Here is a 70026-nt window from a genome sequence, read left to right on the forward strand (position 1 = left end):
CAAACCCCAAGGGATAGTTTCTCACTCGGTATATTCTGGCGCACGTAAACAGTTGCCACAGCTGTGTTGAAAGGTATTCTGAATGTGCTTTGGTCGAGTGTGGAAATATTTTTTGGGTCGCTAACACAGAGAGACAGACGCGGTTTAAATTAAAGCACTGCCATGCTATTTTTAAAACTATTTTAACTCTTTTATTTTACCAGGAAAGACCCACTGCACCATGTAGCTCTTTTTCAGAAGCAACCCGGCCACAAACGATAGTGCAACAAAGTGGCTTTTTACGTGAAAATGTAGAGCAGCAGCGAAAATACTCTAAAAGCATGTTTCTAAATCGGATGGAAAAACCGGAGGACCCGAAGAAAAATCCAAGTGACTACGGAGAGAGAGACACGCAAATTCCAAATATACAACAGGCGTCAGGGTCAGGATTGAACTCAGGACCTCCCGGATACCAGGCGCGGTAAGTAAACATCACGCCACCGTGGCGCCGCTCTTTTGAAAGTAAGTGTGCGCGTGCACGACTACGCGAGGGCACCAGGTCTCACCGAGGGCAGGACGGACGGCTTGAGAGTGGCGATGGGGATGGTGACCGGCTTGCCGCCCTTGCCCAGGGTGGTCACCTCCAACACGTGGAAACGGTCCTCCGCCTCGGGCGCCACGCACACCTGGGGGGCACGCACGCGGTCACGGGGGGGGGGGGCGAGGATACACACCTCGTCACTCGCTCACCCAGACACCTCGTCACTCGCCACATCACTCACCAACGCCCCAGCCCGCCCCCCTAACCGTGATTGAATGTCCACACGATGGAGGGATGGGGCTGTTTATGGGGGGTCTGGCTGGATGGCACTGGGCCGCCACGCGTCCACGAATGTCTCGTGGGGTCACAGCGCCACCTGCGGGAGCGCACGTCCACTGCGGTGCTATAAGCGGATCCCCTCGCCAATGACGGGGCCACCACTTCCACCTCGGCCTCACTGGCACCGCTCGCCAGAAGCTTCCATCTCGTACGCCGTCGGGACCATGAATAATAATAATAATGCACTGCCCGCTTACATGGATTGCCGACTGCGTTTCAGATATTCGCCAACCAGACACGAATTACTGGCTCTTCCCGAACATCAACCAACTAGCCCCCCAGCTACGACCGCTGGCCCGTCCCCAAGCCAAACGAGCTCAACAGCCCTGAGTGCGAGCTCCACCTATAGTCAACCAGCCACACACGGTACCCTCGTCTCACCCACCCTCGGCAGAGCCCAACGAGCATGCCAACTAGCCACTGGTAACCAGCCACTCCCACCACCTGCCCTACCCCACGATGCTCCTGCTTACAGGCCCAAGTGGAAATTCCACATTCATATGACGGGGGTGAGTTTATTGGCAGAAGAACCACTGTTGACAAAGTGCTACTCATTGTATCAACTCCCGAGGGACGATGGGCCTAATCAAACCCCCAACCAGGATTTGAACTCGCGACCTTCCGATTGCAAGCCGCTCGCTCTCTCGCTGGGCCACCTGGGGGCATACTCCGTGCTCTGCCAGGCCCCACGTTTTTTTTTACATTTTTTGTACGAAGTTTCAGATTTAGGGTATCGTTAAACTCGGCGCCAGCTCCTCGGAGCGACGGTTTGAGGTAGCCGCGAGGTGGACGGGCTGCAGCCTCACCGAACTCAGCATCAGGTGCATTTCCGCGTGATCGTCATCGTCCTCCGGGTTGAACTTGTACACTTTCTTGGCAGCGTTGAGCTCGCAGCCTGAGCCCAGAGATGGGCGGTGGCGCACGCGGAGGACAGGCAAAGAAAGAGGCACGGTCAGGATCAAACACGGAGCCAAGGCAAAGAGAGAGGCACGGTTAGGATCAAACACGGAGCCAAGGCAAAGTGCATTCCTAGCTGTCAACCCGCCACCGATCTCTTCCATCATCCCTTCTAGCCACTACGCGTCCTGCACAAACCCACTCGCGTCTCCCTTAAAGAGTAGCGCATGATCCATGTTGTACTCTTTCTCTCTGTCATTGTAATTCCCAGCACGCATCTCTCCGTGCAACAAGTCAAAGTGATGGGAACCGAGTTGTCGTTGCGCATCTACCGTTTACAGCGCTGCAGACCCCGTGGTAGAAATTCCACATTCCTATGGCAGGGGGGAGTCTATCCACAAGACAACCACTGTTGACTTATCCAGAAAGTGGTACTATTTTATCAACCCCGGAGAGATAATTAACGAACGCATTTAAAACAATACAATCAAATGCAACAGCAGTTTGCTACAGTAACAAAAAACATCGTAATCCGACTACTGCAGCAATTGAATACAGGTATTAAATCATTAAGTCAACAGGTATTAAACATGTTCCATTATCATACACGCATACATATGCCACGTTTGACAAGTTATAAAATACACCGCTGTTTCACAGATGTTAATTCTGGTAAGATCGTGTGTGCGATCGATTGCCATGGCGTGCGTAGTCCACGTGCAGGTGGCTGTAGCATACGCTGTTTGTTGTAGTGTTTGATTAAAGGTTTGCTTTTCGGCAATATATTTATGAATGTATTTAATACATTAATTAGGATGTGTTAAATACCATTATTCAACATACGAGCAGCACACACGGCCTTTTAACGTGCCCGTCCGTGCCCCCCACCCTCCAGGCAGGCAGCAACACTTTGTCTAACGTAGTATTGAGAATGGCAGCCTTGGAGCAGCATAAAATGCATCTGCCACAGAATGAATGATACATTCTTGTTAATGCGTTAGGCCCATGTATGGAGTAACTGGGCGTGGCTTTGCCGATAGAATGAATAAAGGCACGGAAATCGACCGATTTTTAATGATACCACCACGCGTGGTCCATGCTCGAACACAAGGTTGGATATTTTTAATACAAATGTTGAATTCGTTAAAGTGACTCCTGGCACCAGATGTCTCGAACTAAAGAGACGATTTGTTCATCGACCCCCCCCCCCGCGGCCACCCCTTTAGGCTCATTGGCTTCCGTCTCCACAAAAAACGCGCGCGTGGTGATTCACGCGGCCGCGGTGGTGGGTGACGTCACCACGCACGAGCCCCGGCGCTGCGAACGTCATCACGCACACGACGTCATCACGCACACGACGCCATCACGCAGACGACGCCATCACGCAGACGCGCGCGTGTGCACAGGCGAAGCGCGCCAAGCCGGTAGCCGCGGGCACGAATCGAACCAGAGGAGGTTCATTTCATATTAACCTTGTTGCGATACGCGATAGTAGGAAATCAAACACTATAAGAATGAAACGGAAATGAATGCGAGCCCGTACGCATAGTTAGAACGGTTTTAATGTCGAGAATGTATTGTCTAATGCACGAATTTCCAAAGCTTTCTTCGGCTGCAATATACGGCACTAACATCCTAAGAAGTTGCAGAAGCGTTATTATTCACTAGCAGCAATTGTAAAAGTGCTCCGGTACATTTAAGGGCGAGTAGTACACTGTGAATGCCAGATTTAGTGAGTTTAATGGCTTTGTGAATTCTTAGTAACGGGTCAGTAATTTTTGGTTGTTGCAAAGCGCACGTGGAAGACACGTGGTAGCCAGAGGCTATCTACAGTACAAGCTTGAGTTCAACATTATACACTTAATCAGTCGGTGGGTGGGCTGGCCACGTGGCCATCATATAGCGGTTTCAAAAATTGAATCAAAATAATCATGAGCGTCATAGCTCGAGTGATACATCACGTTATACTGTTGCGTTGAACCTGGACCCCTCCAGCATAAAGAGAGGGGTCCCCTATTCCTTGCCTCGAAGATCAGCAGGTCACCGGCATTGATAAAAAAAAACAAGCCCCGACTGATGATGAGATGCAGTATGTCGAAACCGGTCGGTTTTTACTTGTAATCAGCCACACGATCTTCTGGGAGTGCATACTCTCAGCAGCATCGAGTCTAAGATTTAAACCGCTCTACGATGGCCACGTGCCCAGCCCACCCACCGACTGATTAAGTGTATAATATTGAACTCTTGTACGACAGCTTGTACTGTCGATAGCCTCCGGCTACCACGTGTCCTCCACGCTGTGTTTAAGAAATACTTTTTATTTTATGTTGAGACTATATCATTTCAGAGGCTTTTGGGCGTCATTAATTTAACCCTCACAAATTTTATGCAAGCCAAGGTGAAACTTTTGCACACTTACATTCCTAATTACTATGCAATTACCCATTACGGTATATTAGCATGGCCATTTCCGTTTGTATGGTCGACTGGGATCAGGGTTTCTCGCCTGATTTAAAGCAACGGTTTTTTTCACTATATATGTATTTATTAAAGCAATAATACGGCCTTTAAATGAAAAATGTGCGACGAACGAGTTAATGTATTGTGAATCACTGCCAACGCAGCAGCATCACCAAATAAGATGGTAAATTCAACCGGTTCTGTTATTTCCAACTTAAACGTTTTTAAATACGCTGCTTATAAATAATATTATTTAACTCGCTTTGCGCAGATATCCATCTCAAAGACAAATAAATAAGCATACATCTTCCATGCATTTTTGCACAAGTCCACAATACACCGTTCTAAAGTTTAGCTGGGCCGGGTGGACACGTGTTCACATACCCCACCACGCGGCTTTAAAAGTAGCTCGCAAGCTACAAAAGAACAACTCCACGGCAACGACACTCGTGTCGCCACCACGCATAGGCGCGAGGGCTCGGATCCAATCTAGAGCTCGAGAGGGAGACACGCTTCTTAAGACTCTGCCCTGCGGCAAGAGGCGGCCACTTTCCGGCCACGCGGCCAGGCCAATCCGAGGCCCCGCGAGCGCGCAGGCCGCGGACCATGTGCCTCGCGCGCGGCCTCTTTACATTTCCCAGCGCTGATCGGCAACGACCACCCGAACTTGCGCCACCCATTGGTTCCTTTACGGACATCAACCAATCACGGCACGGACATAATCACCCGCGTGGTGCGCAACGGCCAATCGAAGCAAAATTAATCTTATCCGCGCTATGAAATCAAACCGTGCAGCGACCACTGGGTTTCTACCCAGAGTTTATCTCAGGTCGGCTCCCGCCTCTCGCTGCTGCTGCCCCAGCTGCCCGCTCCTTCTGCCCACCGCTCACCAAAGATGTAGGACTGGGGCTTCGCCACGTCGTCCAGAGACTCCATATCGGCGCTGTCGTCCATGAAGGCGGCCATCGCTCCTGTTGTGCTGCACGCTGCTTGTGGCTCCCACACTCCCCTGCGACAGTGGCTCTCGGTGGGGGCGGGGGGCGCCTCTATTGGGGAGGGGCTTAGCGCGGAAAGGGGCGGGCTCTACGGAGTGTGGGCGTGGCTTGGAGGCGGTGGGAGGAGCTAGGTGGTTTATGACCGCATCAATGTTCGGGAACAAGCGGTCTGAGAAGGACTTGTTTCAAGGACGTTTTATTCATGTAAACTATTACATTCGTTGGGACCTTTCTTGCCAGTACCAAATATGAGAATAGGGTTTACCCTTTTTTGCATTATGATACCTTGAAAAAGTTTCTGTTAGGTGTTTTAACATCTTAACAACTCTTTCATTTATATTATTTGGGTAAATCACGTAGATGGTTCAAAGAAAATAACAAAAAACTACGACGTTTCGATCACAACACAAGCGATCGTCATCAGGAGATCACTTGTGTTGTGATTGAAACGTCGTAGTTTTTTGTTATTTTCTTTTAACCATCTACGTGACTTTACCGAAAGACCCAAAGCATATGAATTCCTGCAGTCACAAAAGCTTTAAGTCAACATTTAACCTCTTTTATTGCCAGCAAGGGTAAAACCTATTATTGTATTATTATTGTTATGCCACTGTGAAATGTGCTGCTCCACGACGTGGAGTTTGGCGATTCCTCATCGGTGAAAGGAGCGCAGTTTGCAGTGGGGTATAATGTGGGTCCGTAGTTTGGCGTTGCATGGCCACAGAGTGGCACTGCCTTGGCTAGTGTTTGTTAATTGTGGATGTATGAAGGAGATGTGTGCATCGCCCTGATGATGTTCTGATTGCTCGCTCGGGCACGTTCCATCATCATCATCATCAGCTTGGAGATGGAGGATGAGCGGGATAATGTCGTGTAGCCAGGGCCGGGTCAAGGCGTGGGGGCTTTAGGGGCCTCCGCCAGCTGGAAGGGCCTCCAGAGATTGAGTGAAAAGTTGTTTAATTTGTGAATGCTGAATTTTATTGGTTGTTAGCCGTGTAAAAATAAATTGCATTTTTCTTTAACTTTGTTTTCCTTTAGAAAATATTACTGGAGGCCTCCCAGTACCTGGAGCCCAGGGGCCTACACAACCTTAACCCGGCCCTGCCTGTGACTGGAGGGAAGCTCTTGCGATGACTTTGGCTTCCTCCATTCTTTTGGTGTTTCTGCCTGCCCCGTGTGGCGGGCCAACTCCCGAGACAATGGAAGCAGAGAAACGTCGCGATTACTTCAGTTTATCTCAGTGACCTCACGGTTATCTTAGACTGACCTCATGGTAACCTCAGTTTATCTCAGTCATCTCACAGTTATCTCGAAATGACCTCACGGTTACCCTTAATCACGCCCCTTTTAAAAGATGCGTTGTGCTGTTTGTTGCTGGCCGCTTGGCGTTTTTGGCCTGTGGTCAGCAACTGGCATTTAAAAATATAAAAAGCGTATTCACTTGTATAACACAATAAACTGTGTAGTGATGCCCTCACTTCGCCAGACACGCAAATGTTTCACCCATCGAGAACGTGAACACAACTAGCGCCAATCAACCGTGTGCCTCACTGCGTAATACAAACCAATATCACGTACAAAACAAGAGGCCGCTTTGTTTTAAAGTAACGTTACATTTTAAGTGGTAGGTCTTCATTTGTTTTGTAAAATCTTATACTTTAAACTAATGGTTGGGAAGGTACACAGCAGGGAATGATGATGTCACACGGTGTGTATCAAGGGTAATTATTGAAGGAAAACATGGATCAAATTTATTAAATAAAGATGCAAATGAAAGCAGGATGATAAGGATTTTTTTTCTTTATTTGTAATGGAATGCAATAGACCAGTGAACGTGGAACATTGGGTCCACATTGGCATGTTCCCCAGGAGGCCAGGTGTACCTTGCGGAAGTTTCTAATGAGTGTAAAATGATCTGTGGTGATAATACGGACTAGAAACACAAACATTGTCAAAGAAATAAAAACTAAATCTTTAAAAGAACACAGGAAAGCATGGCGAGTTGCATACTGGAAAGAGGAACACAAATCAGAGAACAATGCACGCTAGAGACATCACATTGACCGTTAACATTTGCTGACTTGGCCAGAGACATTTTGCTTGAATCGACGATTGCTGGTGATAGAATTTCAGCCAAAGAAGGGAATCACTCCCGGGAGGATGCCCACCGCGGACGCGGAGCTCCGAGATGAGCCTGGGATGCAGAAGCGAGATGGGTTGTGGCATCGCACGACAGACGAGGGGTGGCGAAGACGGAGGGCAGCCTTCTATCCAGCATTGGATACACCATGGCTGACGATGATGATTCCTTAGAACTGTTGATTATTTTTATCACCCACAGTATGCGGTTGGTATGTACTGTCTTCATGTATTGTGGGTATTAGAAGCACGACGACGCCTGGCGAACGCTACTGGAACAAATCGCCCCGTAAACACTCACCGTTGTTTGAATATACGGTGGTGGTGAAATGACCTTGTCTGTGTCATTCGGCTCTCATGGTTATTGGGACTTTACAAAACCCATGCGCGTTATTGCCACGAGGCTGTTGTTAAAAGAGCAGTCGCAACAGGTGGACATGTGCCACTGTCATGCATGCGTTCCGTGAGTTGACCCAGCGCACTAATTACAGGCATCGTGGAGACCTGATCCTGAGCTGTGGTGACGGCATGGGGCCCCAATTTGTCCATCCTTCAATCGGATGCATTGGTTCTCATGTTTGTTATTGCATCAGTGTGAGTTGTGTACGCAAGGTGTTTGTTTCGTGTTGTGTCGTGGTGTTTTGTCAACGCAATGTGGCGCTAGCATTTCCCGCCTACATTCGGCATTTCTCCTGCATAGTATCTAATCCTCAGCCTGTGTGCACCCCCCCCCCACACCGCACCGCCCACAAAAGGTTGAAATGCTCTCATGCTGTTACACATACATACTGTCTCTCTTACTCAAGATATTTCGCACACATGCTGTCCCTCTCGTGCCTTCACATGCTCAGGCTGTCATACAGGGCCCCGTAGCCGAGCGGCGGGGCCTTGGAGGAGAGGCGGCGGAGTCGGATGGCGTGGAGCCACTTGGGTAACCCGGTCGCTCCTTCACCCTCAGCCTGGCTCCTTCGCCCAAACATCTCGGTGATCTCCAAAAACGTCCTGTAAGGAGATGGTCACAGGTTCACGGGGTCAGGGGTCATGGGGTTCAGGGAAGTGGGGGGAACTAATGACCCGTGGGCCAGACACCGTCTGCAACTTCATTTTAGACGTTCCGCAAAGACCATATGAGGCCTACCCAGAGCTTTAAAAAGTTCAGATCGCTCGAAGACTAAAGTAGATAGGAGACTAGCATCCTTAGTCATAGCGAGGGGTATACTGGATGTGGCGTGCCTGGTGCAGACATTTCCTGGGTCACCATCCCAGACAAACCCGGCTGAAAATTAAGCCATGGTTTAGGGTAGTGGTGGGCAAAGCCCATGAGGGTCACATGAGGCCTGCCACTTCAAACCGGCACGAACATCTTTGCCGCACTAATCGGGTACTAGAGGGGAGAATGTTTTTGCCCTGGCAATAACACCGTTTATAATTTTATCACCGCGCTCAGTCGCTTGTGTTACTGCAAGGGTGGCTCATTCACTCATTCACACCCTCACCCACGCACTCACCCACACCTCGATGGCACACACCTGTTGCGCGTCTCGGGAATCACCAGGTAGACGTAGATGGCCGTGAGGATGCACACGGTAGCGAACACCAGGTAGCAGTAGGGGCCCGCGCTCTCCTGGTGGCACCAGGGAGGGGGGGACATCGTGTGGGAATGAGTAGCGGTCAGCGCACTGCGCTACCAACCCGACAACCCGAGTTTAATTCTCACTCACGGCCAATTACAATCAAAACCGGTCGTGGGCTCTAACCAGGTCGACTCAGCCTCAAGTCGCGGTGACATCACCTCAGTGCTTGTGCCAGGCTAGGTATACTTTGAGGCCATGTGGGTTAACTGGCTGAGACGACTGGCAGATGTACCACTTGTGCTCCCAGATACCCCTCACCCCTCACGTGACACTGTTCCCCCTAAACCCACACATCCTTCTCACCCCACAGCTCACATCCTCACACCTCACCCCACACCACACATGCATCACACGGCCGCACCCTTTCCTCTCGCCCTCCCTCATCACCACCATCCCTCCGCACTCGCCTGCAGGAAGGGGAAGACGAAGCCCACGGTGAAGTTGGACACCCAGTTGAGGGAGCCCCCCACGATGTAGGCGGCCGGGCGGTGCGACTGCCTGAACAGCTCCGCCGTGATGATGAACGGGATCCCCGCTGTGGGGCCCGGGAGGGGGGGGGGGTGGAGGGGATACAAAAAAAGATGTGCAGACCCTGACCCCTGTCAGTGCGATGTCGCCTGACGCTGACCATGACACTGATCTTGACAGTGGAACGTGATGGTCAACGTGGACTGTGGAGATGGAGGGCAGCTCCAGGTCAGGGATGAGAGTGAATGACCCTGGGTTGAGGTACAATGATCAGGGGTCAATGGGTAGAGAGATCAGGGGTCAAGTACTACTGACCTGGTCCAATACAGAATCCGCCGATGATGCCCGCCACGCACGCCACGCTCACGTACGGCATCCACGACACCGTGTCCTGCGGCACACACGGGGGCACGTCTACAGCAACAACAACAACAGTTGCCATTCACCACAGAGTGGTGGTGACGTCAGCACGGCGCTTGTGTCAGGCTGGGTGCACTTTTAGGCCACGTGAAGTGTGGAAGGCTCACTGACAGGAGGTCACGGGATACTGGCAGTGGCACCACCTGTGCTTCCTACTCTGCCAACTTGCTGCGTTTCATCCGCCCGATCCTCCGCTAATGTTTGTGAGCATCGCTTCTCTGCCCTCCGTTATTGATGGAGCGCGAAGGCCTCCAACCACCCATTAGCCTCCTAATGGGTGGTCAAGATCAGCCTCGTCCACAGAGGAGGCTGATCTTGACACCTCTGGTGCCAGTTGGCAAGTCCACTCAGTTTCACATCCTCCTGTTCCGCATGTACCATATCTGCCAAATCTTCTCCAGCCCATGCCGCACCCGTGTAGTCCCCACTATCCTCTATCTGGCCAAACAGAAGCTACTTGAGCATGTGGTGGCTTGTCATGCGGGCTACGTAACCCAGCCAAAGCAGCCTCGCCTGCCAGAGGCTGATGGGACTGTGTTCAGATCCTTAACTAATCGGTGAGCTCCTCACACGATCCAGCCTGGTTAAACCCAGGATGGATCGTAGCCAGGTCAGCCTGAATATTTCTAACCGGCACAGATGTTCCTTGAAAGAGGTCCACATTTTGCAACCTTAGAGAATGGCGGGAATAACTTCGGCCGAAAAGACCCGGAGCTTCGTATGGAGTGATAGGTCAGATAACTTCCACAAACGCGCGTACACACAGGTACGCGTGTACACGCATGTATACACATCGGCGCACGGGCAAGTGTGTCCTCTCCCCGGGGGCGCCACCAGGAGGCGCTGTGACCACGCGAGAGAGGCGCGGCCACGGTGGAGAGGCGCTGCAGCCTGCAGCAGGGTGGGCGGTGGCAGCCACGAGTAGTAGCCCTAACCAGCACACCACTAGTAGTAGCCCTAACCAGCACACCACTAGTAGTAGCCCTAACCAACCAGCCACTGGCCCTAACCCCAGCTCCTCCGCGTTGGGTGTCTAGTGGTGGCGCTCGCGGCCCCGGCGGGCGGCACCTCGAGCAGCAGGGAGAAGGTGATCCCTGCCGAGCAGAGCCCCATGAGCACGAACCCCCCAATGAGCAACTTCCGTCTGCCCAGCCGCTCGATCGTGAGACCCTGGGACACGCGGGATAGACACGGGGGAGACATGCAAGGATGCACAGGGACACGCGGTGATACACAGGGACATACGGAAACAGGGAGATACACGGACACACGTGGACATCAGTCACGGCCCCATCTCTCGGTGGTGCTTAAAGGAGGAGGTGGTTTCGGAGACGAGAGGAGTTGATTGAACAAGATGGTTGTTGGAGGATTCATGTTTTTTATGTTTGTTTATGTGCTATGAGGAAGGGCCATTGCGCCGAAACGTCACCAAGTATATATTTTTTTCTTTAAAGGCCACGGTATTCCTGACAAATGCGTTGAGTTTGTTGTATAGGATAAGGTCGTTTATTGTAGATGATAGCTTAAAAGTTCGTTTAGGCGTTGACTTAAACGTTATGGGGTGATTTAGGGTTGTTTTCGGCATACATTAAGTTTTTGGGTTGGTACAGGGGTCACGAGGCTGGTTTTAGGGGTCACGAGGCTGGTTCAGGGGTCACGAGGCTGGATTAGGGGTCACGAGGCCAGCTTGTTTTGGTCTTTCTCACAAGTTGATCACGCTATCGGCGTCGCGTCGTCACGAATCCATTCCAGATCCCTTGGAGAACGGCCCCTTCGTGTTGGAGAACGGCCCCTTCGTGTTGGAGAACGGCCCCTTCGTGTTGGAGAACGGCCCCTTCGTGTTGGAGAACGGCCCAAGGAAGTGAATACTGCAGAGCTACCTCTGTGGTCCCCTAACGTGACCTCTGACCCACACAGGAGAGGGCAGCACTAGGATGCTGGCTGACGAAGGGGTGTCGTGAGGCTGGGTTCGGATCGATTCTAGACCACGAGGCTGCTTTGGGTGTAGTTCACGGGTCACCAGGATGGAGTGGAGGTCGGGGTGGGGGGATGGTTTAGGGGTCTCGGGGGGCCTCACCCCCAGCACCCCGGCGAGGATCTCGATGCCGCCCGTCCCCACCGTCACGTAGGACAAGTTTAGCTCGCCGATCCCCGCGCTCGCAAAGATGGAGTTCGTGTAAAACCAGATCTGCGGTGAGAGAGGAGGGCAAGGGGCGTGGGGTCGAAGGGTCACGGCTGCAGTCATTCGTTGGCAATCCGAGCAGTGAAAGCGACGTTTTATTTGAAAGAAACATCAACAACATGATCCTCAACGCTGGCCATGTCTGTTTGTCAGTCCCTCATTCATGGAATCGGCCAAACATCCCGATACAGCAGGACCCTCGTGACAAAGAGGGAGGCTTTCTATTGTAATAATTCTCCACAATAAGATCAACACAGTTCCTTCTGTAGAGTGGGAATTGAACCGATCCTGTTTGTCCTACCCTTGGAACGGAGAGAGGGGTCACGGGGACGTGGGGTCAAAGAGACCCAGAGGGTGCGGGGACACGGGGATACCTCCGGGGACGCGGGGTTTAGGGGACACGGCGACACGGGAAGAGTAACGGAGCCATGGGGAGATGGAGACATGAGGTGGCAGACTTAAGGGGGGGACTGGGCCAAGAGCACGTGGAGGTTCGGGGACACGACAGTACTTGGGCACAGGGACACTGATACGGCACTCAATCGGCACTGCGAAACAGGGGTTTAGAAAAACAGGAGCATGGTCATACGGGGTCCCAGGGAGACGGGGACCCAGGGGGAGAGGGAGAGAGAGACCCAGGGAGACAGAGACCCAGGGAGACAGGGAGAAAGGGACACAGGGAGACAGGGACCCACAGGGAGACAGAGAGAGAGAGAGACACACACAGGGAGACAAAGAGAGAAAGACACAGGGAGACAGAGAGAGAGAGAGACACACACAGGGAGACAGGGACCCACAGGGAGACAGAGAGAGAAAGACACAGGGAGACAGGGACCCACAGGGAGACAGGGAGACAGGGACCCTCAGGGAGACAGAGAGAGACACACAGAGAGACAGAGAAAGACACAGGGAGACAGAACCCACAGGGAGAATGATCACCGGGCCGGGAGCCTGGGGCGCCGCGCTCCGTGGTATTTTGGGTTCGTGACGAAGCGACAAGATGAGCGTGAAACACGGCGCGGCCTGCGGCTCCCCACCCCCTCTCCCCTCCCTCCATGAGACAAATACAAACGCTCTCCTCATCCCACAGATTCAATCGGCAGTAGACAACTATGGCATCTTCACATATCTGTCCTTCCACATTAAAAAGAATGAAAAAAAATGTTACACATCCCGTAAACTGCACAGCCTTTTCGGAGTGCAACATTTCAAGCGACATTTGGATCAATACAGTTTCGACGTGCGGTGTCTCATCAGCAGAGTCAAACTCTGGCTTCAACCAACGCTGGGTGAACTGGCAGATGTTTATCGTCAAGGACTCCACTCTCGTGCAAGGCGTTTCATTTCTCAGGGTGCTCCGGTTTCCTCCCCACGTGGATAACAAACACAACTCATCATGAATTGCGTAAAAATAAACTAAACTCTGAGCTATTGATTTTTTATTTTACCAGGTAAGGTCCACTAGGCTATTATACAGCTCTTTTCCAGAAGCGACATGGACACAAATGTTGTCTCAACGAAGTGGCTTATCACGTGGAACTGTATCGCGGCCAAAAACTCTGGACACATTTTGGTTCTAAATGGAGGAGGGAAAAAACCGGAGGACCCAGAGAAAAATCCTCGCGACCACGGGGAGAGAGACGCCGCAAACCCCAAATATCGAGCTCACGAGGCCTGGGTAAGAGGCAGTGGACGTCTCTCCTCGTCGTCAGCCAAGGAGGCAGCGCCCTCCTCATTAAGAGTCCCACGACTCAGCGTGGCTCTTGCGGATAGATGAGTACAGTAGGTAGATGAGTACTGTAGATGGATGAGTACTGTAGATGGATGAGTACTGTAGGTGGATGAGTACTGTAGGTGGATGAGTACTGTAGGTGGATGAGTACTGTAGGTGGATGAGTACTGTAGATGAATGAGTACTGTAGATGGATGAGTACTGTAGATGGATGAGTACTGTAGATGGATGAGTACTGTAGGTGGATGAGTACTGTAGGTAGATGAGTACTGTAGGTGGATGAGTACTGTAGGTGGATGAGTACTGTAGGTAGATGAGTACTGTAGGTAGATGAGTACTGTAGGTGGATGAGTACTGTAGATGAATGAGTACTGTAGATGGATGAGTACTGTAGATGGATGAGTACTGTAGATGGATGAGTACTGTAGGTGGATGAGTACTGTAGGTAGATGAGTACTGTAGATGGGTGAGTACTGTAGATGAATGAGTACTGTAGATGGATGAGTACTGTAGATGAATGAGTACTGTAGATGGATGAGTACTGTAGGTAGATGAGTACTGTAGATGGGTGAGTACTGTAGATGGATGAGTACTGTAGGTGGATGAGTACTGTAGATGAATGAGTACTGTAGATGGATGAGTACTGTAGGTAGATGAGTACTGTAGGTGGATGAGTACTGTAGGTAGATGAGTACTGTAGATGGATGAGTACTGTAGGTAGATGAGTACTGTAGGTGGATGAGTACTGTAGATGGATGAGTACTGTAGATGGATGAGTACTGTAGGTAGATGAGTACTGTAGGTAGATGAGTACTGTAGGTGGATGAGTACTGTAGGTAGATGAGTACTGTAGGTGGATGAGTACTGTAGATGGATGAGTACTGTAGGTAGATGAGTACTGTAGATGGATGAGTACTGTAGGTAGATGAGTACTGTAGGTGGATGAGTACTGTAGGTAGATGAGTACTGTAGATGGATGAGTACTGTAGGTAGATGAGTACTGTAGGTGGATGAGTACTGTAGATGGATGAGTACTGTAGATGGATGAGTACTGTAGATGGATGAGTACTGTAGATGGGTGAGTACTGTAGGTGGATGAGTACTGTAGGTGGGTGAGTACTGTAGATGGATGAGTACTGTAGATGGATGAGTACTGTAGATGGATGAGTACTGTAGGTGGATGAGTACTGTAGATGGATGAGTACTGTAGGTGGATGAGTACTGTAGATGGGTGAGTACTGTAGATGGGTGAGTACTGTAGGTGGATGAGTACTGTAGATGGGTGAGTACTGTAGGTGGATGAGTACTGTAGATGGGTGAGTACTGTAGATGGATGAGTACTGTAGGTGGATGAGTACTGTAGATGGATGAGTACTGTAGATGGGTGAGTACTGTAGGTGGATGAGTACTGTAGATGGATGAGTACTGTAGATGGATGAGTACTGTAGGTGGATGAGTACTGTAGATGGATGAGTACTGTAGGTAGATGAGTACTGTAGGTAGATGAGTACTGTAGGTGGATGAGTACTGTAGATGGATGAGTACTGTAGATGGATGAGTACTGTAGATGGGTGAGTACTGTAGGTGGATGAGTACTGTAGGTGGATGAGTACTGTAGGTAGATGAGTACTGTAGGTGGATGAGTACTGTAGGTAGATGAGTACTGTAGGTGGATGAGTACTGTAGATGGGTGAGTACTGTAGGTAGATGAGTACTGTAGGTGGATGAGTACTGTAGGTGGATGAGTACTGTAGATGGGTGAGTACTGTAGGTGGATGAGTACTGTAGATGGATGAGTACTGTAGATGGGTGAGTACTGTAGGTGGATGAGTACTGTAGATGGATGAGTACTGTAGATGGATGAGTACTGTAGGTAGATGAGTACTGTAGATGGGTGAGTACTGTAGATGGATGAGTACTGTAGATGGATGAGTACTGTAGGTGGATGAGTACTGTAGATGGATGAGTACTGTAGATGGATGAGTACTGTAGGTAGATGAGTACTGTAGGTGGATGAGTACTGTAGGTGGGTGAGTACTGTAGGTGGATGAGTACTGTAGATGGGTGAGTACTGTAGGTGGATGAGTACTGTAGATGGATGAGTACTGTAGGTGGATGAGTACTGTAGGTGGATGAGTACTGTAGGTGGGTGAGTACTGTAGATGGATGAGTACTGTAGATGGATGAGTACTGTAGGTAGATGAGTACTGTAGATGGATGAGTACTGTAGGTGGATGAGTACTGTAGGTGGATGAGTACTGTAGGTGGATGAGTACTGTAGGTGGGTGAGTACTGTAGGTGGATGAGTACTGTAGATGGATGAGTACTGTAGGTGGATGAGTACTGTAGGTGGATGAGTACTGTAGATGGATGAGTACTGTAGGTGGATGAGTACTGTAGGTGGATGAGTACTGTAGGTGGATGAGTACTGTAGGTGGATGAGTACTGTAGATGGATGAGTACTGTAGGTAGATGAGTACTGTAGGTGGATGAGTACTGTAGATGGATGAGTACTGTAGGTGGATGAGTACTGTAGGTGGATGAGTACTGTAGATGGATGAGTACTGTAGGTGGATGAGTACTGTAGGTGGATGAGTACTGTAGATGGATGAGTACTGTAGGTAGATGAGTACTGTAGGTGGATGAGTACTGTAGATGGATGAGTACTGTAGGTGGATGAGTACTGTAGGTGGATGAGTACTGTAGGTGGATGAGTACTGTAGGTGGGTGAGTACTGTAGGTGGATGAGTACTGTAGATGGATGAGTACTGTAGATGGATGAGTACTGTAGGTAGATGAGTACTGTAGATGGATGAGTACTGTAGGTGGATGAGTACTGTAGGTAGATGAGTACTGTAGATGGATGAGTACTGTAGATGGATGAGTACTGTAGGTAGATGAGTACTGTAGATGGATGAGTACTGTAGGTGGATGAGTACTGTAGATGGGTGAGTACTGTAGGTGGATGAGTACTGTAGATGGATGAGTACTGTAGGTGGATGAGTACTGTAGATGGGTGAGTACTGTAGGTGGATGAGTACTGTAGGTAGATGAGTACTGTAGGTGGATGAGTACTGTAGGTGGATGAGTACTGTAGATGGATGAGTACTGTAGGTGGATGAGTACTGTAGATGGGTGAGTACTGTAGGTGGATGAGTACTGTAGATGGATGAGTACTGTAGGTAGATGAGTACTGTAGATGGATGAGTACTGTAGGTGGATGAGTACTGTAGATGGGTGAGTACTGTAGGTGGATGAGTACTGTAGGTGGATGAGTACTGTAGATGGATGAGTACTGTAGGTGGATGAGTACTGTAGGTAGATGAGTACTGTAGATGGATGAGTACTGTAGGTGGATGAGTACTGTAGATGGATGAGTACTGTAGATGGATGAGTACTGTAGATGGATGAGTACTGTAGGTGGATGAGTACTGTAGATGGATGAGTACTGTAGATGGATGAGTACTGTAGGTGGATGAGTACTGTAGATGGATGAGTACTGTAGATGGATGAGTACTGTAGATGGATGAGTACTGTAGGTAGATGAGTACTGTAGATGGATGAGTACTGTAGGTGGATGAGTACTGTAGATGGGTGAGTACTGTAGGTGGATGAGTACTGTAGATGGATGAGTACTGTAGGTAGATGAGTACTGTAGATGGATGAGTACTGTAGGTGGATGAGTACTGTAGATGGGTGAGTACTGTAGGTGGATGAGTACTGTAGATGGATGAGTACTGTAGGTAGATGAGTACTGTAGGTGAATGAGTACTGTAGGTAGATGAGTACTGTAGATGGATGAGTACTGTAGATGGATGAGTACTGTAGATGGATGAGTACTGTAGATGGATGAGTACTGTAGGTGGATGAGTACTGTAGGTAGATGAGTACTGTAGGTGGATGAGTACTGTAGGTGGATGAGTACTGTAGATGGATGAGTACTGTAGGGTGGATGAGTACTGTAGGTGGACGAGTACTGTAGATGGATGAGTACTGTAGGGGGATGAGTACTGTAGGTGGATGAGTACTGTAGGTAGATGAGTACTGTAGGTGGATGAGTATGTAGGTGGATGAGTACTGTAGATGGATGAGTACTGTAGGGGGATGAGTACTGTAGGTGGATGAGTACTGTAGGTAGATGAGTACTGTAGGTGGTATGAGTACTGTAGGGGGGATGAGTACTGTAGGTGGATGAGTACTGTAGGTGGATGAGTACTGTAGGTGGATGAGTACTGTAGATGGATGAGTACTGTAGGTAGATGAGTACTGTAGGTGGATGAGTACTGTAGGTGGACGAGTACTGTAGATGGATGAGTACTGTAGGTAGATGAGTACTGTAGATGGGTGAGTACTGTAGGTGGATGAGTACTGTAGATGGATGAGTACTGTAGGTAGATGAGTACTGTAGATGGGTGAGTACTGTAGGTGGATGAGTACTGTAGATGGATGAGTACTGTAGGTAGATGAGTACTGTAGGTGGATGAGTACTGTAGGTGGACGAGTACTGTAGATGGATGAGTACTGTAGGGGGATGAGTACTGTAGGTGGATGAGTACTGTAGGTAGATGAGTACTGTAGGTAGATGAGTACTGTAGGTGGATGAGTACTGTAGATGGATGAGTATGTAGGTGGATGAGTACTGTAGGTTGGATGAGTATGTAGGTGGATGAGTACTGTAGATGGATGAGTACTGTAGATGGATGAGTACTGTAGGTGGATGAGTACTGTAGGTGAATGAGTACTGTAGGTGGATGAGTACTGTAGATGGGTGAGTACTGTTGGTGGATGAGTATGTAGGTGGATGAGTACTGTAGATGGATGAGTACTGTAGATGGATGAGTACTGTAGGTGGATGAGTACTGTAGATGGATGAGTGTACTGTAGGTGGATGAGTACTGTAGGTGGATGAGTACTGTAGGTGGATGAGTACTGTAGGTGATGAGTACTGTAGGTGGATGAGTACTGTAGGTGGATGAGTACTGTAGGTAGATGAGTACTGTAGGTGGATGAGTACTGTAGGTGGATGAGTACTGTAGTAGATGAGTACTGTAGGTGGATGAGTACTGTAGGTGGATGAGTACTGTAGATGGATGAGTACTGTAGGTGGATGAGTACAGTAGGTGGATGAGTATGTAGGTGGATGAGTACAGTAGGTGGATGAGTACTGTAGGTGGATGAGTACAGTAGGTGGATGAGTACTGTAGGTAGATGAGTACTGTAGGTGGATGAGTACTGTAGGTGGATGAGTACAGTAGGTGGATGAGTACTGTAGGTGGATGAGTACTGTAGGTGGATGAGTACTGTAGGTGGATGAGTACTGTTAGGTGGATGAGTACTGTAGGTGGATGAGTTACTGTAGGTGGATGAGTTCTGTAGGTGGATGAGTACAGTAGGTGGATGAGTACTGTAGGTGGATTGAGTACTGTAGGTAGATGAGTACTGTAGGTGGATGAGTACAGTAGTGTGGATGAGTACAGTAGGTTGGATGAGTACTGTAGGTGGATGAGTACTGTAGGTGGATGAGTACTGTAGGTGGATGAGTACTGTAGGTGGATGAGTACTGTAGGTGGATGAGTACTGTAGATGGATGAGTACTGTAGGTGGATGAGTACTGTAGGTAGATGAGTACTGTAGATGGTGTGAGTACTGTAGGTGGATGAGTACTGTAGATGGGTGAGTACTGTAGGTGGATGAGTACAGTAGGTGGATGAGTACTGTAGATGGATGAGTACTGTAGATGGATGAGTACTGTAGGTGGATGAGTACTGTAGATGGATGAGTACTGTAGGTGGATGAGTACTGTAGATGGATGAGTACTGTAGATGGATGAGTACTGTAGATGGATGAGTACTGTAGATGGATGAGTACTGTAGGTGGATGAGTACTGTAGGTGGATGAGTACTGTAGGTGGATGAGTACTGTAGGTGGATGAGTACTGTAGATGGATGAGTACTGTAGATGGGTGAGTACTGTAGATGGATGAGTACAGTAGGTGGATGAGTACTGTAGGTGGATGAGTACTGTAGGTGGATGAGTACAGTAGGTGGATGAGTACTGTAGGTGGATGAGTACTGTAGATGGATGAGTACAGTAGGTAGATGAGTACTGTAGGTGGATGAGTACAGTAGGTGGATGAGTACTGTAGATGGATGAGTACTGTAGGTGGATGAGTACAGTAGGTAGATGAGTACTGTAGGTGGATGAGTACAGTAGGTGGATGAGTACTGTAGGTGGATGAGTACAGTAGGTAGATGAGTACTGTAGGTGGATGAGTACTGTAGGTGGATGAGTACAGTAGGTAGATGAGTACTGTAGGTGGATGAGTACAGTAGGTGGATGAGTACTGTAGATGGATGAGTACAGTAGGTAGATGAGTACTGTAGGTGGATGAGTACAGTAGGTGGATGAGTACTGTAGGTGGATGAGTACAGTAGGTAGATGAGTACTGTAGGTGGATGAGTACTGTAGGTGGATGAGTACAGTAGGTAGATGAGTACTGTAGGTGGATGAGTACAGTAGGTGGATGAGTACTGTAGATGGATGAGTACAGTAGGTGGATGAGTACTGTAGGTGGATGAGTACTGTAGGTGGATGAGTACTGTAGATGGATGAGTACAGTAGGTAGATGAGTACTGTAGGTGGATGAGTACAGTAGGTGGATGAGTACTGTAGGTGGATGAGTACAGTAGGTGGATGAGTACTGTAGATGGATGAGTACAGTAGGTGGATGAGTACTGTAGGTGGATGAGTACTGTAGGTGGATGAGTACAGTAGGTGGATGAGTACAGTAGGTGGATGAGTACTGTAGATGGATGAGTACAGTAGGTGGATGAGTACTGTAGGTGGATGAGTACTGTAGGTGGATGAGTACTGTAGGTGGATGAGTACTGTAGATGGATGAGTACTGTAGGTAGATGAGTACTGTAGGTGGATGAGTACAGTAGGTGGATGAGTACTGTAGATGGATGAGTACAGTAGGTGGATGAGTACTGTAGGTGGATGAGTACTGTAGGTGGATGAGTACAGTAGGTGGATGAGTACAGTAGGTGGATGAGTACTGTAGATGGATGAGTACAGTAGGTGGATGAGTACTGTAGGTGGATGAGTACTGTAGGTGGATGAGTACTGTAGGTGGATGAGTACTGTAGGTGGATGAGTACTGTAGGTAGATGAGTACTGTAGGTGGATGAGTACAGTAGGTGGATGAGTACTGTAGATGGATGAGTACAGTAGGTGGATGAGTACTGTAGGTGGATGAGTACTGTAGGTGGATGAGTACTGTAGGTGGATGAGTACTGTAGATGGATGAGTACTGTAGGTGGATGAGTACTGTAGATGGATGAGTACAGTAGGTGGATGAGTACAGTAGGTAGATGAGTACTGTAGGTGGATGAGTACAGTAGGTGGATGAGTACTGTAGATGGATGAGTACAGTAGGTGGATGAGTACTGTAGGTGGATGAGTACTGTAGGTGGATGAGTACTGTAGGTGGATGAGTACTGTAGGTGGATGAGTACAGTAGGTAGATGAGTACTGTAGGTGGATGAGTACAGTAGGTGGATGAGTACTGTAGATGGATGAGTACAGTAGGTGGATGAGTACTGTAGGTGGATGAGTACTGTAGATGGGTGAGTACTGTAGGTGGATGAGTACAGTAGGTGGATGAGTACTGTAGGTGGATGAGTACTGTAGGTGGATGAGTACAGTAGGTGGATGAGTACTGTAGGTGGATGAGTACTGTAGATGGATGAGTACAGTAGGTAGATGAGTACTGTAGGTGGATGAGTACAGTAGGTGGATGAGTACTGTAGATGGATGAGTACTGTAGGTGGATGAGTACAGTAGGTAGATGAGTACTGTAGGTGGATGAGTACAGTAGGTGGATGAGTACTGTAGATGGATGAGTACTGTAGATGGATGAGTACTGTAGATGGGTGAGTACTATAGGTGGATGAGTACTGTAGATGGGTGAGTACTATAGGTGGATGAGTGAAGTGGACAGGCGGAAGCGGCAGATATCAGGGCTGAGGACACTGCCGGGCAGTGCTGATGGCGGTAGGATGGACTCGTGGCGCACGGTGTGCGCATGTAGCGGTGCGTACGTATGGGTGTGCGTGTACAGATGTGTATCTGTGTGTGTGGGTGTGAGAAGGGGTTTGTATTACGTGTCGGTGTGTGTGTAATATTGAGTAAGTCCAGGCACGTAATCGACCCAGCCTCAAATGAACATCGCCACTGGGGAGACAAAGGCGGCCGGGCGTGGTGCTGGCCACCCACCCCCTTGTGTGCCGTGCCGGCCTTCATAGGTTGCCACTCGCTAACAGCACGTGCCCCAACAGTCCGTTGAGGCTTTCGGGGAGGGGGAGGGGGGGTGCTCACAGGGCGCGAACATCCAAACTCCACACGTGGAGACGCCCGATTCGGGGATCGAACCCAGGCGGCCTCCCGCTGCGAGGCGCGGGCGCCGCACGTGGAGCGGAGCTCACCGCGTCGATGCCCGACAGCTGCATGCCCAGGTTGATGACCGCCACGGACAGCAGCTGCCAGCGGAGCGAGCGGTCGTGCAGGAGGCCCCACGCGCCCACGCAGCGCACGCCCAGCAGCGACTGCTGCTCGGTGCGCATCTCCTGCATCTCCGCCTGCACGTCGGGCGTGCCGCGCAGTCGCACGAGCGCTGGGGAGGACAGGGGGGGGGGGGGTCGGGGTGAGGGGGGGGCACACCACGGGTCGCACCGCCCGCACCGCCGCGTCCGTTATCGAGCGCCCGCGAGAGAGGGCGACGCGCGCGCGCCACGTGCAATGCGCCGCGCGCCATCGATGTTGTTGATATCCAGGTGAGAACTCGAAGGAGACCAGCACGAGTCTCGTTTGTAGGAGTGACCTGGTGGCATTCGTCCGCCAGTTGTGGGGAGACAATGGCTGCGTGTGTGTGATCCCAAAATGAGCAATCTGTCGGGTGAGCTTCGAATTGAGCAAAATTGGACCCTGAAGCCGGCACAACTGGGTCGACTCATGGCCCATGCTGTCACGGGATCTATAACATCCGCTGTGAAGCAGGCGGTACACCCGCAGTACACCCGCAGTAATAACCGGTGCGGCCTGCCGGATTCGAACCGCGAACCTCTGCACCGAGCTGCGATCGCGCTGTCGCTGCGTGACGTCACGGCGCTCAATGCGCAGCACCTCCCACCCCTCCCCCCTCTCCCCCGGCGTCTCAGGGCCCCGGGCTCCTCTCACCTCGCCTGGCGGACACGGGGTCCCTACAATCGATGAGGAGGTATCGGGGACTCTCCGGGAACCAGGGCAGCAGCATGGCCTGGATGAAGGCGGGTACCACGATGAGGCTCAGGACCAGCGGCCACGACTCCTCCTGACTCGCGCACGCACGCAGGGCATGGGGTCAGGTGTGAGGGCTGCCACACATCTCGAAGACACCACGGTGTCAGACATGGGCCTTCCACGTGTTCCTAACACGTGCCATGCAGTTAATCGGTGGGGGGGGGGGTTCCATGGATTTCAGATACACGCAGATGTGTGAACGCACCACGATGTTAGACGACTTCTGTGGATTTCTAACACATATTCCGGGTGAATATACCGCAGAATGAAGTGCTTCCTCGGATTTCTAATCCCACCCACCGGAGCGTCGTTGATGGGGGGGTGGGGGGGGGATAGAGAACTGAAATGACATTTCTATCCCCAGGTGAGATGTGGGCGAGAGGGCTTCCGCGGCTTTCCGCTCACCTTGCCGAGGACCTCCCTGAGGCCGAAGAACTGCGCGAGGAAGACCCCCAAGCAGATGAAGACGGAGGGGACGAGCCCCATTGAGCCGCGCAGGTTCTTGGGGGCGACCTCGCCGAGGTACATGGGGACCACGCTCAGAGCGATTCCTGGTGGGGCACGGGGGGGGGGGGCGGGGGTACACACGGGGACAATGCAACAACAACGCAGCCACGTGGGGGTCATGGTGAGAACATTGCCCAGAAACGGAGATGATGGGGACACGGGGGGGGGGGGGCAGCAGAGCTGGAGGGGCTCCCGTGGATTCATTTGTAGGGGTCCCGGTGGGGATCCATACGGGTCTCTCGTGTGAGGGGGGTGATCCATAGGGGTCTCGTGGACTGATCTGTGGGGGGGGGGGGGGGTCCCGTAGGGGTCCCTTGTGTGGGGGGGGGGGGTCTGTAGGGGTCTCGTACCCGAGTGGACCCCCGTGACGAGGCGGCCCAGGATGAGGATCTCGAAGGAGCGAGCGGCGCTGCTCGCAGCCATGAGGGCGCCGGCCAGGAAGACGAGGAGCGAGCTGTAGGCCAGCGTGCCCTTCCTGCAGCCACCACCACCACCACCACCAGGAGATGATGGTGGTGTTCGTTATATATGTGTGTGTGTATATATTTATAAAATATAAAACAAAAACAGAGCAAATAACAAGAAGCCCGCTGGCACGGGGACACGGGGACAGGGGGAGAGGGGACACGGGGACACGGGGATATGGAAACAAGGGTACCTGCCGAGCCGCGAGCAGAGGAACCCCACGAGGCAGGACCCCGTGAGACCCCCGATGGCGAACACGGAGACGGTGAGGGAGTAGAGGAGCGTGAGGCCCTCCGTGCCGAGCGAGGCGCCGTAGCGGCCAGCCCAGCTCGAGTTGTAGAACGTCTTGATGTACTGAGACACGGGGACACGTGAAGACACTGAGACACGGGGACACGTGAAGATACTGAGACACGGGGACACAGAGACTGGGGGACACGTGAAGACACTGAGACACTGGGACACGTGAAGACACTGAGACACGGGGACACGTGAAGACACTGAGACACGGGGACACAGAGACTGGGGGACACGTGAAGACACCGAGTTATGGGGATACGGAGACACGAGGGAGATAATTGCTGCTACGTGTAATCGCAATTTGAGTAATTTTCGAGTTAGTAAAACGTGAACCGTGACGCCGCAGGCACACACGGGGGTCCACTCGTCTCCAACGACGTCACCGGCTCCCCCTCTCGTCGTCCACCGCGAGTGAAGCAGACGGCGAGGGGCGGCAGTATTAACCGGGGCGGCCCGCCCGAGCCGAACCGCGCACACACCGGTCACGCGGCAAGCGGCGTAACGCGTCGCTGTGACCCGCGGCGCGGACCTCACCTCGGCCGGCGCGTTCACCACGGCCAGGTTGTAGCCGTAGAGCGCGGAGGAGCCGAGCGACACGAGCAGCGACAGCGAGAAGAGCGACCACGTGAGGCGCTGTGGGGGGCAGCGAGACAGAGGGGGGGAGCAAGGGGGGGGGGCAGCGAGAGGAGAAGTCAGGGGTGAGGGATGGGATGGGAGGGCAGTTAGGAGGGGGCATGGGGTGGGAGGGCAGGCAGAGGGGGGCAGCAACAAGGGCAGGGGCAAGGCCGGGTAGGGGGAGGAGGGCAGGGATGGGAGATGTAAGAATCGTCGTACCGATGCTTCCATCTTCGTCGACACGAACCGCTGTGTCGCGAGGGCCGTAGTCCGTCTGTGTGATGCTCAGATTGTTCTTTCAGATTGTTATTTCAGATTGTTATTTCAGATTGTTATTTCAGATTGTTATTTCGTACCGTACAGAGCAGGGGGTCTTGGGCCACTGCGATGTTTGGGCAATTTGGTGCCCTCCCACTGAAGCGACCAGGCCACATGGCGTTTAAAGTGTCGTCTCCAACTCACTCCCACCTGGACTTCTCTGGCCTCTCTCTCTCTCTACTGTGAATAAGGGCCATTGCCCGAAACGTCGCCTATCACGTACTTTGTTGTTGTTGTTGTGTTAAGGCCACGCTGTTGTTGTGTTGCGTTTGTCCCGGTAAAAGTCGTGCGTGAGGACATCGGAGAAGGCTGAGACGAGCCGTGGCTCCGCACAGATCGCGTCAAGAGCCACCTTGCTGCGCTGCCCACGTCTCGCCACACTCGGAGCCCCGCGGGGATTTGGAGTTGAACAAATCTGTGCGTGACCCACCAACCCGCGCCTCCACGGCGCTGGATCCCAGCGAGCGCAGGACGGGGGGAGATGGTGGACGATGCTGATGGTGGTGTAGACATGAGTGTCGACGGTGATGGAGACGATGCTGATGGTGATGGTGGTGTAGACATGAGTGTCGACGGTGATGGAGACGATGCTGATGCTGATGGTGGTGTAGACATGAGTGTCGACGGTGATGGAGACGATGCTGATGGTGATGGTGGTGTAGACATGAGTGTCGACGGTGGTGTAGACATGCTTGTCGTAATGATGATGATGGCGAGGATGATGATGTGGAAATGATGTGCGTTGAACTTCTTTTGCACCGTACGTTGCCAACCGTGCTCACTCGACCCGCTCGCCTCGGTGATGATGACAGTCGTGGACAATGATGATGATGTTGTTGATAATGGGGTCGATAGTGCTGATGGCTATGATCGTGTTGATATTGACAGTGATGATGATGTTCAAAGTGATGATGACGCTGGTGGAGTCGCCACTCACCCCGTTGGTCTCCGTGAGTGTCTCCGAGGTCTCCAGAATGCTGTCCGACAGGGAGCCCATTGCCTCCTCGCCTGGAGTCCAACCCGCGGTCCTCAACTCTGGGGACTCGCCGCTGAGTCCCCGTGTCCCTCCCCCCCTCCCCAGTCCCCTCCCCAGACCCCTCCCCCCTCCACCACTGAGACCCCTCCCCCCTCCCCAGACCCCTCCCCCCTCCCCAGACCCCTCCCCTCACCACCACCGAGACCCCTCCCCCCTCCCCAGGCCCCTCCCCCCACCACCACCGAGACGCCTCCCCCCCACGCGCAGATCTCAACCCCCCCTTCCCCCACCGCTCAGCCCCAACCACTCCGGAGTTTGAGTGCTGTCAGAATCAGAATGTTTATTTATTCGGCAGGAATCCGATGAGCTATAACGCTCGTTGCCGCAGATGTCAATCCCGCACACACAGCCCCCCACACACACACAAACACACACACAGACACACACACACAGCCACACACACACACAGCCCCACACACACAGACACAAACAACAACCGCCATTCGCCACTAAGTGGCGGTGACTCACCACGACGCTTGTGCCAGGCCATGTGCACCTTGAGGCCACGTGAAGTGTCGAACGCCCGCTGGCAGGAGGTCACGGGGCAGACCCAGGTGCCACGGGTAGACTGACTGAGATGACCGAGATGACTGGCTGATGCACCACCTGTGCCCCCTACTGTACCAACTTGCTGTGCTTTAGCCACCCGGCGCTCCGTTCGTTGTTGTGAGCGTCGCTCCTCCGCCCTCCGTTGTTGTTGGAGGGCGACTGCCTCCAACTGCCCAGGAGCGTCCTTCACGAGCCTCCTCCACCGAGGCCGATCTTGACACCGCTGGTACCAGTCATCGGCAAGTCCACTCAGCTCCACGTCCTCCTGTACCACATCACTCCATCTCTTCTCTAGCCCGTGCCGCGCCCGTTTAGCCCCCTCGATCCGGCCGAACAAAAGCTGTTTAGGCATGCGGTGGCTGGGCATGCGGGCTACATGACCCAGCCAACGCAGCCTTGCCTGCCGGAGGAGTTCACCGATGGGACTTTGCCCAGATCTTTCAAGGATTTGTGAGCTCCTCACACAATCCAGCCTGGTTAAACCCAGGATGGATCGTAGGCAGGCCAGCCTAAATGTTTCCAACCGGCGAAGATGCTCCATTAGGGGGGTCCACGTTTCGCAGGCGTAGAGAAGGGAGGGAATGACTTTGGCCGAGAAGACCTGAAGCTTCGTGCGGAGCGACAGACCAGGTAGCTTCCACACAGCGTTACGCAACCGATGAAAAGATTTTGCCGCTCGACTGATTCGGCGTGAGACCTCTGCTGTTAAATTAGACACACACAGACACACACATAGACACACACACACAGACACACACAGCCCCACACACACAGATGCAGGCACACGCCACCCACTCGCAGAAAAATGGAGCGGTGGGATGAGTGGTTAGTGCACTGCGCTACAACACCGGCCCACCCGAGTTCGATTCCCGGCCGTGGCTAACATCTGAGCAACCTGCGCCGACCATGCGTGGTGAAGTATGGTCAAACGCAACTCCCGGGTGGGCAGTTTGGGGCAGTTTCATCCAGCAGCGGAGTGGCGCAGGGGGCAGCAGCGCCGAGGGCGCGACGACCCTCGGGTTGCGGCCACGTTTCGGCTCGGAACAAAAACAGCGCGAAGCAAACGAAAGTGGGGAGGGAGGGAGGGAGGAGGGGGGCAGGTCTCGTACCCCGCGCGACCATCGCTGATGCGATCACATGACGCGGGCCGCGGTCACGGATTACATTAACAAGGAGCCCCAGGCAAAGGGGGTGGTGGGGGGGATCCTATCCGGGGTTCAGGGTTAAACTTAAAACACAAGACGACAATAGCTGTTCACAAACGCCCCCACTCACCGGCCCCTGCCCCGCAAGGGGCATTTACAATCATCACGATCCCCCACGTGCTACCCCCCTCGCCTCCCTGACCCCCATCTCCACGTCCCGATGCGATGGAGCAATGGGAAGGAGTGGGGGAGGGATAAGAAGAGGAGCTGCAGGTTGCAAGGGTCGCGTCGTCCCCCCAAGCACCCCCCCCCCCGACCGACCAGGAGAGAGAACAGCGCCTCGCTCGCTACCCTGAACTCTGCGGCATAACCCCGACCCTCCAAGCCCAGGGATGCCCAAACCCCCTCACCACCACGCGACGTGTGGGGAGACATCGCGGATGTCACGGTGTCATGCCGGCCCCATTGGGGCACGGCGTGCGGTGTGGCGACATCGCGGGCACCACGTGGTGTGGGTGCAGCAGCGGCCCTGGAGGGGCTCGGTGAGCGCTGACTGGCAGTGCTGGATGGCACCACGCTCGGCGGTGCAGTGCCGACCCCTACAGGACAGGTCGTGAGAGTGTCGGCCACAGGGAATGGGGTTACTAATGGCCGTGGCAATCTGGTTGACCCCAGAGGACACGTGACCGGTTAAGTCTACACAGGGCCCCCAGGTGGGGGCTCGGGATGGTCACGTGTCAGGGCCGAGATCCTGCTCGAGGGTTCTGGAAGGTGGGCGTGGCCAAGGGGCGGAGCTGGCCACGCCGCGGAGGATATAAGCCGGGTCCCCAGAAGGACCGGCTGCTGTTGTTCATCCTGAAGAAATCTTCGTCTAACCCCTAATTGTAACACTACCCACTAACGCCAACTCGACCCCTTAACCCAAACACTGTCGTCGAAATCAGCGTTCTTCATTGCAAGGCAACACCCCCAATTATCATCATCGCGCTGCTGTCAAACCCCAATGGTTTCAAAAGTGTGGCAGCCCTCACACTGACGATGTCTATGTTCCGTTTGGAATTGATAAAAGCTACCATACTGCCTCTACTTGATTACTGACATCGTGAATACATCAGCCCCAAGTACTGTACTGAAGAAGCTTGACTCAATGTATCACTCGGCCTTAAAATTTGCATTGAACTGCCCATATAGGACTCACCACTGTGATCTCTACGTTGGGTCAAACTTAATATCTCTTAATGTTCGACGGCTTGTGCACCAGATCTTATTTATTCATGATGTACTTACAAAAAAATCCACAGATTACCTGCTGGATCTCCTCTGTTTCAAAGAACAAATATGACCTAAGGTCTTCGCTCATTTACCAGATTCACATTCCTTATTGCTGTACAAATACTGGAGGAAGGGCCTTTGTTATTGATGCCCCCAGGGTCTGGAATGCTATTGCCAATAAACTGCAACTTGAATCACTACTTATGAGATCTTCACTCAAAACTGCTCTAGAGTTGTACACCCCGAGCTGCCACTGCTATTCATTGGCCTAAAATAAAATGTTTCGCTTCGGATGATCGCTGCAAAGTATGACCTGTTTTGATTTAGTGTGCTGAGCTTAAAGGTGCATTGAAAAATGTTGATACTCCGACTGATGCTCCTGCTGTTGTGGAGTGACTCATGCAGCCAGCTATGGCTGCAAGGTTTGGTGGTACATGTTGTTTGTCGTTTTTTGTGAAAATTCGGTCACAGTTCCTATGATCACTGTTTCATTGCTTTTATGGCTTTATTTTGGTGATTTCGAAAAGTTTTTTGGTTTGGCCATGTTTGTTTGTTGTAGTACGGAGTTAGACTGATGGCCTTAATCTAAGTTGCCTTGTGGTTGTTGACTTGCATCCCACTGGGATTTTTGCAGTGTTGGTGTACGGTGCTTTTCTTGGATTTTCTGTTTGCACAGAGTCACTTTAAGATGTTTTCTTGTTCAGGTTTGGTTTTGTTGCGGTTGCACCCGATTCAAGAGCCGAATGGCTCACAGGGCTATACCTAATAAATGAAGTTGAACTTGAAATTAACTTGAACTTGTCGGCGAAAGTGCTCTCCGCCACCCCCCTCCCCTCTGAAAACGAGTGAATAACACTGGACTAAACCCCATCTCTTTTTGTTGGGAAAGCGTCGTTGGTGTCGAGGTGTGGTGTGGGTGCCATCATCAGGGCTTTGGCCACCCTCGTGGCGTCTTGCTCCTGGCACGGACCCCCCCCCCCCCCACGAACCCTGCCCCTTCGGCAACAGCGAGAGACACAGTCGGGGAGGCCGCGAGTTTACAAACAGCCGACTTTTATTCCCATCGTCGAGTTCACGGGCAGCGCGACGAGGGAGAGCCACCGGGGCCCGCTCCGTGCACGCAGCGGCGACGGCGCGGCAAGAGTCGAGAGGCAATCGGCGCGCGGCATCTTCCGGCCGCGCGACTTCTGTTCCGTGCGACTTTTGTCGCTTGGACACGGCGGAGTCGCGCGGTGCGACTCCTCCGGCGCTCGCGGGGTCGCTCGCGCGGTGAACACAAGGAGGGCCCAGGCGCCGTCGCCGATGCGGAGAGCCGCGGCGCCATCGGCTCCAGACACGAGGGGAGACGAAAAGTCGCGGATGGGGAGGCGGGGGAGGCGGGGCAGGCGGCCCGGGGGCCGAGCCGACTCGGCAAGCGCTCGATGGCTCCAACCCGAGCCAACTCGGCCCGCTAGCCCCGAGCACGGGGCCGTCCCTAAGCAATTAACAACCAGAGGCGAACCCCAATCCCTAATCGCAGTAGACAACCAGCCCTGCATATGACAATAAACCTGCACCGAACCCACTACCCAACCAGAACCCCGCGGTACCCAAACCAGCCGTGAGACTTGGTCCCGCCACCGTCGGCCCGCGCACAACCAAAAAGCACGAGACGGGCACCTGCATCCCACCAATCAGCCACCCAAGGCACTCGTGCTCACCCCCCTCCCACTGAACCTGCCCATGGCTCGAGCCCCACCAGAGCACGGGTGCATGTGTTGTTGTTTCATCGATGTCCACAGCCTCTCATCACACTGCTGCATGGGGGGGTGGGGAGGGCTGGGGGGTGAAGGGGGCTCACCTGGTGCAACAGGCCGAGCCATTTTCGGGACAATCTCACCCCCCTGCGCCCCCCCCCACAAACCCCAAACAGGACTCCTGCCGCCCCCCTTCTCACCCGCACCCCCCGTGTCGGCTCTAGGAGTCGGCGTCTACACTCGCGTCGCCGCTGCTCCTGCTGCTGATGTTGGCAAGTACTACCATTGTTGACAACAATAACAGCAAGCAATAACAATAAAGTAATAAATCAAGCACTGCGCTCCGTGCCGGGACGCAGCGATCCGAACATTTAAAAAAAGACGAAGGAGGGCGCCGCTGCAACACGCGCGCCCCGCTTTAGTTTAAGATCTCACGGACACCGCCACCCACGCGGGCGGGCGGCAAACACGAGCGGGGTCGGGGTGGGGGTCCCGGGCCGGGGTCACCGAGCCGGCTTCCCGGTGCGTGGTGGAGGTGACCAAGCCCAGTGGCCCCGTCGGTAATTTAAACAAACGGCGCCGCGCAAACCGTGCGCCAAGAACGTCGCACGGGGGACTGCATGTCGACCGTGGGGGTGGGGGTCTCAGCGCCACGGCCAGAGAGAGAGCGGAGGGCCCCCCCCCTGCGCGGAGAGGGGGGCACACGAGCTGTGCATCAGTGCGGTCGCGTCTTGCCCCCCCGTAGCGATGGCAGTGGCAAGGAACTCTGGAAGGGGTGGGCGAGTGCGGAACGCGGAGCGGACGAGTGTGCGAGTGTGGAGTGGGTGTGTGAGTGCGGAACGGGCGAGCGGAGGGCCTTGTATGCAAGTGGCTGCGAGTCGAGGGCGAGCGGGAGCGAGCGTGAGTACGAGTGAGCGGAGGGGTGTGTGTACGATTGGGTGCGTGGGTGGAGGGGTGTGTGTACGAGTGTGTGCGTGTGGGTGTGAGTGGAGGGGTGTGTGTACGAGTGTGTAAGAGTGTGTGCGTGTGGGTGGAGGGGTGTGTGTACGAGTGTGTAAGAGTGTGTGCGTGTGGGAGGGGTGTGTGTACGAGTGTGTGCGTGTGGGTGGACGGGTGTGTGTACGAGTGTGTAAGAGTGTGTGCGTGTGGGTGGAGGGGTGTGTGTACGAGTGTGTAAGAGTGTGTGCGTGTGGGTGGAGGGGTGTGTGTACGAGTGTGTGCGTGTGGGTGTGAGTGGAGCGGTGTGTGTACGAGTGTGTGCGTGTGGGTGTGTGAGTGGAGGGGTGTGTGTACGAGTGTGTGCGTGTGGGTGTGAGTGGAGCGGTGTGTGTACGAGTGTGTGCGTGTGGGTGTGTGAGTGGAGGGGTGTGTGTACGAGTGTGTGCGTGTGGGTGGAGGGGTGTATGTACGAGTGTGTAAGAGTGTGTGCGTGTGGGTGGAGGGGTGTGTGTACGAGTGTGTGCGTGTGGGTGTGAGTGGAGGGGTGTGTGTACGAGTGTGTAAGAGTGTGTGCGTGTGGGTGGAGGGGTGTGTGTACGAGTGTGTAAGAGTGTGTGCGTGTGGGAGGGGTGTGTGTACGAGTGTGTGCGTGTGGGTGGAGGGGTGTGTGTACGAGTGTGTAAGAGTGTGTGCGTGTGGGTGGAGGGGTGTGTGTACGAGTGTGTGCGTGTGGGTGTGTGAGTGGAGGGGTGTGTGTACGAGTGTGTGCGTGTGGGTGTGTGAGTGGAGGGGTGTGTGTACGAGTGTGTGCGTGTGGGTGGAGGGGTGTATGTACGAGTGTGTAAGAGTGTGTGCGTGTGGGTGGAGGGGTGTGTGTACGAGTGTGTGCGTGTGGGTGTGAGTGGAGGGGTGTGTGTACGAGTGTGTGCGTGTGGGTGTGTGAGTGGAGGGGTGTGTGTACGAGTGTGTGCGTGTGGGTGTGTGAGTGGAGGGGTGTGTGTACGAGTGTGTGCGTGTGGGTGGAGGGGTGTGTGTACGAGTGTGTGCGTGTGGGTGGAGGGGTGTGTGTACGAGTGTGTGCGTGTGGGTGTGTGAGTGGAGGGGTGTGTGTACGAGTGTGTGCGTGTGGGTGGAGGGGTGTATGTACGAGTGTGTAAGAGTGTGTGCGTGTGGGTGGAGGGGTGTGTGTACGAGTGTGTGCGTGTGGGTGGAGGGGTGTGTGTACGAGTGTGTGCATGTGGGTGTGAGTGGAGGGGTGTGTGTACGAGTGTGTGCGTGTGGGTGTGTGGGTGGAGGGGTGTGTGTACGAGTGTGTGCGTGTGGGTGGAGGGGTGTGTGTACGAGTGTGTGCATGTGGGTGTGAGTGGAGGGGTGTGTGTACGAGTGTGTGCGTGTGGGTGTGTGGGTGGAGGGGTGTGTGTACGAGTGTGTGCATGTGGGTGGAGGGGTGTGTGTACGAGTGTGTGCATGTGGGTGTGAGTGGAGGGGTGTGTGTACGAGTGTGTGCGTGTGGGTGTGTGGGTGGAGGGGTGTGTGTACGAGTGTGTGCATGTGGGTGTGAGTGGAGGGGTGTGTGTACGAGTGTGTGCGTGTGGGTGTGTGGGTGGAGGGGTGTGTGTACGAGTGTGTGCGTGTGGGTGGAGGGGTGTGTGTACGAGTGTGTGCGTGTGGGTGTGTGGGTGGAGGGGTGTGTGTACGAGTGTGTGCGTGTGGGTGGAGGGGTGTGTGTACGAGTGTGTGCATGTGGGTGTGAGTGGAGGGGTGTGTGTACGAGTGTGTGCGTGTGGGTGGAGGGGTGTGTGTACGAGTGTGTGCATGTGGGTGTGAGTGGAGGGGTGTGTGTACGAGTGTGTGCGTGTGGGTGTGTGGGTGGAGGGGTGTGTGTACGAGTGTGTGCATGTGGGTGTGAGTGGAGGGGTGTGTGTACGAGTGTGTGCGTGTGGGTGTGTGGGTGGAGGGGTGTGTGTACGAGTGTGTGCGTGTGGGTGGAGGGGTGTGTGTACGAGTGTGTGCGTGTGGGTGTGTGGGTGGAGGGGTGTGTGTACGAGTGTGTGCGTGTGGGTGGAGGGGTGTGTGTACGAGTGTGTGCATGTGGGTGTGAGTGGAGGGGTGTGTGTACGAGTGTGTGCGTGTGGGTGGAGGGGTGTGTGTACGAGTGTGTGCATGTGGGTGTGAGTGGAGGGGTGTGTGTACGAGTGTGTGCGTGTGGGTGTGTGGGTGGAGGGGTGTGTGTACGAGTGTGTGCATGTGGGTGTGAGTGGAGGGGTGTGTGTACGAGTGTGTGCGTGTGGGTGTGTGGGTGGAGGGGTGTGTGTACGAGTGTGTGCATGTGGGTGTGAGTGAGTGGAGGGGTGTGTGTACGAGTGTGTACGAGTGTGTGCGTGTGAGTGGAGGGGTGTGTGTACGAGTGTGTGCGTGTGGGTGTGTGGGTGGAGGGGTGTGTGTACGAGTGTGTGCGTGTGGGTGGAGGGGTGTGTGTACGAGTGTGTGCGTGTGGGTGTGTGGGTGGAGGGGTGTGTGTACGAGTGTGTGCGTGTGGGTGGAGGGGTGTGTGTACGAGTGTGTGCATGTGGGTGTGAGTGGAGGGGTGTGTGTACGAGTGTGTGCGTGTGGGTGGAGGGGTGTGTGTACGAGTGTGTGCATGTGGGTGTGAGTGGAGGGGTGTGTGTACGAGTGTGTGCGTGTGGGTGTGTGGGTGGAGGGGTGTGTGTACGAGTGTGTGCGTGTGGGTGAGTGGAGGGAGCCTCGGTGATGTCACCGCCACTTGGTGGCGAACGGCGGTTGTTGTCGTTGTTGGAGGGGGGTGGATGCGGGTACTGGGGAGACAAAGGGGGCTGGGTGTGGTGCTGGCCACCCACCCTCTCGTGTGGCGTTCCGGCCTTCATAGGTGCTCGCTAACAGCACTTGCCCCAACAGTCTGTCAAGGCTATAGGAGGGATCTTTGTATTCGTGTATAAATGGAAGGTTTGTGTGTGTGGAGCGGTTTTAGTATGCAAGTTGGGTGCGTGAGTGGAAGTGTGTTTCAGTCTGTGTGGCCTCAAAGTGCACCTAGCCTGGCACAGGCGCTATGGTGACGTCACTGGCAGCTGTTGTTGCGTGTGTGAGTGGAGGTGCGCAAGCGATTAGTTTGTGTGTGCATATGCCTGTGAACATGTGTACAGTATGTGTATGGCTACTTGCGTGTGTATGTATGCATGTCCCTGCCTGTGTGTGAGCAGCTCGTCCGGCTGTGTATGGGTGTGTACATGTGTACATGTGTACGTGCGTGTATAAATATACGTGCCGGTACGTGCCTGCGCGAGTGTGCGAGAGAGCGAGAGAGAGCGAGAGAGAGCGAGAGAGAGCGAGCAATCACGGCGCTCCCTTCACACGCCGCTGGCGCCCATACTGGGCACCGGGTAGAAGCGCGACACGCGATTGGTGGTGCCGGGGTTGACGCACTCCGAGTCGCTGCTCATCTTGAAGAACATCTCCTGCTCATGGCGCCGGCGCGCAAACTCCTCCTCCAGCACCTGCACGCGCCACGCCGTAACACCACCATCGCACCGGTGTCACAATACACCCAGTTGATACACCGCACCACCTCACCGGGACGTCACAACGTACCCTACTGACACCACCGCACCATCACACCGGTAAGCCAAACGCCATGCTTCAACCTCGCCCGCGCGTGGCATCATGGCGCCGCGGCCCCCACGTGCGGCGCACGCACCTGCTTGCGAGGCTTCAGCTTGTCCCTCCATTCGCGCATCTCCCCGCTGTGCTGCTCGTCCAGCTCCTTGAGCTTCTGCGTCTCCCGCTCCACCAGCAGGTGGCACTTCTCATTCTACACAGACACGGACAGAGGTCACCACACCGCCCCCCCGTGGAAACAACAGACTTTCGAGGCGAGCGCCGTTAGCGGCCGGATCGGAGGGATCGGGGGGAGGGAGATCAGAGGAATCAGAAGGATCGTGGGGAATGGGGGGATCAGGGGGAAACGGGAGAGATGGAGCTTTTGGGGGGCAGCGAGGGAGCGTCCGCCCGCCCTGCTGGCATCACCTGCATCTGCTGCAGCTCGCGCATGTTCGCCTCGCACTGCATGCCGAGGTCGCGCATCTGGTTGTCGTGCTTCTGCTGCTGCTGCTGCCGCTCCGCCTTCTGCCGCTTGTCCTCCTGCTGTGCAAACTGTGGGGGGCCAGATATGAGGGTGGGGGGCAAAGGGGGCGGGTGGGGGGCCTGGTTCACCACCACGCTCACACCTCACCACCACCGCCCCTCACACCTCACCACCACCGCCCTCACACCTCACCACCACCACCCCTCACACCTCACCACCACCGCCCCTCACACCTCACCACCACCGCCCTCACACCTCACCACCACCGCCCTCACACCTCACCACCACCGCCCTCACACCTCACCACCACCGCCCCTCGCACCTCACCACCACCGCCCCTCGCACCTCACCAGCACCACCCCTCACACCTCACCACCACCGCCCCTCACACCTCACCAGCACCGCCCATCACACCTCACCACCACCGCCCCTCACACCTCACCACCACCGCCCCTCACACCTCACCACCACCGCCCCTCACACCTCACCACCACCGCCCCTCACACCTCACCACCACCGCCCTCGCACCTCACCACCACCGCACTCGCACCTCACCACCACCGCCCCTCGCACCTCACCACCACCGCCCCTCGCACCTCACCACCACCGCCCTCACACCTCACCCCCACCGCCCCTCGCACCTCACCACCACCGCCCCTCACACCTCACCACCACCGCCCCTCGCACCTCACCACCACCGCCCCTCGCACCTCACCACCACCGCCCTCACACCTCACCACCACCGCCCCGCACACCTCACCACCACCGCCCCTCGCACCTCACCACCACCGCCCCGCACACCTCACCACCACCGCAGTCACAAGGTGCTAGGCAGACCTGTTTGATGCGGTCGCGATTGCCTTCTCCGGTGCTGGATGGGTTGATCTGCAGGCTCTGCTTGAACATGGCCATGCGCGTTTTGGCCTCGCTGCGCTGGTTCTTGGGCAGGCGCACGCGCTCCTGCGCCTGGCGTGCCTTCATCTCCTCCAGCAGGCGCTGGTTGTAGCGTGTCATCTGCTCCTGTTCCTGCACGCGCCCACCGACAGCGTCGTCGCGACGTTAACGCCGACAGCCTCGTCGCCCCCACGCCGGCACGAGGTCGAAGGCGACGGTGACCTCGCCCCGGCCGGGCAGCGGCCCGTGGAACGAGGGCACGGTCGCGGCACCGGCGCCGGTGAAGTCGCGGTGGGACGGCTTCTCGCTACCAAGCGCTCTCGCGGGCAACCGCTCGTCAACTCGCGCGCAGCCTCGGCCACCTCCTGCCTGCCGACATCGTGCGGTGATGGCCACGACTTGGCGCGAGCCGCGTCGATGAACACGGTGTTGTTGCCGAGCCAAAAAAGTTCGTCCCCTCCCCGGCCCCCCAACCAGTACTCAATCAGTGCGGCCAGTCCGCTCGCGGTGCCAGGCGAGCGTTTTCGCGGTGGGCCCCAGGAGGCCGCGGTGCCGCACCGCACCGAGTCCCGGCTCGCATCCGGAGCGCGAGTCGGGGGGGTTCCCCCACGCCTTGTTCTAGGCGTAGAGACGTGAATTTTGACCCCAGACCCCCCCCACCCCACCACCTCTCCACGCACCTTGTCGTGGCGTTTGAGCAGCTGGTGCCGCTGCAGGAAAAACTGCTCCTTGAGCTGCTGCTTCATGAGCTGGTGGCGCTCCTGCATCTGTCGCTCCTCCAGATCCCACATGCCGGCCTCCCTCGCTGAGTGGGCGGGGGAGGGGGGACGAGGGGGGTGGGGGACGGTGAACGCGACTGTCGAGCGAGACTCGGGGTTGCGAGTGACCATGGAGATTTCATGGCAATCGTCGTTGGCAACGGTTGCGCGCTGTGGGCCGCTGTAAAACCCTTCACCATATTCTCTGCATTGTAAGACACACCTCAAACTTGCGCCCGGTGCCAGTAATTTGAGGCAGATCTGCTCATGCAATTTGCCAAATTTAGGACGAACCTGATCGCCGCTCCCTCTATTGTGCAACCGAGATGACAACATCCAATCATAACGCAGATAAGGGGTCACATGACTAACCAAATGTCGTGTGCTCTGAAGACCAATCACGTTTCACCCAACGCCAATTTTCAACAAACACCGTTGTCATTGGCCGGACAGAACTCCGCCCTGACAAGTTACAGTAGCTGCTAACAGGTAACGAGTTGCCGGTGATAGTTTGCTGGCCCAGATTGCCCTAAAGTTGCCCAGCACATGCAGGCCTTTAGCGGGTTAAAGCCTTTAGCGACTAGGCCCGCACTCGTAGCTATTTTTGTCTATTGTGCCCTCGGCATCATGTAGCGAGAGGAGGAATCCACACCAACATCGTCGTGCTAGAGAACGGCCCGCAGAAGCGGATACCGCAGAGCTACCTCTGAGATCCCGAAGGCCGACGCAACCACCAGTACACAACAGGTGCCGGTGCCTTTTTCACGTGTATGGGGGGCGAGGGGGAGCGAGGGGGGAGCGAGGGAAGGGGGGGTGTCGCGGCGTCACCTCGCAGCAGCTGCTGCTTGTTGTGGAGGCAGGTCTTCTCCGTCTCCGCCACCTCCACCTTGTGCTCCATGATGATCTTCTTGAGCGCCGCGTCCAGATCCTGCTGCTGCTTCGTGATGAACTCCGTCTCCTGGGCCATGGGCACACGGGGACCCACCGGGGGTGGGGGGTGGGGGGTGGGGCACAGGGACGCACGCACGGGCACAGGTGCGAAGAAGCACGCATGGCCATACATGCACACACCACAGCGCGCGTTCACACGGGCACGCAGGTATGGGCACACACACAGCACACAGCATACACATTTCACGTGCAGCACGTGCCTTCTACGCACGTCATTTAACCAACACGCACACACAAACACATCTTCACAAACGCGCGCACGTGAACGTTAGCGCCAGGCCCTTCCCGTGAGCGCACGCGCGGCACGCGGGGCCCACGCGGGGTCTCGCACAGCGGCAAAAACCCCGTGCAGATCTGGCGGCCAAAGACTTTTACTGGAGATCAGAGTCTGGCCTCCTCCCCCACCAAGCCTCCTCCGCGCACAATGGACCGCTCCATGTCAATACTCATCTGTTTCCCTGGGAGTGTTACATTTACCGCTGGGGGGGGGGGTGGGGGGAGAGATAGGGACCTGGACAGCAGAAGCGACGATGGCGATGATTGGCGGAGATGGTGGCACATGGCCCCCACTTCCTCACTTTAAACTCGACAAATGCAGGAGGGAGGGGAGCAGCAACGCCGGGGTTGGGGGACTCTCGTTAATGCAGCCACTGCACACTGTAAATCGCGGTTAAACGCGGTTAATCACTGCAACCTCACGGCACTCAAGCGCATGGGGTTAGCGCGGGCACCATCAGTGGCGCCGTGGCGGTGCCGAGGGTCCCGTAGCTCCAGTCCGTCCCTCCCTGGGCCCCGGTGTGGCACTCCCTGGTCCCCGGCCTCTCTCCACCCAGGGAACCCAACTACAGCCAGGAACCTACAGCAACGTTCTTACGACGACCAATCAAGACAGCCGGTTCTTGTCATGTGATCTGTAGGGCAGTGATTTATTATCTCCGAGGGGGGTCTGCGCTCTGGTGGCCTGTCATGGTTTTGCCCTCCCCCCCTCCTCGTGCGAGTCAGCCCCCACCCCCCCAACTCCGCACCTTTCTCAAGACGCCACTGATGGGAAGCGGGGGAAGTGGCAGGGAGCGGAGGGCGACCCGCACTTACGCTGGGCAGTTTGGCGTTGCACAGGGAGAGGGAGGAGAGCTGAAAGCTGTGCACAGGGATCTGTGCCAGGCCCTGTGGAGCCAGAGACAGCTGACAGCGTGAGGGAGGGGGGGCCGTGTGGGATGGGGGGGAGGTGTGAGCACACCAACTCACACACCGCCGGAACGACCACATGCACGCGCACCAGTACGCAACACCGCAAGCACGCACACCGGCGGATAACGGCACACGCTACCACGCTAACACACGCACGCACCAACGTACACACGACAACACGCGTGTCACCGACACGTACGAATGCGTCCCCCCCCCGCTTCGCACGTCGACTCCACAAATGGCGACACGCGCAAACCTACGGTGATCACACTCGCAGTCGAGCACACGGCACACCACCACACACGTCCGCACCGTCGCACGACAACAACAGCCGCCATTGGCCACCAAGTGGCGGCGACGTCACCGTCGGGCTTGTGCCAGGCTAGGTGCACCTTGAGGCTACGTGAAGTGTCGAAAGGCTCTCGCTGGCAAGAGGTCACGGGACAGACCCAGGTGCTACGGATCAACTATCGCTCATACGCACACACACACACACAACCGTCCGCGCACACACACACACACAGCCCGCGACGAGCGCGCCGACGCCATCGCACGCGGCCCGGTGCCCGCCGTCGTCGAGTCGCGTCCGACGGGAGGAGCGGCACGAATCCGACGACGCGGTGGAAAAGACGCGACGCCACGGCCGCGAACGAGGGGCCCCCCCCCACCGGTGCCGCCCCCCCACGGCGCTTCCCTCCTTATCCTCGCAACGGTTGCCACGGCGCCCCCCCGGCGACACCCCCCCCCGCAACCATGGTCGGGGGGGTCTTGAGCGGCAGCGGCGGTTACCTCGGACTTTTGCCTGAGCGCGAGATCCTCCCGGGTGCGCTTTGCGTGCTCTTTCCTCTGCTCTTTGGGGAGTTTGTCCACTTCACTCAACACCTACGGCATGCAGGAGGGGCGCACGCCGCGTCAGGGTGCCCATGCGGGGGTCAGGCTCGCTCCACGGCTGGATAGAATCCTACAGCGTGCAGGGTCACTCACTCTACAGCTGGTTAAGCGTGTATGTGGCAGCATGCGGGGTCAGGCTCGCTCCACGGCTGGACGTTTAACGCGTGGCAAGCAGGGTCGGGCTCGCTAAAAGAGGTGGAACAGCTCACAAGGCAAGCAGGGTCAAGCTCGCTCTACAGTTGGATTGAACTTACAGTAAGCAGGGTCAGGCTCACTTCACAGCTGGACAGCGCACACAACATGCAGGGTCAGGCTCACTCCACAGCTGGACGGCACACACAACATGCAGGGTCAGGCTCACTCCACAACTGGACGGCGCACACAACAAGCAGGGTCAGGCTCAGTCCACAGCTGGACGGCGCACACAACATGCAGGGTCAGGCTCACTCCACAGCTGGACAGCGCACACAACATGCAGGGTCAGGCTCACTCCACAGCTGGACAGCGCACACAACATGCAGGGTCAGGCTCACTCCACAGCTGGACGGCACACACAGCAGCGGGGTGAGTGAGGCTGGGCGGCACAGGGAAGGAAGCGTGGCGGCACGGGAGCTCATGCCGTTGCCTCGCGCAGAGCGAGCGGCTGAGGAGTTGTCCTGGACAAACCTGATAACCCACGAAAGCTAAAAGCTCATTATCCAGCAGAGTAGGGGTTTGTTTAATAATAATAAATAACGTGTTATCGTTATACACGGCGGCGGCCTCGTTGGTGCAAATCGCATCGCCCGCAATCGCAGGGGAGCCACACACGAGCGGGAGGGCAGCAGCCGGCCGTGAGCGGCCGCTGCCGACAGCTGCCCAAGCTCTGCGGTCCCCTCCATGTGTGAAGCTGTCTTCAGCCAATTAATGAGCCTCCGCACGTGTGGGAGGAGAGCAGAGCAGCTGGATCAAATCTCCGCGTGAGGGGGGCGATACTCGATCCCATGCAGATGGAACGGGTGGAACGGGTGAGGTCCACATTTTGCCGTCCCGCCGCCACAGGAAGGGAGCGTTACGACATTTGTGCGATCCACCAACCCCCGCTGCTGCCTCCACAACAGGGCTGGGTTTACAGGTCGCGTGCAGCGTAGGGAACACCGGCACTCGGCTGAGAGTAGGTAGGGGGGGGTTAAGTGGATGAAAGATCGACTCATTGTTTGTGGGGAGACGATACAATCCAAGTGGATTGTAAAGTGTCCCAACGTACATATCTCTGTCTCTCTCTCTACATATACGGGGGTTATCATGGATTTGCAAGACACGCCACAGGCCGGGACGGGCGAGTAACGATCCACGGACCCGCGCGTCGCGTGACAATCGGGCGTCTTGAAAGCGGCGCGCACTGCAGGGTCACGGCAGCCCCAGCGGCCACCGGAGGAGCCGAACCTCACCCCGGCAGCAAAGCCAACAGGACGGTCGACTCCTCAATGGAATGGCGACCGCTGAATCGGGGGAATTGGCCGGATCGTTACAAGCCGAGCGGGCGCATGCAGCGTCACTGCCAGGCAATGGCGTGCAGGCTGCAGGAGCGTGCAGGGGTGTGCAGGAGCGTGCAGGGGTGTGCAGGAGCGTGCAGGGGTGTGCAGGAGCGTGCAGGGGTGTGCAGGAGCGTGCAGGGGTGTGCAGGAGCGTGCAGGAGCGTGCAGGAGTGTGCAGGAGCATGCAGGAGCGTGCGGGGATGCAGGGAGGTTGGGAGGTGGTGCAGTGGGAAGCGAACTCGGAAGTGTGTTACGAGGAGGCTGGCTGTGCTGGGGAGGCGCAGGCAGACGGCACGCAGGGCGGCAGCGCCACCGGGTGCTAACGGTGCAGGGTCACGGTCGAGGTTAGTCGGACGGGATAGACAGCGCCGGCAGCTGGCGCACGACAATCGGCCTGGCGCCCACCACCACCAAACCACCAGGGAGCCACTGATGAACACAGCGCCAAAATCCATGAGGCATAGAAATGCAACCAATCACGCCTGGGGTCACTGGGTCGGCCCAACGACCTGAACCAATTGTCCATACAATTCGACCAATCAGAGTCAAGCCCTCGACTGCAATAACAGCTGCGGGGGAGGGGGGGGGGAGACCGACACCACCCAAGCGGACGATGGGAGGGAATGCTGCGCCCAGAGGTCACCCAGAGGTCGCCCAGCGACAGAAACCGCGTCCCGTGAGAAGCGGAGGGAGAGCGCGCGAGACAGCGGAGAGAGCGGAGACAGCGGAGAGCACCTGAACCCGATCGCGAGACGTCACCGTGGGTAGCGAGCGCGGCAGCAGCATCGGCACGGAGACCCAGCGACTGCAACGTACGGCAACGACGACAACCGCTCCAAGCGAGGCCCGCAAAGCGTCGACAACATCCGTGGTGGCGTCGCACCGGACTGGGCACAAGCGCTTGCGTGCGTGCGTTTGTGCGTGTAATCGAATGCATTCATGAATGAGCGTGGGCACGCACGCTTAGGCATGAACATGAGCTTGCTAACGAGCGAACGCTCGCAAGAACGCGTACGTGCGTGCGTCCGTGGACCGAGGTCGACACCAATCGGTGACCGTGGCTGAACATTAACAAGGCCGCGACGTCAACCGGCGAGCGCCCGAGAACGCGAGCGGGCGGGCGGAGAGCCCCCCCCACTGCCCGCTCGCCATCCTCCCGCCCTCCTCTCCCCTCGTCGGCGCACCTCCTTGCGGCGGTGCTTGAGCACGTCGTGGTATTTGGCCAGCTCGCGCTCCTGCTCGCCCTTGATTCGCCGCGCCTCGTCGCGCAGCCGCGCCGTGTGATCCGCCTCCAGCCGCTCGATCGACTGCTTCTGCTGCCGCTCCAGCGTCTCGATCTCCGTCTCGTACTGCTTCTTGCGTGACTGGGGGAGGGGGCGGCAGGGGGCGGCAGGGGGCGGCGGGGGTGGGGGGGGTTAAGGGAGGGGGCAGGTAAGTAACGGCGGTGGAATCGGTGATCGCTCGATTCCAAGTCGAAGCTTGCTTGGGTCGCGCGTGGCGGCACCACGCGTAACACGGTGCACGGTGCCACGTGTTGGTGCTGAAGAGCACGACGAACGTCAGGGTCAACTCGATAGTGCGGTGTGTGGTGTGGTTTGTGGTGCGGTGTGTGATGCGGAGTGTGCCGTGGTCCTCCGAGGCTGTAAGTGTTGAGTGTTTGGCGAGCGTGATGCGTCGTATGCGGTGCGTTTGATGCAGTGAGTGTGATACGGTGAGAGAGCGGTGAGTCAGTAGTGAGAGTGTGGGCGAGTGCGCGGTGAGAGCACGACGAGTGCGTGGTTAGTGTGGCGAGAGCGTGGCGAGCGCGTGGTGAGCGCGGTACGTTGGCCTCCTGCTCGGAGCGACGCAGCATCAGCTCGCTCTGCTGCGTCAGTTTGCTGTTGAGCTCCTGCTGCGCCCTCTGCTCCTCCTTCTGCAGCAGCCGCAGCTCACGCAGCTCCTGCCGCCTGCACGCGCGGGCGACACGGGGAACTCGCTCGCCCACGCGCCTGCTCGCTCGCCCGCTCACCCGCCCGCTCACTCAAATACCCACTACACGGCTCGCTCACTCACTCACCCACCCACTACACAGCTCACTCACCCACTTAATCCTTCACTTATTTACAGAAAAACACTCCAACTCACTTGCAGACTCACCCGTTAAAATAATTCACCTATCCACTACGCAGATCACCCACTCACTCACCACAGAGTTTAATCATTCACTCTCCAACCCACTCACTCGCCCCACTCCTTCACCCGTCTACCCACTCGCTCGCTCAACTCACCCACCCCCCGCCGTGCTCACCGGAGGAAGCGCATCTCCTCGTCTTTGCGGTGGTCGTCGTTGATGATCTTGCTCGTGGTGACGCTCACCTCCACGCCGTCCACCATGAAGCGTCGCGTACGCTTCAGAGTCTTCTTTTCCCGACGCATATCCTGGTGCGCGGTGGTGGGGGGCGGACAGAGGGGGGGGGGGCAAGGGAGGGTAGAGGAGGGCAGAGTGATGGGGGGTGGGCCAGGGGGCAGACGCCGCCAACTGTGTGAGCCGCGCAAACTTTAAACAAGCAGCAGCAGGCCCCCCGCATGGATTACATGCGACACACCCACACACGGCACGGCTCATGATCTACAGTCGGTGTACAATAAGCATATATGTAGATAAGTCTGAACCACAAGAATGACCACGCCGATGATGATGATAATGACATTGACGTTGATAAACAGCCCCCCCTCCCGTGGTGTGCTGCGTGGGGTGCCACCTGCAGCGAGAGGGACCCCCCGCCGCCCGCCTCCTTGCTGCGCGCCAACGCACTGTACATGGACAGGCTCATGTCCACGCTGCCCGTATCCGACATGGAGGCGCCCGAGCTGTCCGTGTCGCCCGAGCGCCCGTTCCGCACGGGCTCCGGCGCCGCCGGATCCGGGGTTCCCCTCCCCCCCGCCGACTCCTCCTCCTCCTCGTCGCTCCTCCGTTCCTCCTTGCGGGAGGCGGGGACTGGTTCCGCTCGCTCGTGCGGTTCCTCCGCCCCCGTCCCCGGTTTCTCCCGCTCCTCCTCGGCCTTGGCGCCGGCCGGCGCCGCCGCCGGCACCGCCGCTGGCGCCGCCAGGGCCTCCGTCTCGGCCTGGCCCGTCTCTCCGGGAGCCGCTGACGCCTCCTCCGTGCTGTCGTCTCTGAACTCGAGCGGCGGTGGGGGGGTGTCGCGGCCGCCCTCCTCCCCGCTCGGCGGCGCGTCCCGGAATTCCAGGGGCGGCTCCGGAACTTCCTGCACGGACGGCGTCCGGGGCAGAGACGGGAGCGCGACGCCCGCCACCGCCGCCACCGCCGCCGCTCCAGCCGCCCCCGCCTCCTCCTCGCCGCCCAAGATCACCGCGCCATCGGCGCTCGGTTTGGTTACGGCAGCGGCGGCCACCGCGGCTTCCGCGGCCGCGACGTCGTCCGAAGAGCCACCCGCAGCCGATGCCATCTTGTCCCGGGATGCGGGGTCCGTCTCCTCGTCGCTCTCCTCCTCTGCGTCCTCAAACTCGATCGAGTCGATCACCTCGTTCAGCATCGCGATCGTCACCTCGACGGACTGCGACGAGGGCATTGCTCCCTTCAGCGGCACCTCCTCGCCGGACTCCGCCGCCGCTGCCACCGCCGCCACCGCCGCTTCGTCGCCGCCCTCGCCGGACCGCTCCTCCGTTTCTGCGGCGACGATGCTGGCCAACCCGGTCACTGTGGCAACGCCGTCCTCTGGTTTGCTGTTGTCGGAGGGCATCTTGGAAACGATTTCACGAGTCTCAGCCGGTTCCGCTACGGGCTCGGGCACGACTACAGGGGTCACGGTGGGGGTCACGGCGGGGGTCACGGCGGGGGTCACGGCGGGGGTCACGGCGGGGGTCACGGCGGGGGTCACGGTGGGGGTCACGCCGGGGGTCACGGCGAGGGTCACGGCGGGGGTCACGGCCGCGGTCACGGCGGGGGTCACGGCCGGGGTCACGGCAGGCGTCGGGAGTGGCTTCTCGTCCTCCAGGCTGGACACGCTGATGTCAGAGGCTGCGCGCTTGTGTCCAGGTATCGACTGCTTTGCACACGTACGCACACGCGCGCACACGCGCACACACGCGCACACACGCGCGTGAGGTGGACCGCGACCACGACTGCCCCCACGGAGCAGCTGAACGGCATCTCGCGTGCGTGCGTGTGCAAGGGCGCCCATGTGTATTTGTGCGAGTCTGCGTGTATACGTGTGAAAGTATACACGCGGGCGAGCGGGCGAACTCACGGGCGTGCCCTCGCTCTCCTCGTCGTCCTCCTCCGACCGTTCGTCCATCACCTCCTCCTCCATCACCTCCGCCTTGGCCTCGGCGATGAGCTCACGCAGCGGCTTCACCGCGGCCGCGTCGCTCACGAACGCGTGCTGGGCGTGGGTAGGGGGGCGGCACATTCGTTCACCCAGGGAAGCCTCACCTCTGGTTCAGGAAGGCCCTGTGTGGTGCCGGTGTGGTGCCGGTGTGGTGCCGGTGTGGTGCCGGTGTGGTGCCTGTGTGATGTCTGCGGGGTGTTTGTGTCCCTCCTACTGCACGGACCTGCAGGAGCTGTGGGGCAGACCAGCGCGTCTCAGGGTTCTTGTCCAGTGCCTTATGCAGGAAGTCGCTGAACTGCGGGGACCTGGGGGGTGGGGCGGGGTGGGCGAGCGGAGGAGAAGACACCCACGGCAATTGACCTCCGAATGCACGGAAAGTGGACCGCAGCGGCACACCGCTAGACGTACGCGAACGGTACGTAGTAGGTGTGCGTACAGTGTACATGTGGTGGCGGCGGCGGCGGCGGGTTCACCAGCGCGACGGGGCGAGCAGGGTGGGCGGCTCGCCCTTGGCGATCTTGAGCAGCACGCGCATGGGGTTGAGCTCGTGGTTGGGCGGCTCCACCTGCGCCATCTCGATGAGCGTGATGCCCAACGACCACACGTCCGCCTTGTAGTCGTACGGCGAGTCCTTGAACGTCTCGCACATCACCACCTCCGGCGCCATCCTGCACGCCGCCATCGTCGCCGCACGCACGGCACACTGGGTTACTGCGCGGCGGTGGGGGCAACCGCACTTCTGCTTCAGGGCAGGGAGAGGACGAGGAGCGTGGCTGGTGCGTGGTGGTGCGTTATATCTTGGTGTGGCGTGGTGTGATGCGATGTAGCGTGGTGTGGTGTGGCACGGTGCGGTGTGACGCGGTGTGACGCGGTGTTCTGTTGCGTGGTGCCCCACCAGTACGGGGTGCCGATGAACGAGTCTCTCCTCTGCAGGGTCTTGGTGTTTTTTGCGGAAACTCCAAAGTCAGCTGGTGGGGAGGGAGAGCGACAAATTTAGAATGAGCAGGAGGGGTGGAGGGGGGCGGGGAGGGGTGGAGGGGGGAGGGGGACGAGGGGGAGGAATTGACGGGGAGCCATGGTGACAGATTGAGAGCGGTGTGTGGAGTAATGGAGAGCCACGGAGAGTCACAGGTAGCCATGTAGGAGTAACAGAGCGGTACATCCCAGTGTGTGCGTATGCAAGAAGAGACTGCCGGTTCCGGTGCCCGTCCTCACCGAGCTTGACCTCGCCGTCGAGCGACAGGAGGATGTTGCCGGCCTTGAGGTCGCGGTGGATGATTTTGTTGTCGTGGAGGTAGCACAGCGCCTCGAGCGTGTAGCGGCACACGACGCGGATCTGTGGCTCCAGCAGGGGCCGGTCCAGCTCTACACGTGTACAACACACACACACGTGTACAACACACAAACGTGTACCACACACACACAAACGTGTACATTAGACACACGCAAACAAAGAAACCCAAGTGGAGAATCGAACGCAGCCACACGTCCGCTCGCCAAGCGACTCTCCACCTGCATTCATGTGCGGGGCTCCCTGACACCTGACCCCACAGCAGCCGCCCCATGTGACTCACCCAGCATGATGGCGTCCAGAGCACCCCCAGGGCAGAACTCGATCAGGATCTAGAGGGGACACACAGAGACACACACGCACACATACCGACTATACACACGCAATAAACAGCGAAGATCCCCTGTATAGCCTTAACATATTAGGTTGGGAACAGTGCTTTTAGCAAGCACCTATGAAGGCCGCCACGGCACACAGCAGCAATAACTTATTTGAGGCTGAGTCGACCTAGGGGAGGCCCAGGACCGGTTCAGGTGATCATCACGAGTGTTGGCCGAGAGAAGAAATCGAACTCAGGTGGGGTTTGAGGCGCAGTGCGCCAACCACTGTGCCGCACATGGAGACACACGCACAAACAGACGCACATACGCACAGAGACGCACACATGCACAGAGACACACGCACAAACAGACGCACATACGCACAGAGAGACACACGCACAAACAGACGCACATACGCACAGAGACGCACACATGCACATAGAGACACACGCACAAACAGACGCACATACGCACAGAGAGACACACGCACAAACAGACGCACATACGCACAGAGACGCACACATGCATATAGAGACACACGCACGCAAATAGACGCACGCACAGACACACATGCACGCACATCGAGACACACGCACATAGGGACGCACGCACATAGACTCCCTCTCCACATGAAGCAGTCCTCTTCGCTCACTAGCTTACGCTCCTCCCTCAAAACTCACTTTTTGTCCCAACCTCACCCCACGACCCCTTAATCTCCACCTATAACCACTTCCTCTTCATAATCACATTACATGGCTACCACCCATTCCCCATCCTTCCAATCCAATCATCATCATTCGCTTTCAGCAATTTAGCTTTTACCTCTTTCACACACTACAGATTCGCCCATTGCTTCCTCTCATCCATTTCATTCACCTTATCTCCACCATTACGTTCATGTGTACCATTCTTAATTCTCTGTAAAGTGCCTCAGTTAAGGCGCTATATAAATTATGTTAAGATAACATGAGATGCACAGAGAGAGATCCCCACATAGCCTTTAACAAGCTGCTGGGGCAAATTATGTTAGTGAGCATACAAAGACTAAGATCCCCCGTATAGCCTTAACAGACTGTAGGGGCAAGTGATGTTAGCGAGCACCTATGAAGGCCGGAACGGTACACGAGGGGGTGGGTGGCCAGCACCACGCCCGACCGCCTTTGTCTCCCTAGTGGCAATGTTTACACACCGCACCAGGTACTCATTTGTGGCTGAGTCGACCTAGGGGAGGCCCGGGACCGGTTCAGATAATCGTCACTGATGTTGGCAGACACACATTCACACACACACTCACACACGGACACACAAGTGGACCTTTAAACAAACATCAGCACACAGCGCTGGACGCAGAAATTTTGGGGCTGACGCATTAGCGGGAAGAGGATGGGGGCTGAACAGAGGGTTACATGGGGACACAGCCCACGCACCCTTGAGCACACCCAGCCCACGCACCGGTGAACACACACAGCCCACACACCGGTGAACACACCCAGCCCACGCACCGGTGAACACACCCAGCCCACGCACCGGCGAGAACACACACAGCCCACGCACCGGTGAACACACACAGCCCACACACCGGTGAACACACCCAGCCCACGCACCGGTGAACACACACAGCCCACACACCGGTGAACACACCCAACCCACGCACCGGTGAACACACCCAGCCCACGCACCGGCGAGAACACACACAGCCCACGTGTTCCTAACTTAAATTACAAGCTCCTGAGCACAGGGTTGTGACGACCACAATCCCGACTCAATCTTTCCATGTCAGACAAAAGGTGACACGTGACACCGGCCAGGCGTTTGTGGTGGGGGGGGGGAAACAATCCAATGGAGGCCCCCTACCCACCCCCAGCAGCACAGCGGTGGCTTGAAATAGGTGGCAACGGCAGTGGCGGTGTTGGTGGCGCGTGGTCAAGGGGACTGGTGACCCTGACCCCAATGTCTCCCGGTGTCGCGCGGCCTCACCCAGGGTCTTCCGGTTCCACATTTCATCATCGCCGCGTATTATTTACACCGCCGAGCCTTCCAGGATGTGTGGTTGCACTTCTTTCGCGCCGCACGTAGCCAACCGTGCTCATCAGAGGTGCCAGAACGGGGCAGCCTTTGAGACGACGACTCGGTGAGGAAGTGGTCGCTGAACACACAGCGTTCAAAACAACCCAGCGCAGACGATACAGCGCACGACCAACGACAACAAACACCACCGAGAAGCGAAGCTGCGCTCGGGGCAACTCTAAGTTGGGTTTCCCATCCAGCGACTCGGAGCGCATCGTCCACGCCGGCTCGCGAGGGAGACGCAGGTGACAGCGAAGTTAAGTTTTTCTTTTGTTCCATTTGCACGATCCTAATCGCTCCGGTAGTCCACATGCGTTTAGAGTATTTGGGTACGATACATTTTCACGCGATAAGCCATTTCGTTTCGTTGAGCTAGAATTTGTAGTCAGGTCACTTCTTAAAAAGAGCGATATGGCTCAGTGGGTAAAATAAAAACAATTAATAGTTTGAGTTTAGTTTGACTGCACGCCGAGGGAGGGGGCCTGGGATCACACCGTGAGGGGACTGCTCCCACAGAGATAACCGGCTGCGGTGTAGCAAAACTACACACGGGGGTTTAAACACACATCCGCATGCATGCTGGCGCGTGGGTCAAAATACACACAGAGAGATTCTCCCTCCAGTCTGTGTATTAGAATCAGAGTCTTTATTTAAAATGGAGGAGGAGTCCGATGAGCCATGAAGCTCTCTTTCACAGATGTCCAGTATGGGCGGGTCAGAAAGTTATTTCTCAGAGGGCAGCCTGCTCCTGTGATTTATTTATGAGCGGGCATCCAGCCTCACCAGTCTATTCACAAGAGGACAGCCCGTCCCTGTAGTCCATTAATCAGAGGGCAGCCTGCCCCGCCTGCTTGCCCGTGCCCAAGTCCTCCTCCCATGCTGGTGGGCTCTGCCTCTCAGCCCCTGCCTAATCTGGGCCGGGCTTGGAGCCAGACCACAAGCCAAGGACAAACTTCCTGCTCAAGCAACACGGAACTCAAATCGCGCGTTGGCCACGGCATTCCAGGGGCATGTTCGCCCTTGTGCAGTCCTCCCCCCTCCCGGGGGGGTCAATTACAAGCGCGATGATGCCACCGCCATCTCATCGCTACAAAGGCATCGAGGACGGTGACGCCGTGGGCAGCGTGCCTGTCCGCATGGCCGCCAGCCCGGGATTAGCGTGGTTACGACGACTGGCCCACGTGCTGCTGGGAAGAGAGAGCACCGCCAAAGAGTTTCAAAATGGCACTCGCAAGTTGGCCAGGTGGCTCATAATGGCACTGCTGAGACCTTGGGTTTGAGCCATGGGTCTGGGGGTGTCTGTCTCTCTCTTCATCTCAGGGGGTTTATAATGGTCATGTGGGTGACACTGAGATCCTGGGCTGGAATATGGGTGTGCAGAGTTGATAGTTTGACTGCACAAAACACCGCAGCTGTGCAGCACATCTTAGGCCATTTATTGTAAACATTCTCAGGATCTTAAGACGAGTTGCTTTAGTTTGGCTGTTCGAGTCTTTGGAATTTACAGTGAATCATAAAACTCCTCTGTATATGTTCTGGAATTGCTTTGGCAACTCACAGTGAGCCACAGTTGGCTTACATACACACTGGTCGTAAAGTAACATTTCTTTTTTTTGTTGACTCAGACAAGTTATTCATAGTGCGAGTAGATGTTATAGGCGTGTGTGTTTCACAAGTAACAGGAGGAAAGGAGGTGCAAATTGAATCAATCTGGCAACCCACGCTCGGCACACCGTTATAAACACGGCCCCATTGCTTTTTCGACAGAACAAAAAAAACTAAAAAAGCAACCGAAAAAAACCCCACAGAGAACACAAAAGTTCCCCGGCAGCGCGCCCACACAAGGCGCGTCACTCAGTGACAGGCCCCCCCCCCAACCTCCCCGAGCCCCACCACCCCGGCTTCCTGCCTCGGGCTTGCTCACCAATCGGCGTCGTCGTGTTCGGTCGCGGCCGCCGCCACGAGCAGGGCCGGACGGCCGGCGTTAAGCAAGGAGAGGGGGGGAGCGACAGCGGCGGTGGCGGCAGCGGTGGTGGCGGTGCGGGGATTGTGCGGTTTATCACGGCGTGGGGGGAGGGAAATGCGTGTCTCGAGCCGATTAGCGTTTACTACGATGGCGCTCGGCACGGGGGGTCGACGGCGGGGCACGCGGCACTATCGTTCCGCACCACGGAACGGCGGGCGACACCCGAGCCGCACCGCACCTGGAATGAATTCCAATTAAATTTACAGCTGCATCGTTAGGCGCGGTGACGATTACAACGCGGCCGCGATTCATTACGCTTGACGCGATTAGCTCCGCGACTGACCCCAGGTCTGGCACCGCAGAGTGCCGTGCTGTGCCGCACGACACCACAGCGCACCACGGCACACCGAGGCCTACACCAAAGTGTGGTTCACAACATGGCTTGCCACACCACGTCGCACCGCAACAGAATGCAATACGCCACACCATAAAATGACACACGGCACCGCATACTCCATGACCATTGCTGCAATGTGCCACACCAAGACGAAGAAAAAGATCCCCCATATAGCCTTAACAGACTGTTGGGGCAAGTGCTGTTAGCGAGCACCTATGAAAGGCCGCCATAGCACACGAGGCACCACTCCCGGCCAGCACCACTCCCGGCCGCCTCTGTCTCCCTCGTCGGGATCTTGACACACCGCACCAGGTCACTGGTGTTGACCATGAGCCAACATGGCCACCACCACCAGTGCGCTAATCACGACACCATCGCTCCCCCATAATGTGCCACACCACAATCCAGCACCCACACGCATGTGCCCTGCATCGTATCGACCTGCCCCCCCCACCACCACATACTGCCCCCGTTCCTTATGCTCCACCTCGTATCACAACGTCACCGTAAAGTCCCAGCCTCCAAGACAGCCTCGGCCCCTATGCATCCTTTGCAACTTCCTCCTCTTCCGCCACTACCACCACCACTACCGCCAAGAAGGATTTCTCTCTTTCTCTCTTGAGGTTACTCAGAGGCTAAGCCATGCCATTGCTTGCATATCGGAGAGCTACTACCTGTGGCTCTCCACGCGATCCCCTACGCTGCAGGCCTTGCTAGGCCAGTCACCGAGGGCTGCTACGCCGAGCCATGCGGTGTTCGTTCTTCTCGTCATGTCAATTACAGGGGCTAACACACATGCGCGTACACACGTACACACGCACAAACACACACACACGTGTAAGCACGCGTGTACCCAGAGCTTGAAGTCGTAGTAGAAAGCGTCCATGAGCTCGACGATATTGCGATGGTGACAGGATGCGAGGATCTCGATCTCCACCATGTAGTCCTCCAGCTCCTCCTCGCTCTTCGTGTCGATCACCTTGGCGGCAGCGAGCAGCCCAGTCTCGCGGTGCTGAGCCTGCGGGACACGCACATGCACACACACACACACGCTGACACGAGCACTCACACACACGTGCAGACATGCATGCTCATGCTTGCACTGACGTGCACACACGCTCGCACACACGCTCGCGCGCACACGCTCAGCTGCTTCACGTTCTGGGGCCTGTGCTCAGCAAAATACGCGTGTGCGCCGTTACACATGTGCACATGTGCTGACACGCGAAGACAAAGAAGGCCCCTCACCCAGGATGGGTTCTGAAATCGCTCTGCAGTGATGTTAGTCATTTCCGGGAATCGAACCCACTTCCATGACCCAATACGGAATGGGCAGCGCTCATCCAACAGTGGATTGACAGAAAGGGCTGTACATGTTAATATACACACGTGTAAAGAGAAAGAGCTCCCACAGCAAACAAACAAGACAAAGATCTCCGGTATAGCCTAAACAGACTGGTGGGGTAAGTGCTGTTAGCGAGTAGCACCTATGAAGGCCCGCACGGCACACGAGTGGGTGGGTGGCCAACACCACGCCCGGTCGCCTTTGTCTCCCCAGTGGCGATCATTATACACTGCACCAGGTACTCATTGGAGGCTGAGTCGACCTAGGGGAGACCCATGACTGGTTCAGATAACAGTGACTGGTGTTGGCCGTTAGTGGGAATCAAACTCGGGTCGCCAGGTTCGTAGCACAGCGCGCTAACCATTACACTGCCGCTCTCACACACACACAAACTAAAACACACATACATGCACATGGGATGTGGCACATGTACAAAAACTATCATGCATGTGGCCCTGCACTGACACGCATGTCATTTCATGTATTAATGAATTAGAACGTTCCATGTGGCTCATCGCTTGAGATGGAACATCTTGTTTGCACGCGTGTTCAATGTGCCAATGGACATTTGCCAAATGACTGTTGCACACTGGGGTACTCATTTAGACGAAGGTGGGAGACAGGGGTGGCCAGGCACAGTAGTGGCCCCTCCTCGTGCGCCATGAGTACGTTAATACGCACAGGGAATAGATTTCTCTTTCCTGCTGCCGCCCCCCACGGCTCGAACGCCATTCCCCGAGGAGGCTTGCACTGCTGGACCGCTTCTCCTGTTCAAGTCCATGTGTCGGTGCGCGTGTGCTGGCGCACGTGTGTGCGCGTGCCCACGTGTACAACGACCGGGAGAGCCGACATTCGGCGATTGACAAGGATGCCCACGCGTGGCCCCCGTGTAACCGCCCGACGCCGGTGAGGCAATACACACCGACGACGCCATCACCTTCCTGTTCGGACTGACACCGCACCCTCCCTGCTCGCCGTGCCAAAACACATGGCCACCCAGCCGGATCCCACCACACCCTGGGGTGCGCCGGCCTGCTCGGTGGTGGCGACGGCGGCGGTGGAAAAGTCCGTGGCCAAAACGGGTGGCATTGTGCCAGAGTGGTGTGGTGTGTGTTGTAGACCCACAATGGTGAAGCACTGGCTTGGAAATCTGGTGGTGTCGCACCTGCATAGGGTGCTACTATTGTGGTGTGATGTATGTTGGTGGTGGGGCCAGAGTAGCATGGTGTGGTGTCCGTGCACCGTTGTGTGTGGTTCCTGTGTGCGTCGTGATGCGGCGAGGGGTGGTGTACTGCACATTGAAATCAGTCTCCACCCTCGTGGTCTCACATCCTCACCCGCCCTATGAAGACAAAGCGGCCACCGCACAGCAGCTAAGCCTGGGTAAAAAAGTGACTCAGCCACAACTCCTCAGCACGGGCGTCACACGGTCATTGGCCAAAACTCCAAAAGGAGTCGTGGGTCTCTCTGCCCAGTCGCACCCTGCACAACCCTTCCCCTACAAATTTCCATTACACGGTCGGACCCTGCCGACGTCACGACTTGGAGGAGGGGGATGGGGGGCTCCGGTAACAGAGAAGCCGCTGTGTGCCCGAGCCGGCGAAATCCACAGCACGTGCTTTCGCTCATCCCCACGCTGTGCCCCACCACCCATTAGCCTGCCACGTGGGACATAACACCCTGTTAACCACCCTATATCAATCGCCGTATACAACCCCCAACTCAATACCCACCACCTTATTACCCCACCACGTAGGTCCGACCACCCAATAACCCAACAACCCTATGTCGCGCCACGTGTGTTCTACCACCACCCTGCGCTTGACCACCCAGTTACCCACCGAGCCAAGCTCTCTTCACGCGGGCCATTCAAACCCCGACCTCCCACACCGCAAATCTTGGTTCCTGCCGACACCACAGACCATCTTCTTTTCATGAGAGCCCCTGACAAGGAGGTCCCAATCTCTTGGATCAGCTTTCGGGAGAGGGCATAGAGGAGGAGGGAAGAGTCCCCGTGTGGGGTGCAACACGGACGGGTTCCCCTGTGGGTAGCAACACGGACAGGTCCTCGATGATTCGCAAGAGCCCGGCCAAGTGCCATGGTCTCTGGGCCATGAGCTGGGATCCCACGAATCGATTGTTTTTTGTGTTACCAGGTACGCTATCGAGTGCTCTTTTTCAGAAGCGACCTGGCCACAAATGATAGCTCAACGACGTGGCATATTACGTGGCAATGTATAGCAGCCAAATACTCTAAACGCATGCTTCTAAATGCGAAGGGAAAACCCTGACGACCCGGAGAAATATCCACGCGACCACGGGGAGAGACGGAGAGAACATGCAAACTCCACAAATATACAGGCGTCAGGGTCGAGATCGAGTTGTTGTTTAGACTTTCTGACCCGCCCCTAGTGGACATCTGTGGGGGAAAAAACGATCTCCGCGGCCTCATCGGATTCCTCCAGTCAAAATAAAGATTCTGATTCCGAACCAACGACCACCTGTGTATAAGCCCCTGCAAAGGTAGCCGACACCTCGCCACCTGCAACCAGAGAAGACCGCGCGCGGTCTCTGTGAAGCCACCAACTTCCGCCTCGCTTCTCTGGTCCCTCGCCACTGCCGCCGCCGCCGCTCAACGACCGGAATTTCCAGAGTGCTGCCGAGTAATTGGGCTCGGCGAGGAGGTCGTTGGGGGCGGCTGGCAGAAAAATGGGTGGAAGTTATACGACCAAAACACACACACACACGCACGGCGCGAGCGAGCGAGCGAGCGAGACTCGTCGACGAGGCTCGCGGGGAAGGGAGGTGGCGACGGGGAGCGGGGCACAGAAAGTCACGACGGCAGATCTCGGGTGGGAGAGAGACGAGAGGAGAGACGCGAGGGGAGACGCGAGGGAGCCGGAAAGGGAACACTCACGCCCAATGGCAGCCACACCTTGCCGCAGGCCTCCGCTAATTCTTCGCTGCTTCAAGTTTTAGAGATTAAAAAGCCCTCGGCGAGATACACAGTCTCGCTGCCGCGGGCATCAAAAAACAACAGCTGTTACAACGGCATGTGTGTCACACACCGGCCTGCACGTGTTCGAACCTTGCGCACGACTAGATATTGATCTGAGAGGGGGTGTCGCCGCGAGTCGCTGTGCGGTTCTGACCGGCACCTGCACAGGGTATGTCTGTGTGTGTGTGTGGGTCCCTGTAAATGACTGTACTGTATTCGACCGAGTCCTTGTAACCTCTCCGGCTGTGTCCCTGTACAGCATAGGCAGGGTCCCTGCATAGCCTTTGAATGGGTCCCCTGCACAGTCGATGAATGGAGCCACGCAGAGTTTACGAGTGGGTCCGCCGCACACGCCGTGAACGGGTCCCCGTTAGAGGCGCTGGGCCGCGGGGAAGTGAACGCGCGCGGGCCCCGTGGTTCCCGTTCCCACCTTGTAGACTTTGCCGAAGGCTCCGTCTCCCAGCTCGCCCACGATCAGCCAGCTGTCCTCGGGGTTCAGGTCCCGCTTCACATGCTCGTACTGTTTGGGCTTCTTCTTGTCGGGGCCCAGCTTGAAGAACTTGCGAAAGTTGAGGAAGGCCATGGCTGTGAAAACCCCCGGGGGGGATGTGGTGGTGGCCCCTGCGGCCTACAGAGCTCGGCCGAGCAAGACACGCCCTCCCCGGCGGGGCGCGCTAGCCGAGATCGGCGGGGAGGGTCCGGAGCTTTGCGGTTCGGCTTCAGCAGGGCCGCTCGTCCTAAGCCGGGGGGGGGGGGGGTCGCGACCCCGCGTCGAGAGTCCGTGGAGACAGAGAGGCGCGGGGAGACACCGGGGGGGTAACCCCGCGGCTCAGCTGGAACAGAGACACGGGACGCCAACCCCGTTTGAACCGGGAGGCAGATTGGACAGCCGCGCCCCGTGACGTCACCACGCACGCACCTCCCCCTCCGTGGTCTTGTCCCCTGACATCACCACGCACGGAGCGGGCGTTCTGCGCCCCGTGACGTCACCACGCACGCACCTCCCCCTCCGTGGTCTTGTTCCCTGACGTCATCACGCACGGAGCGGGCGTTCTGCGACCCAGACGTCACCACGCACGCACCTCCCCCCTCCGTGGTCTTGTCCCTGACGTCATCACGCACGGAGCGGGCGTTCTGCGACCCAGACGTCACCACGCACGCACCTCCCCCTCCGTGGTCTTGTCCCTTGACGTCACCACGCACGGAGCGGGCGTTTTGCGCCCCGTGACGTCACCACGCACGCACCTCCCCCCTCCGTGGTCTTGTCCCTGACGTCACCACGCACGGAGCGGGCGTTCTGCGACCCAGACGTCACCACGCACGACTGGGCCCCCTGCGTTGGTGACGTCACCGCGCAAAGAGTACGGAGGAGCTGTCGCGTGACGTCGGACGCACGCGGCGCAGGGGTCCTGCGTTGTGACGTCATCGCGCACAGTGACTCACGCGCGGGGACGTGAATGCGTGGGTGGTACCTGCGTGATGACGTCACCACGCACGGGTTGACCCTGCGTCCTGAGTCATGAGGAGCGCCGACGTGATATATAATAATTAATAATTAATTGCGGCATGTTTGTTTGCATGTTTTGCCACATGTATGTGTGGTTAATGTAGACTTGCTGCCTTGTTAAAGGTATCCATTTAGCGTTTGAACATCTTAACGCCTCCTGTTTTAGTACGACAAAGATTAAAGCTGGTTCTTATATTTTCATCATTCTCCGACTGCCAAAACTGGTCCCATAGATTGCAACGTGGAATTTGAGATAATTGTGCGGGGTTGTTTATCGGAGTAATGAAGGGTTACACGTAGTGGGGCTTTCGCGACCAATATCATCCATAACAGAGGTTTTGTTGGGTTAGATCGCGTAAATACATAAATGTGTCGTTAAACCCGCCACCACCCGACACAGCCAACTAGTAAGGGTTGTCACGTGAACAGAACATGGCCAATTCGTCACGAGTACAGCACAAGTGTATAGTGTAGTAGTGTATAGTGTAGTGTATAGTGTATACTGTAGTAGTGTATACTGTAGTAGCGTATAGTGTAGTGTATAGCAGAGGTGTGGACTCGAGTCATGCGACTTGGACTCGAGTCAGACTCGAGTCATGATTTTGATGACTTCAGACTCGACTTGGATTATTATTTGGTTCTTTTCGGTTAAGTCACGTCTAAAAATAAAATAATAAATAAAAATAACATATTACGACGTTTCGATTGCAACACAAGCAATCATCATCAGGTATAAAAGAAATAGCAACAAAAATCTAACTAGAAAACTATAGACAGACATACAAGCAGACAGACATCACAACGGCACACAGAGAGAGGACACAAATCGGCACAAAGAGAGGGGTCGTTTCTGTGACGGTCCCTTAAATATAGAGAGGGGGGGGGCGGGGACGGAGAGAGGGAGGGGGCAGAGAGAATTAGCATATCAATGAGTGTACGGCAACGTACTGCTGTTGCAAGTAGGATGACAATGTGGAACGGGCACGCAAAATTGAAAACGGGCATGCAAAATTGAAAATTAGGAGACAGGCACACGAAAATTAAATAACCTAGCAAAATATCGAAATGTGATGTAATACAACACAGAGAGTTGGTTAACACACAATTAACGCATAGCCTGGTTGATTACGTGTTTCAAAATTTGCTAAGTTAGAATGTGTGTTAACCAACTCTCTGTGTTGTATTACATCACATTTCGATATTTTGCTAGGTTATTTAATTTTCGTGTGCCTGTCTCCTAATTTTCAATTTTGCATGCCCGTTTTCAATTTTGCGTGCCCGTTCCACATTGTCATCTTACTTGCAACAGCAGTACGTTGCCGTACACTCATTGATATGCTAATTCTCTCTGCCCCCTCCCTCTCTCCGTCCCCGCCCCCCCCCCCTCTCTATATTTAAGGGACCGTCACAGAAACGACCCCTCTCTTTGTGCCGATTTGTGTCCTCTCTCTGTGTGCCGTTGTGATGTCTGTCTGCTTGTATGTCTGTCTATAGTTTTCTAGTTAGATTTTTGTTGCTATTTCTTTTATACCTGATGATGATTGCTTGTGTTGCAATCGAAACGTCGTAATATGTTATTTTAATTTATTATTTTATTTTTAGACGTGACTTAACCGAAAATAACCAAATAATAATTCCTGCAGTCACGAAAGCTCCTAAATTAAGATTGAACCACTTCTACGGGGAAGTTTTAAGCTTATCCTTTTTCTTTCTGGCTATTTGTTCTCTCTGCCTGTGTCCTCTCTTTGGAATTTTCACACTTAAAATTCTAACTTAGCAAATTTTGAAACACGTAATCAACCAGGCTATGCGTTAATTGTGTGTTAACCAACTCTCTGTGTTGTATTACATCACATTTCGATATTTTGCTAGGTTATTTAATTTTCGTGTGCCTGTCTCCTAATTTTCAATTTTGCATGCCCGTTTTCAATTTTGCGTGCCCGTTCCACATTGTCATCTTACTTGCAACAGCAGTACGTTGCCGTACACTCATTGATATGCTAATTCTCTCTGCCTCCTCCCTCTCTCCGTCCCCGCCCCCCCCCCTCTCTATATTTAAGGGACCGTCACAGAAACGACCCCTCTCTTTGTGCCGATTTGTGTCCTCTCTCTGTGTGCCGTTGTGATGTCTGTCTGCTTGTATGTCTGTCTATAGTTTTCTAGTTAGATTTTTGTTGCTATTTATTTTATACCTGATGATGATTGCTTGTGTTGCAATCGAAACGTCGTAATATGTTATTTTAATGTATTATTTTATTTTTAGACGTGACTTAACCGAAAAGAACCAAATAATAATTCCTGCAGTCACGAAAGCTCCTAAATTAAGACTCGACTTGGACTTGCCTCATCTTTGACTCGACTTGACTCGGGACTCGAGAGCAAAGACTTGAGACTTACTTGTGACTTGCATAACAATGACTTTGTCCCACCTCTGGTGTATAGTAGTGTATAGTGTAGTGTATAGTGTAGTGTGTAGTGTAGTGTATAGTGTAGTGTATAGTGTAGTGTACTAGTACTAGTACAGCAACACCGGTGTGTTGGAGAGAAAATCCACCACATTCACAATCTGAGTACGACGTTTCACCAGTAATTACAAGGAGCATCATAACGAGATGACGGATTGAAGACGTCCAGCGGGGAGATGGAGCGATGGAGTCAGCGGAATCAGCTCGTGTGCCAGGAGCCGCAAGGATTGTTGCGTTTGTGGACAGGACGCTTCTGAAAAAGAAGCTAAATGTGCAGTGGGCCTGACCTTGTAAGATTTAAAAGAAAGATGTGTATTTGTGTATTCTATGTTTTTAAAGTGATTTGTTTAGCGTGCCTATAATTTTCACTCCTGTCGAGTTTTTGTATTATTTGTTGTAATGTTAAGACCTGCCCCTACTGGACATCTGTGATAAATAGCTTATATAGCTGATCACATTCCTCCGGTATCAATATTCTGATTCTGAAAGACGCCCTACGACTTGGGGGAGGCCATCATTCAGCAGTGGATAGATCATGGCTGAGAGTGGAATTAGATGGCTGCCCCGTGCAGCAGCAGCTGCTGTGTTTGTGTTGGAGTGATGACAATGGCTGCTGTTGTTGTTATTGTTTTATAGTGATGGCGAGGCTGCCCCACAACTCACACAGACGGACTTTGGATGAGTGACCGGTAATTGATAACAGGAGAACGATAACAGACGAGGCGATGGCAGGTACGAGATGACGCGTGAGAGGTTACAGGTGAAAAGATATGACAGGTGAGATAACCGGTGAGAGGTGATAGGTGAGAGGAGAGGTGAGAGATAACCGGTGAGGGATGGCAGGTGAGATGAGATGACAGGTGAGAGATAACTGGTGAGGGATGGCAGGTGAGATGAGATGACAGGTGAGATAACAGGTGAGAGGAGAGGTGAGAGATAACCGGTGAGGGATGGCAGGTGAGATGAGATGACAGGTGAGATAACAGGTGAGAGGAGAGGTGAGAGATAACCGGTGAGGGATGGCAGGTGAGATGACAGGTGAGATGAGAGGTGAGAGATAACCGGTGAGGGATGGCAGGTGAGATGACAGGTGAGATGAGAGGTGAGAGATAACCGGTGAGGGATGGCAGGTGAGATGAGATGACAGGCGGTGGGTGGAATGTTACATCGCCCGACTGTGAAGAGAGCGATGGCTTGTGGGAGAGGCCTTCATCCAGCAGTGGATCTGACCATGGCTGCTGGTGACGATGGCGCGGTCTGGTAGGAGACGGCGTGCGGGGCCTGGCACCGCCGTTGCGAATGAACACCGCGGAGACATCCGAGCAGAGTTTGTAACGCTCGTGGCGCCTGTTTTAATAATTTATAAAGTGCCTCTCACAACAAGCCCCCCCCCCTCCATACTCACAACAACAAAGCCCCTCCCCTTCAATCTCACACTCAAGCCCCCCACCCCCCTCAATTACACTTGCAACAAGCGCCCCTTCCGCTGTAGGATCTGGGCCACCATAAATGACGAAGCCAGGTCGGGCCCCCGTAAGAGACGGGGGTCCCAATGTCAGCTACCACACGCTTGCATTGCTTAGAGTTAAATTACGATATGTCACGCGATCATCACAATCATCCCCATCTTAATCATTGTCATCATCATCATCAACATTATGGTCTTCACCTCTGTGATGGTCATCATCACCATGAACATCATGGTCATCCGTAAAAACATCCTCTTGATCTTCTTCATCCCGATGGTGGTCATCGTCATCATGATCAGCACCTCCGTCATCACCTGCACCATTTAATGTTGGTTGACCGAGGTCGCTATCCTGGTCTCTCTTGAGCTCTCGTCTGGTTCAACAACATAAACTTGAACACTTGAACTTTGCCCATGGCCATCCTTATCTTCACCATCCTCACCCCTCGCGCGCAGTAATAAGTTAAATAAGTTAAAGATCGGAGAGGCGACTGACGCGGGTGACGTCACCGCGCGTGTCCCGGGAGCTGCGAGCCCACGAGGGTGGGGGCGGCTCAACCCGGCACCCCCGCCCCTCCCTGCAATTCCGACTGCCCCCCCCTCCCTCTCTCCCTGCAATTCCGACTGCCCCCCCCCTCTCTCCCTCTCTCCCTGCAATTCCGACTGTCCCCCTGTACCCCTCCACCATCACTCTCCCTGCACTCCCTTCTCTCTATCCGCTGGCCGCTAAACCCTTCAGGGCACTGCACGTTCCACTCTCCCACTTGCGCACCAGATCCAGGGGGGTCTTCCGTTCCTGTCGGGTGGCAGGACGGGGTTGGGGGGGTCACAAGTCGGGGGTGGGGGGTGGGGGCACGTGACTCGTGAGTACAGAGTAATGTTTAAAATGTCAAGGTTTTAAATATCCCCTCCTACAATGTCACCCTCTCTTCACATCGGCACAGTTTTAAACACAGCGCGATATCTTCCTCCACACCACTCATCCTACTCCACGTCATCATCGTCGCCGTGCCTGTTCCAGCACCTCTTCACCCTCCTCATCCTCCTCTAGAAGTTCGCGTCTCGAAGAGGGCGGCCGTCCCGGTGAATTCCGCGCTAGTTTGAAAACCCCAGACAACGACGCGCCGTCTGCATCACTCGCAGCGGACGACAAAGATCCCTTGACGGCATTCGCAAGAGTGGAGCCATTGTGTGCCAGCGTCAAGCTCCACTTGAGATCGTTGTGCACACAGCAACAGCAGCAGCAGCTAGGGTCGCCCACTACTGGCAGACTCGTGTCGCCAGGTCACTCTTGCAAATGGGACTGTATCCTGGCACTATTCATTGACGACAAAGACCCCCGTGTGGCCTTAACAGACTGGTAGGGCAAGTTCTGTGAGCGAGTAGCAGCGCTACCTATGAACAGTATCGTAGCGGTTCGCGCGCGGCTCTACAAACTCGGCGACCCGAGTTCATCAAGGCGAACACCAGTGACGAGTATCTGAATCGGTCCCTGGGCCTCCCCTAGGTCGATTCTGCCTCAAATGAATACCTGGTGTAAACATCGTCGCTAGGGAGACAAAGGCGGCCGGACGCGGTGCTGGCCATCCACTCCCTCGTGTGCCGTGCCAGCCTTCATAAGTGATCGCTAACAGCACTTGTCCCAACAGTCTGTTAATAGGCTATACGGGGATCTTTATTTATTGATATCCTCATCTGGATAAACAGAATAAACATAATCGTCAATCTAGCTCATGGTCTCTACTCATCAGCATTATATCTCCTCTCGCTCCACTTCCTGATCCTATCTTCCTCCTCCTTATTCCGTCTCTTCATCATCATCGTCGTCGTCTACCGTCATCATCGTCTATAATTAGTGTGTCTCTCCTCTCTCCACTTGTCCATACTCCGTCTCATTCATCATCGCCATCGTCATCATCGTCGTCGTCCTCCGCGACCCGCCAGCTCACCGCGTTCTTGATCTGCAGTCCGGCCCCGTGCAGCACCAGGAGACGCACGATGCGGGGCCGGCCGAGACGGACGGCGTCGTGCAGGGGAGTGTCCCCCTCCTGGGAGAACGAGAGACAGAGAGGGGGGGGGAGAGTCAGGGGGTGCGAGAGAGAAGTCGAGTGGGAGACGGAGAGAAAAAAAGAGAGAAGGGAGAGCGAGCGGGGAGATGTAGGAGAGAGTGGCGAGCGTGAGGATCAAGTGATGGTGGGGGTGAGGGTGAGCGTTCAGCGTGACGGTGGTGAGCCTGGTGGTGGTGGTGAGTGCCCACTCACCCGGTCGCGTGAGTTCACGTCGGCCCCGCACGCCAGGAGGTGCTCCACACAGCCCGCGCGCCCCGTGCGCACCGCCACGTGCAGCGGCGTGCTCATCGCCTGGAGGAGGCAATGAAGTGAATTAGAAACCCCGATCAGGCCGGTGCACAACACACGTGTGGACGCGGTCCGGGATTAGATACAACTTTTATTTTTTACCAGGCAAGACCCCCTGAGATATGCCGCTCTTTTTTCCGAAGCAGCGACCTGGCAATCACAAATGATAGCTCAGCCAAGTGGCTCATCACGTCAAAATGTATTTTGCGACCAGAGGGCCCAGTGAAAAATCCACGCGGCCACGGGGAGAGAGACACGCAAACTCCAAATACACAGCAGCAGGCGTCAGGGTCGGGGATCGAACCCACGTCACTCCTGTATACCAGGCGAGGTAGTTCCAGGGGATTCGAGGCCAGGGACTTCTGCTGCTGGGTTAGTGTGGAGGCCTTTCTTGCATACTTAGAATCAGAATCTGTGCTTAGACTGGAGGAGGAATCCGATGAGCTATGAAGCTTTTTCTTTACAGATGTCCAGTAGGGGCAGGTCGGCAAAGCAGGGCGGGTCATCCCCCCCACGACTCCCACCGGCCATCCATCTGGTCTCCTCAGCGCTGATATCTACGTTGCCGCACCAGCAACTCATTTAAGGCCGAGTCGACCTAGCGGCCGGCCACACACGCACACGTGCGCGCACCTTGTCCTTGTCGCTGACCCGCGCCCCGTGCTCCTGCAGCAGCTTCAGCGCCTCCACGCTGCCCCCGCGGCACGCCCAGTGCACCGCAGTGCTGCCCAGCTGGGGAGGGGGGACAGGGAGAGTGGGGGGGGGGAGATTCTCCTTGAGGATCAACGCATCAGCGGGGGTTGGGCCGAGAGAGAAAGTGGATGGAGGGATGGATGTATGGATGGGGGCACGAGGTAGGCAAGGAGGAAGGAAGGGAGGGATTGGGGCCAGGGGAAGGGATTGTGGACTCGACGGGGTCGGCTGGGCCCCGAGGAAGGGATGGGGTCCAAAGAAGGAATGGGTCCTAGGGATGGATGGGGTTTGAGGGATGGATGGGGTTTGAGGGAGGGATAGGGTTTGAGGGAGGGATGGAGTTTGAGGGATGGATGGGGTTTGAGGGATGGATGGGGTTTGAGTGATGGATGGGGTTTGAGGGAGGCATAGGGTTTGAAGGAGGGATAGGGTTTGAGGGATGGATGGGGTTTGAGGGATGGATGGGGTTTGAGGGATGGATAGGGTTTGAGGGAGGGATCGGGTTTGAGGGATGGATGGGGTTTGAGGGATGGATGGGGTTTGAGGGATGGATGGGGTTTGAGGGATGGATGGGGTTTGAGGGATGGATGGGGTTTGAGGAAGGGATAGGGTTTGAGGGAGGGATAGGGTTTGAGGGAGGGATGGAGTTTGAGGGATGGATGGGGTTTGAGGGATGGATGGGGTTTGAGGGATGGATGGGGTTTGAGGGATGGATGGGGTTTGAGGGATGGATGGGGTTTGAGGGATGGATGGGGTTTGAGGGATGGATGGGGTTTGAGGGAGGGATAGGGTTTGAGGGAGGGATGGAGTTTGAGGGAGGGATAGGGTTTGAGGGAGGGATGGAGTTTGAGGGATGGATGGGGTTTGAGGGAGGGATAGGGTTTGAGGGAGGGATGGAGTTTGAGGGATGGATGGGGTTTGAGGGATGGATGGGGTTTGAGGGATGGATGGGGTTTGAGGAAGGGATAGGGTTTGAGGGAGGGATAGGGTTTGAGGGAGGGATGGTGTTTGAGGGATGGATGGGGTTTGAGGGATGGATGGGGTTTGAGGGATGGATGGGGTTTGAGGGAGGGATAGGGTTTGAGGGAGGGATGGAGTTTGAGGGATGGATGGGGTTTGAGGGATGGATGGGGTTTGAGGGATGGATGGGGTTTGAGGAAGGGATAGGGTTTGAGGGAGGGATAGGGTTTGAGGGAGGGATGGAGTTTGAGGGATGGATGGGGTTTGAGGGATGGATGGGGTTTGAGGGATGGATGGGGTTTGAGGGAGGGATAGGGTTTGAGGGAGGGATGGAGTTTGAGGGATGGATGGGGTTTGAGGGATGGATGGGGTTTGAGGGATGGATGGGGTTTGAGGGATGGATGGGGTTTGAGGGATGGATGGGGTCTGAGGGAGGGATGGGGTCTGAGGGAGGGATGGGGTCTGAGGGAGGGATGGGGCCTTAGGGGGGCCGTACCCTGTCAGTGAGGTCCACGCGGGCCCCGCTCTCCAGGAGGCGCTTCATCAGCTCCTCGTACCCCTCCACTGCGGAGCGGTGCAGGGCCGTGCGTTTCAGCTGTCAATCAACACCACCACCACCATTACATCATCACCATCATCACTACTTTATCATCATCATTACATCATCACCAACATAATCCGTCATCGTCACGATGATCTTTAAGCCGCACTCGTTAATCCCCTAACTATTAATACATCATCATCGTCATGTCTGCATCTCGCTGCTATTTATACTCATTACCAATGCATTCGCCATCGTCTATAATCATCTTCATCATCACAATCATCCAGTCACAGATATCATCGTTACCGACTCTCCAGCGCGCGTTCGGCTACGTACCGCGTGCTGTTCGGCACGATGTCTGACGTTTCGCTCGTCATATCAAGTGCCATTTGGCCCGAAACGTCGCGTATTATTTACTCATATTGTTCCCCTTGTCAGGCGGCAGACACGCACGCCTCCTTTTAGCACGGGTGGCTACGTACGGTGGCAACGTAGGGTGCGAAAGAAGTTCAACATACATACACACAACAACAGCGACGTTATTGGCGAACGCGTCGAGCGCTGTCGTTGTTGTGCTTTTGCACCACTGCCAACGCAGCCCTCCCGCCACCCCTCTCTCACCTGGTCGCAGGTGTCGGGGTTGCCCTGCGCCTCCAGGAAGCGCTCCACCGCCTTCAGCTTGCCCTCCGCAGCGGCGCGGAGGAATTCCTCGGGGCTCACGGGGCCCTCCTGGAGGGGGGGGGGGGGTCACGACAGGGTGATTGGGTCAGGTTTAAGGGTCACTGTGAGTGAAGGTCAGCGTCAAGGTCAGGATCATGGTCAGGCTGAGAAGAAGTCACCTCCTCTGGTTGGGCTGTGTAAGGGTTAGAGTCAGGGTCGGAGCGTGGCTCAGAGTCGGAGAGTGGCTCAGGGTCGTGGCTCAGGGTCGTGGCTCAGGGTCGTGGCTCAGCAGTGATGATGAGTGAGGTCACCTCCTCGGGTTGGGCTGTATAAGGGTTAGAGTCAGGGTCGGAGCGTGGCTCAGAGTCGGAGCGTGGCTCAGGGTCTGGGCTCAGGGTCGTGGCTCAGGGTCGTGGCTCAGGGCCGTGGCTCAGGGTCGTGGCTCAGCAGTGATGGTGAGTGAGGTCACCTCCTCGGGCTCGGGCTCGGGTTTGGGCTGCTCCTGGAGCTTGCGTTGGGCGCGGCGCCGCCTGCGCGCGCGCGCCAGGCACACGGAGCCCCCGAAGGACTCGATCTCACGGCGCAGGTCCCCCGAGTGCTTGCGGGTTCTGTCTCCATCAGCCTGGGGGGCGGGGGGCACGGGGGGCGGGGGAACAGGCGGGGGGTGGAGGAGACGAGGTATGTCAGATGTCTGAGATGTAAATACATATGTATATGTATGTTTTGTTACACAGAGCACAACGCCCAAAACGTCAAGCGAATGTGGAATGTGCAACGGACAAACGCGTAGTGCGCGTCTGGGATTGAGTGAGATGATTAGTTGTAAGACCTTGGGGGGGGAGAGATGATAATGATGATGACGACGCGGGGATGGAATTCGAAAGTGGAGCAGTGTGAGGGGAGGAAGCGGAGAGGGAGATAAGGAAACGCGGGGACACGGAGACGCGGGGACAAAGTCCGTGCGCCAGCGCATACCTCGGTTCCACTCAAATATTTAGCGAGAGCAGTTTCTGTGCGTGGCGAGTTGAAGCGGATATAACGCGACAGCGTGCCGACTGAAGCACGGCTAGTGGACGATTCCCTCGCAGAGACAGGAGGGACAAGCGGGACACTTTAGGAGAGACAGACGCGGAGACACGAATACCTGGGGGACACGTAGACACAGAGAGACAAAGACGGAGACACGGGGACCTGGTGGACACGTCGAGACAGAGATAGAAAGACATGGACGCACGGGGGACGCGTGGAGGCAGAGAGACAAAGGCGTAGACACGGAGACACAGGAACACGGAGACACGGGGACCTCGGGGACACGTCGAGACAGAGAGACAAAGACGTAGACACGGGGACAGGGGACAAACCTTGACGCGGCTCAGGTCACGGGTCACGGGGGGCGCCGCGGTCTCTCCGTTCTGTGGAGACAGAGACACGGGGACATGAGACACGGGGACATGAGGCACGGGGACATGAGACACGACGAGAGAGAGATGGATGAGAGGCGAATAGGACGCCGAGGGGGGGAGGAGAGAGGGGGCCCCGCCGTGTACCTGTGTGAGCTGCATGTCGCTGCTGTTGGGCTGTACCTCTGTGTGTCCGTCCCGGCCGCTGCTGCGTCTTTTATAGGCGTCGTGCCCCCCCCACTCCTCCTCCCCTCCACAGCCAGCAAAGCTGGGCCCGGGGGGGGGGGGGCTATTGCATCACGGCAGAGGTGAAGGCGGGGGGGGGCTCACGGGGGAGAGAGGGGGCGGGGTGGGGGAGGGGGGTCGCGGCTCCAGACGACGCGCGCTCAATTTAGGAGGCGATGATGTCAGCGTCACACGATCCCCTTGGTCCCCACTGACCCCCACTTCCTAAAACAACCCCCTTATCCGCACCCCCACTCTCCCACCGGACCCCCCCCCCCCCTCCGGGCCCCCCGAGCCCCAGGGGTCCCACATGCCGCGCATCCCGGCGCGGTGACGGCACGCTCAGCTGCTGCTGGCGCAACGGCGCTGAGCACATCATCTAAAAAAATAGGGGACAAAGGGGACCGAAGTGCTATCCCCTCCTCCAAAGGGGTCAAAGCCATATGATGTACCCCCTCAATTAGTATAATTGATGGAGCCCCCCTTGACTGATCCACGTTAACTCTTTTGGCTACTACACATGGGTCCCCTTGGAAACTCCACGTGGACCCCCTTCCTGATCCACATAACCTCCTGGGCTACTCCACGTGGATCCCCTTGCCTACTCATTCATATGGTTTATTATTAAAATAAACCAAACAACAAGTCGACTCCACGTGGGCCCCCTCGGCTACTCCACAGGTAAGGCCCACTGAGCTATACAGCTCTTTTTGAGAAACGACTTGGCTAT

General features: G+C 55.7%; 4 protein-coding genes across 5 annotated transcripts in view; all 4 read right to left on the minus strand.

Annotated features, from left to right (window-relative positions):
* The window catches only part of LOC144931441 (uncharacterized), a 31163-nt gene extending 25910 nt beyond the window's left edge, over positions 1-5253 (minus strand). The window contains exons 1-3 of the mRNA XM_078855269.1: positions 5107-5253; positions 1666-1754; positions 546-665 (exon numbers count right to left, since the gene is read on the minus strand). Coding sequence (XP_078711395.1) covers positions 546-665; positions 1666-1754; positions 5107-5182 — 285 coding nt within the window. The 5' untranslated portion in view covers positions 5183-5253. The remainder of the gene's footprint in view (positions 1-545; positions 666-1665; positions 1755-5106) is intronic.
* A 2897-nt stretch (positions 5254-8150) lies between these two features.
* Positions 8151-26327, minus strand: LOC144931241 (solute carrier family 2, facilitated glucose transporter member 5-like). Its single transcript, XM_078855045.1, has 13 exons — positions 26268-26327; positions 24932-25030; positions 24291-24451; positions 23983-24107; positions 23531-23676; positions 23024-23156; positions 22273-22460; positions 11950-12060; positions 10941-11042; positions 9768-9843; positions 9392-9519; positions 8880-8974; positions 8151-8352 (listed from the first exon to the last, which is right to left on the minus strand). Exons 1-13 carry the CDS (start codon positions 26325-26327, stop codon positions 8190-8192), a joined length of 1587 nt encoding a protein of 528 aa, XP_078711171.1. The 3' UTR covers positions 8151-8189.
* An 8395-nt stretch (positions 26328-34722) lies between these two features.
* Positions 34723-57946, minus strand: LOC144931442 (serine/threonine-protein kinase 10-like). 2 transcript variants are annotated; one of them, XM_078855270.1, is made up of 19 exons: positions 57448-57946; positions 53528-53692; positions 48208-48256; positions 47849-47998; positions 47529-47601; positions 47107-47301; positions 46857-46938; positions 46553-46687; positions 45047-46348; positions 44593-44723; positions 44128-44251; positions 43490-43669; positions 40687-40779; positions 38587-38716; positions 37681-37805; positions 36944-37132; positions 36049-36174; positions 35720-35833; positions 34723-35519 (listed from the first exon to the last, which is right to left on the minus strand). In XM_078855270.1, the coding sequence occupies exons 1-19, from the start codon at positions 57598-57600 to the stop codon at positions 35373-35375; spliced, it is 3663 nt and encodes a 1220-aa protein (XP_078711396.1). In that variant the 5' UTR covers positions 57601-57946; the 3' UTR covers positions 34723-35372. The 2 variants fall into 2 exon arrangements, with proteins under 2 accessions (XP_078711396.1, XP_078711397.1); XM_078855271.1 differs by lacking the exon at positions 40687-40779 and having other exon boundaries at positions 34725-35519; positions 57448-57945.
* A 5209-nt stretch (positions 57947-63155) lies between these two features.
* ANKRD2 (ankyrin repeat domain 2) lies at positions 63156-69243 on the minus strand. Its single transcript, XM_078855048.1, has 9 exons — positions 69219-69243; positions 69033-69083; positions 68141-68293; positions 67633-67740; positions 66964-67062; positions 65448-65546; positions 64719-64817; positions 64407-64505; positions 63156-63253 (listed from the first exon to the last, which is right to left on the minus strand). The coding sequence occupies exons 1-9, from the start codon at positions 69231-69233 to the stop codon at positions 63170-63172; spliced, it is 807 nt and encodes a 268-aa protein (XP_078711174.1). The 5' UTR covers positions 69234-69243; the 3' UTR covers positions 63156-63169.
* Between the last annotated feature and the right edge of the window lie 783 nt (positions 69244-70026).

This window comes from Lampetra fluviatilis, chromosome 4 (genome assembly GCF_964198595.1).
Source record: "Lampetra fluviatilis chromosome 4, kcLamFluv1.1, whole genome shotgun sequence".
In the NCBI taxonomy this organism is placed as follows: Eukaryota; Metazoa; Chordata; class Hyperoartia; order Petromyzontiformes; family Petromyzontidae; genus Lampetra; species Lampetra fluviatilis.

What these genes read in the sequence shown, in the direction of transcription:
- LOC144931241 (XM_078855045.1), bottom strand. Translation starts at nt 26,327, where the DNA reads ATGGGCTCCCTGTCGGACAGCATTCTGGAGACCTCGGAGACACTCACG. An exon ending in TCCTCGCCGGGGTGCTGGGG is followed by an intron (nt 11,043 to 11,949) that starts GTGAGGCCCCCC and finishes CGCGTGTCCCAG; the next exon opens with GGTCTCACGATCGAGCGGCT. An exon ending in CCTTCTCCCTGCTGCTCGAG is followed by an intron (nt 9,844 to 10,940) that starts GTGCCGCCCGCC and finishes TGTGTGCCGCAG; the next exon opens with GACACGGTGTCGTGGATGCC.
- ANKRD2 (XM_078855048.1), bottom strand. An exon ending in ACCCCGACACCTGCGACCAG is followed by an intron (nt 67,063 to 67,632) that starts GTGAGAGAGGGG and finishes GTTGATTGACAG; the next exon opens with CTGAAACGCACGGCCCTGCA. An exon ending in GGGTCAGCGACAAGGACAAG is followed by an intron (nt 64,818 to 65,447) that starts GTGCGCGCACGT and finishes TGCCTCCTCCAG; the next exon opens with GCGATGAGCACGCCGCTGCA.
- LOC144931442 (XM_078855270.1), bottom strand. Translation starts at nt 57,600, where the DNA reads ATGGCCTTCCTCAACTTTCGCAAGTTCTTCAAGCTGGGCCCCGACAAG. An exon ending in TCTGGACGCCATCATGCTGG is followed by an intron (nt 47,999 to 48,207) that starts GTGAGTCACATG and finishes GTACACGTGTAG; the next exon opens with AGCTGGACCGGCCCCTGCTG. An exon ending in CTGCCCCACAGCTCCTGCAG is followed by an intron (nt 46,688 to 46,856) that starts GTCCGTGCAGTA and finishes ACCCACGCCCAG; the next exon opens with CACGCGTTCGTGAGCGACGC.